This window comes from Amblyraja radiata, chromosome 1, assembly GCF_010909765.2.
Source record: "Amblyraja radiata isolate CabotCenter1 chromosome 1, sAmbRad1.1.pri, whole genome shotgun sequence".
In the NCBI taxonomy this organism is placed as follows: domain Eukaryota; kingdom Metazoa; phylum Chordata; class Chondrichthyes; order Rajiformes; family Rajidae; genus Amblyraja; species Amblyraja radiata.
Window position 1 is genome coordinate 76788259 of NC_045956.1, and position 72089 is coordinate 76860347.

General features: G+C 47.3%; 1 protein-coding gene across 2 annotated transcripts; it reads left to right on the forward strand.

The window, feature by feature from the left end:
• Positions 1–41673: 41673 nt before the first annotated feature.
• LOC116972500 (placenta-specific gene 8 protein-like) lies at positions 41674–49870 on the forward strand. 2 transcript variants are annotated; one of them, XM_033020322.1, is made up of 5 exons: positions 41674–41854; positions 45172–45289; positions 47088–47212; positions 48789–48918; positions 49560–49870. In XM_033020322.1, the coding sequence occupies exons 2-4, from the start codon at positions 45181–45183 to the stop codon at positions 48876–48878; spliced, it is 324 nt and encodes a 107-aa protein (XP_032876213.1). In that variant the 5' UTR covers positions 41674–41854; positions 45172–45180; the 3' UTR covers positions 48879–48918; positions 49560–49870. The 2 variants fall into 2 exon arrangements, with proteins under 2 accessions (XP_032876213.1, XP_032876280.1); XM_033020389.1 differs by having other exon boundaries at positions 41824–41879.
• The last annotated feature ends 22219 nt before the right edge of the window (positions 49871–72089 follow it).

Genomic DNA, 72089 nt, shown 5'->3' on the forward strand with positions numbered 1-72089 from the left:
GCACGGAGAATAAGGAATAAAGTGGACGAGTATACGGCTCAGTTAGAAACTGGCAAGTATGATCTTGTAGGAATTACTGAGAAATGGTTTCAAGAAGGCCAGGCTGGGAACTGAATATTCAAGGGTATACCTCCTATCGAAAAGACAGACAGGTGGGCAGAGGGGGTGAGGTTGCCCTGTTGGTGAGGAATGAAATTCAGTCCCTTGCAAGGGGTGACATTGAAACAGGTGATGTGGAGTCAGTATGGATAGAACTAAGGAACATTAAGGGTAAAAAGACCCTAATGGGACTAATCAACAGGCCCCCAAACAGTAGCCTGGACATAGGACATTTGAATCAGGAGTTAAAATTGGTGTGTAGTAAAAGTAATGCTGTGGTTGTTATGGGAGATTTCAACATGCAGGTAGACTGGGAAAATCAGGTTGATACTGATCCTCAAGAAAGGGACTTTGTAGAGTGCCTTTGTGATGGATTCTTAGAACAGCTGGTATTGGAGCCTACCAGGGAGAAGGCAATTCTGGATTTAGTGTTATGTAATGAACCGGATTTGATAAAGGACCTCGAGGTTAATGAGCCATTAGGAGGAAGTGACCATAACATGGTCAGGTTTAATCTACAATTGGAGAGGGAGAAGAGTAGATCGGAGGTCTCAGTGTTGCAGTTGAATAAAGGGGACTCTGGGGCCATGAGGGAGGAGCTGGCTAAAATTGACTGGAAAGATACACTAGCAGGGATGACAGTGGAACAAAAATGGCAGGTGTTTCTAGGAATAATACAGAAGGTGCAGGATCAGTTCATTCCTAGGAGGAAGAAAGATTCCAAGGGGAGAATGGGACGATCATGGCTGACAAGGGACGTCAGGGACAGTATAAAAATTAAAGCGAAGAAGTACAACGTAGCAAAGATGAGCGTGAAACAAGAGAATTGGGTAATGTTTAAAGAACAACAGAAGACAATATGGGGCGAAAGACAATATGGGGCGAAAAGATGAGGTACGAAGGTAAACAAGCCAAGAATATAAAGCAGGATAGTAAAAGCTTCTTTAGGTATGTGAAGAGGAAAAAATTAGTTAAGACCAAAGTTGGACCCTTGAAGACTGAAAAATGTGAATTTATTATGGGGAACAAGGAAATGTCAGATGAGTTGAACAGGTACTTTGGATCTGTCTTCACTAAGGAGGACACAAACAATCTTCCTGATATAGTAGTGGCCAGAGGATCTGAGGTGATGGAGGAACTGAAGGAAATCCACATTAGGCAGGAAATGGTGTTGGATAGACTGATGGGACTGAAGGCTGATAAATCCCCAGGGCCTGATGGTCTGCATCCCAGGGTACTTAAGGAAGTGGCTCTAGAAATCGTGGTTGTATTGGTGATAATTTTCCAATGTTCTATAGACTCAGGATCAATTCCTGTGGATTGGAGGTTAGCTAATGTTATCCCACTTTTTAAGAAAGGTAGGAGAGAAAACGGGGAATTATAGACCAGTTAGCCTGACATCGGTGGTGGGGAAGATGCTGGAGTCAATTATAAAAGATGAGATAGCCAAACATTTGGATAGCAGCAACAGGATCGGTCCGAGTCAGCATGGATTTACGAAGGGGAAATCATGCTTGACTAATCTTCTGGAATTTTTTGAAGATGTAACTAGGAAAATGGCCAAGGGATGTAGTGTACCTGGACTTTCAGAAAGCATTTTATAAGTCCCACATAGGAGATTAGTGGGCAAAATTAGGGCACATGGTATTGGGGGTAGAGTGCTGACATGGATAGAGAAGTGGTTGGCAGACAGGAAACAATGCGTAGGGATTAACGGGTCCCTTTCAGAATGTCAGGCAGTGACTAGTGGGGTACCGCAAGGCTCGGTGCTGGGACCTCAGCTATTTACAATATACATCAATGATTTGGATGAAGGGATTCTAAGTAACATTAGCAAATTTGCAGATGACACAAAGCTGGGTGGCAGTGTGAACTGTGAGGAGGATGCTATGAGAATGCAGGGTGACTTGGACAGGTTGGGGGAGTGGGCAGATGCATGGCAGATGAAGTTTAAAGCGGATAAATGTGAGGTTATCTACTTTTGGTAGCAAAAACAGTAAGGCAGATTACTATCTAAATGGCGTCAAGTTGGGTAAAGGGGAAGTACAACGGGATCTGGGGGTCCTTGTACATCAGTCTATAAACGTAAGCATGCAGGTACAGCAGGCAGTGAAGAAAGCGAATCGCATGTTGGCCTTCATAACAAGAGGAATCGAATATAGGAGCAAAGAGGTCCTTCTGCAGTTGTACAGAGCCCAAGTGAGACCACACCTGGAGTATTGTGTGCAGTTTTGGTCCACTAATTTGAGGAAAGACATTCTTGCTATTGAGGGAGTGCAGCGTAGGTTTACAAGGTTAATCCCCGGGATGGCGGGACTGTCATATGCTGAGAGAATGGAGCAGCTGAGCTTGTACACTCTGGAGTTTAGAAGGATGAGAGGGAATCTCATTGAAACATATAAGTGTTAAGGGTTTGGACACACTAGAGGCAGGAAACATGTTCCCAATGTTGGGGTAGTCCAGAACCAGGGGCCACAGGTTAAGAATAAGGACTAAGCCATTTAGAAAGGAGACGAGGAAACACTTTTTCTCACAGAGTGGTGAGTCTGTGGAATTCTCTGCCTCAGAGGGCGGTGGAGGCCGGTTCTCTGGATGCTTTCAAGAGAGAGCTAGATAGGGCTCTTAAAAATAGCTGAGTCAGGGGATATGGGGAGATGGCAGGAACGGGGTACTGATTGGGGATGATCAGCCATGATCACATTGAATGGCGGTGCTGGCTCGAAGGGCCGAATGGCCTGCTCCTGCACCTATTGACTATTGTCTATAAATGGACAGATAACATTTCAATTCGGGTCAGGATAAGTTCACCCTTAACATCAAATTCCACCCTAGTCTTGCTCATCCCCATCTTTGTAATCACAGCTAGTTCTACAAATTCCCAACATTTCTGTGCTCCCCACTTTTGCCCTGTCATTCGGGCTTGATTTAAATCACTGACCCTCTTGCCTTCAGCTGCCAATGTTCTTTAACTTTACGTATTTCCTCCCTAAATTTATCTTCTCTTTGATCGTGTGAAATGTGTTGGGTTGGTTTTGTACAAGTTGAGATTCTTTCAAAAAGCAGTAAGTAAGAAAGTGTTAGTGTCACATTTTCTTTAAGGACCCTTCAGCCATACCCAAGTGATGATCTTTTTTGACCCATTCAATAATAAAGGAATATCCTGCCAATTCAGCAGTTCAATCAAGACACATACGTATGCCTCTCTCTGTATTGATCATTGATTCAGACCCATATACCTGTAACTGCACCTTTTCTTGTATGAGTTTTTTAATAGTATGCATAAACAAGATGGGTTTAATCTATAGTAAACAAAGGTAGCTCGGTGGTACAACTGAGTAAGCCAGTAAATAATTCACAAGGCAGAACATGAATCATTGTTTTTTTTAGAATCTACGCTTTGGGTTAAGATCCTACATGCATTAAGACAGTATAGAAGGGAGATAGACACAAAAAGCTGGAGTAACTCAGCGGGACAGGCAGCACCTCTGGAGAGAAGGAATGGGTGACGTTTCGAATCGAGACCCTTCTTCAGACTGGATAGGGATAAGGGAAACAAGCGATATAGATGGTGATGTGGAGAGATAATGAAAAAAGAAAGAAAGAGAAATGCAAAAAAGTAACGATGATAAAGGAAACAGGCTGTAGGGTGAACAAGAGAAGCTAGCGTGACTTGGATGGAGGAGGGATAGCGAGAAAGGGAATGCCGGGGCTACATGATGTGGGAGAAATCAATATTGATAGCACTGAGCTGTAAGCTGCCCAATCGAAATATGAGATGCTGTTCCTCCAATTTGCGTTTAGCCTCACACTGACAATGGTGGAGACCGAGGACAGAAAGGTCTGTGTAAGGTAGACAAAAGTGCTGGAGAAACTCAGCGGGTGCGGCAGCATCTATGGAGCGAAGGAAATAGGCAATGCTTTGGGCCAAAACCCTTCTACAGACTGATGTAGGGTGGGGGGGGGGGGGGGCGGGAAGAAGAAAGGAAGAGGAGGAGCCAGAGGGCTGAGGGAGAGCTGAGAAGGGGAGGAGACAATAAGGGCTGCTGGAAAATGGAGAAGTCAATGTTTATGCCGCTTGGGTATAAACTGCCCAAGCGAAATATGAGATGCTGCTCCTCCAATTTACGGTGGCACTCACTCTGGCCCAGGACAGAAAGGTTGGATTCGGAAACGGAGGGGGAGTTGAAGTGCTGAGCCACAGGGACATCAGGTTGGTTATTGCGGACCGAGCAGAGATGTTCAGCGAAACGATCGTCAAGCCTACGCTTGGTCTCACCGATGTAGATCAGCTGACATCAAGAGCAGTGGATGCAATAGATGAGGTTGGAGGAGGTGCAGGTGTACCTCTGTCGCAGCTAGAACTCTGTGTAAGAATGGGAAGTAGAATTAAAGTGTCCAGCAACCGGGAGATCAGGTTGGTTCGGGCGGGCTGAGCGAAGATGTTCCGCAAAACGATCGCCCAGTCTGCGTTTGGTCTCGCCGATGCATAAGAGTCCACATCTTGAACAACGGATACAGTAGATGAGGTTGGAGGAAGTGCAGGTGTACCTCTGCCTATCCTGAAAAAACTTGGGATCCCTGGACAGAGTCGAGAGAGGAGGTATAGCGACAGATGTTGCATCTTCTGCGGTTGCTGGGGAAGGTACCTGGGGTGGGGGTGATTTGGGTGGGAAGGGATGAGTTAACCAGGGAGTTGCAGAGAGAATGGTCTCTGTGGAAGGTGGAAAGGGGTGGAGATGGGGAAAATGTGGCTAGTGGTGGAATCCCGTTGGAGGTGGCGAAAATTTCGAGGATTATGAATTGTATGCAACGGCCGATGGGATGGAAGGTAAGGACTAGGGGGACTCTGTCTCTGTTGTAACTAGGGGGAGGGGGAGCAAGGGCGGAACTACGGGGTACCGAGGAGACACGAGTGAGGGCCTCATCTATGATGGGAGAGGGGAACCCTGTACCTTAAAGAATGAGGACATTTCGGATGTTCTAGTATGTTCTCATCTTGGGCGTAAATGCGGTGTAGACGGAGGAATTGGGAGTAGGGGATGGAATCTTTGCAGGAAGCAGAGTGGGAAGAAATGTAGTCGAGATAGTTGTGGGAGTCAGTGGGTTTGTAATAGACGTCAGTCGATAGTCTATTTTCTTATGATGGAGACTGAGATCAAGAAAGGGGAAGGAGGTGTCGGAGAAGATCCAAGGAAATAAGTTCAGTATTCCGACTGCGCATGCCCAGGTCAAAGGTCACTATGCTTAAACAGCCCTGGAAAGCAGTGAACCATTTTTTCCAGCTTTGATTCTTCTAGGTAAGAAAATACTGCTTTCAAACTATGAAATAGTTGTATTTATTGTTCCTTTTTTAAAAAGCTAAGATTATTTTGTTGTTTTTATTGCTTTATGCTTTGGTGAGTGAGCGAGATCGTGCTCGTCCGTGGTCGGTGTTGGGCCCCGGGTCTGTTGAGTTACTGCTGGGCCATCCCCATCCACGTCCCCTCCCGGGTGTTTTGTCCCTGCCCGGGGGCGGCGGAGGTGTCGGGCCGGACTTGCCGCTGGCATGTGGAGGAGGCTGAGTTGCTGCAGTGCATTGTGTGCATGGCTGGTGTTCGGCTTTCGCCGGTGCCGGGGGGGTTGGGCGCTGGCGGTTCCCGGCCCGTCTGGGAGCGGGGTTGGGCTGGAGTTGGCGCTTCTTCTCTGCACTGGCCGTGGGCCAGGGGCCGCTGGTGCTGTCGGTTGGCCCGGCGGGAGTAGAGCTGGGGTTGGCTGAAGAATTCCATTGCCTTGAAATTAGCAGAAAGGGGAAAGGCAATGGAATTCTTCAGACAACCCCAGCTCAACTCATGCCGGGCTAACCGACAGCACCAGCGGCCCCAGGCCCACAGCCAGCGCGGAGAAGAAGCGCCAACCCCAGCTCAACAATGTAACGGAGATAGAGTTACATGTAACGGGGATAGGGCCAGTGTACGCCTGGAACAGGGATTGTTCAACGTACACTACAAAGAAGCAGGCATAGCTGGGGCCCTGCAGGTGCCCATGGTACCCGGATGTGGCGCCGACAGACAAGAAGCCGAAGCAAAGAAGTCGAAGCCAAAGAACGGAATGGAAACGAGGCCGAAACGACAATAAACCGAAAGAGTCCGAAGACGAAACGCCTACAAACCGAAAGGATGGGACGCCTAAATGCAAACTAACCAAAAGGGCGGGGACGCCTAAATCCCAAGGAACCAAAAAGCTGCGTCACCTAAAAGCAAACTTACCGAATGGCCGCTCTGTCAAAACGCCACCTACCCGAAAGGCGGCGTCGCCCACAGGCCAAAGGGCCGACTGCCGTTCAACAGAAAAGTCCAATAACGGACTTGACGTTGCCGGGGGCGGGACTTGTCAGCGATTGGTCCAGACCCCCACGTCCATCACATCACTGTGAAGGCATGAACATTGTCCCAAACCTCCACTCCACACGACACACCCCCCTCTCCCCACCTCTCCCCCCTCTCCTCCCTCTTCTCCCTTGTCTCCTCCCTCTTCTCCTCCCTCGTCTCCTCCCTCTTCTTCTCTCTCTTCCCCCTTCTCTCTCTTCCCCCTTCTCTCCCCTTCCCCTTCTCTCTCTCCCCTTCTCTCTCTCCCCTTCTCTCTCTCCCCTCTTCTCTCTCTCTCCTTTCTCTCTCCTCTCTCTCTCTCTCCACTCTTCTCTCTTCTCTCTCCCCCTTCTCTCTCCCTCCCCCTCCCCCCCCCTTCTCTCTCCTCCGTCTCCACCCGCGGGAGCGTCACACAGTCACTGACCGCGGTCGGGGGGGGAAATCACCCTGGTGTGGGGGTTGGGGTCAGTGACTGTGGGACGCTCCCGCGGGTGGAGACGGAGGAGAGAGAGGAGAGAGAGAGAGGAGGGAGGGAGAAGGGAGAGAGAGAGGGGGGGAGAGGAGGAGAAGAAAGAGGAGCAGAGAGAAGAGTGGAGAGATGAGGAGAGAGAGAAGAGGGGAGAGAGAAGGGAGAGAGAGAGAGAGAGAAGAGGGGAGAGAGAAGGAAGAGAGAGAGAAGAGGGGAAGAGAGAAGGGGGAGACGGGAGCGTGGGGTTCATTTTCCCACACAAGCCATAGGTGACTGAGCAATCTGTACCCAAGCACCAAGTTGTAAGCGGCCAAAGGTGTGCATCCCTCGGGACAGCCCCCACTCTCCCACGGCCACCCTCCGCGGGCTGTGGGTCGGGTGGAGCGGAGGTGTGGGACAATGTTCATGCCTTCACAGTGATGTGATGGACGCGGGGGGCTGGACCAATCGCTGACAATCAGCCATACCCAAGTGATGATCTTTTTTGACCCATTCAATAATAAAGGAATATCCTGCCAATTCAGCAGTTAAATCAAGACACATACGTATGCCTCTCTCTGTATTGATCAATGATTCAGACCCATATACCTGTAACTGCACCTTTTCTTGGATGAGTTTTTTAATGGTATGCATAAACAAGATGGGTTTAATCTATAGTAAACAAAGGTAGCTCGGTGGTACAACTGAGTAAGCCAGTAAATAATTCACAAGGCAGAACATGAATCATTGTTTTTTTTAGAATCTACGCTTTTAAAAAAAACACATTGAAAATTCTGGATGAGATATTTTGTTTCAGCTCATTGCACTATTCCTGGAATAGGTAAGTCAACACATGAACCAACACTATCTGCTCCTTTCTCTTTACTGATTCAACCAGGTCCACCTCTCCCCCCACCTGGTCCCATCTGCCTATCATCCACGTACTATACCTACTGGGTTTCCTACCTTCCCCCATGCCCCACAAACCCTCTCTTATTAAATTCCACTGATCACCTTCCTTACATAAGTATCAAGCATCTCCAGTCTTTTGAGTCTCCAACTATCATTTATATCCTAAAAAAATGACAGAACTTGCTCACATATTCATGTAGCTACTAGACACTGGAGCAAAAAAAACAGTTGCAGGAATCAGCGGCATCTGTGGAGGTAAAGGGATGGCCAAAGTTTTGGGTTGAGATCCTACATGCATTAAGACTGAGAGTATAGAAGGGAGATAGACACAAAAAGCTGGAGTAACTCAGCGGGACAGGCAGCACCTCTGGAGAGAAGGAATGGGCCACGTTTCGAATCGAGACCCTTCTTCAGACTGGATAGGGATAAGGGAAACAAACGATATAGATGGTGATGTGGAGAGATAATGAAAAAAGAAAGAAAGAGAAATGCAAAAAAGTAACGATGATAAAGGAAACAGGCTGTTTGTTGGGTGAAGAAGAGAAGCTAGCGTGACTTGGATGGAGGAGGGATAGCGAGAAAGGGAATGCCGGGGCTACATGATGTGGGAGAAATCAATATTGATAGCACTGAGCTGTAAGCTGCCCAATCGAAATATGAGATGCTGTTCCTCCAATTTGCGTTTAGCCTCACACTGACGATGGAGGACACCGAGGACAGAAAGGTCTGTGTAAGGTAGACAAAAGTGCTGGAGAAACTCAGCGGGTGCGGCAGCATCTATGGAGCGAAGGAAATAGGCAATGCTTTGGGCCAAAACCCTTCTTCAGACTGATGTAGGGTGGGGGGGGGGCGGGAAGAAGAAAGGAAGAGGAGGAGCCAGAGGGCTGAGGGAGAGCTGAGAAGGGGAGGAGACAATAAGGGCTGCTGGAAATTGGAGCAGTCAATGTTTATGCCGCTTGGGTATAAACTGCCCAAGCGAAATATGAGATGCTGCTCCTCCAATTTACGGTGGCACTCACTCTGGCCCAGGACAGAAAGGTTGGATTCGGAAACGGAGGGGGAGTTGAAGTGCTGAGCCACAGGGACATCAGGTTGGTTATTGCGGACCGAGCAGAGATGTTCAGCGAAACGATCGTCAAGCCTACGCTTGGTCTCACCGATGTAGATCAGCTGACATCAAGAGCAGTGCTTGCAATAGATGAGGTTGGAGGAGGTGCAGGTGTACCTCTGTCGCAGCTAGAACTCTGTGTAAGAATGGGAAGTAGAATTAAAGTGTCCAGCAACCGGGAGATCAGGTTGGTTCGGGCGGGCTGAGCGAAGATGTTCCGCAAAACGATCGCCCAGTCTGCGTTTGGTCTCGCCGATGCATAAGAGTCCACATCTTGAACAACGGATACAGTAGATGAGGTTGGAGGAAGTGCAGGTGAAGCTCTGCCTATCCTGAAAAGACTTGAGGTCCCTGGACAGAGTCGAGAGAGGAGGTATAGCGACAGATGTTGCATCTTCTGCGGTTGCTGGGGAAGGTGCCTGGGGTGGGGGTGATTTGGGTGGGAAGGGATGAGTTAACCAGGGAGTTGCAGAGAGAATGTCTCTGTGAAAGGTGGAAAGGGGTGGAGATGGGAAAATGTGGCTAGTGGTGGAATCCCATTGGAGGTGGCGAAAATTACGAGGATTATGAATTGTATGCAACGGCCGATGGGATGGAAGGTAAGGACTAGGGGGACTCTGTCTCTGTTGTGACTAGGGGGAGGGGGAGCAAGGGCGGAACTGCGGGGTACCGAGGAGACACGAGTGAGGGCCTCATCTATGATGGGAGAGGGGAACCCTGTACCTTAAAGAATTAGGACATTTCGGATGTTCTAGTATGTTCTCATCTTGGGCGTAAATGCGGTGTAGATGGAGGAATTGGGAGTAGGGGATGGAATCTTTGCAGGAAGCAGAGTGGGAAGAAATGTAGTCGAGATAGTTGTGGGAGTCAGTGGGTTTGTAATAGACGTCAGTCGATAGTCTATTTTCTTGTGATGGAGACTGAGATCAAGAAAGGGGAGGGAGGTGTCGGAGAAGATCCAAGGAAATAAGTTCAGTATTCCGACTGCGCATGCCCAGGTCAAAGGTCACTATGCTTAAACAGCCCTGGAAAGCAGTGAACCATTTTTTCCAGCTTTGATTCTTCTAGGTAAGAAAATACTGCTTTCAAACTATGAAATAGTTGTATTTATTGTTCCTTTTTTAAAAAGCTAAGATTATTTTGTTGTTTTTATTGCTTTATGCTTAGGTGAGTGAGCGAGATCGTGCTCGTCCGTGGTCGGTGTTGGGCCCCGGGTCTGTTGAGTTACTGCTGGGCCATCCCCATCCACGTCCCCTCCCGGGTGTTTTGTCCCTGCCCGGGGGCAGCCGGAGGTGTCGGGCCGGACTTGCCGCTGGCATGTGGAGGAGGCTGAGTTGCTGCAGTGCATTGTGTGCACGGCTGGTGTTCGGCTTTCGCCGGTGCCGGGGGGGTTGGCCGCTGGCGGTTCCCGGCCCGTCTGGGAGCGGGGTTGGGCTGGAGTTGGCGCTTCTTCTCTGCACTGGCCATGGGCCAGGGGCCGCTGGTGCTGTCGGTTGGCCCGGCGGGAGTAGAGCTGGGGTTGGCTGAAGAATTCCATTGCCTTGAAATTAGCAGAAGGGGGAAAGGCAATGGAATTCTTCAGACAACCCCAGCTCAACTCATGCCGGGCTAACCGACAGCACCAGCAGCCCCAGGCCCACAGCCAGCGCGGAGAAGAAGCGCCAACCCCATCTCAACAATGTAACGGAGATAGAGTTCGGGGATAGGGCCAGTGTACGCCTGGAACAGGGATTGTTCAACGTACACTACAAAGAAGCAGGCATAGCTGGGGCCCTGCAGGTGCCCATGGTACCCGGATGTGGCGCCGACAGACAAGAAGCCGAAGCAAAGAAGTCGAAGCCAAAGAACGGAATGGAAACGAGGCCGAAACGACAATAAACCGAAAGAGTCCGAAGACGAAACGCCTACAAACCGAAAGGATGGGACGCCTAAATGCAAACTAACCAAAAGGGCGGGGACGCCTAAATCCCAAGGAACCAAAAAGCTGCGTCACCTAAAGGCAAACTTACCGAATGGCCGCTCTGTCAAAACGCCACCTACCCGAAAGACGGCGTCGCCCACAGGCCAAAGGGCCGACTGCCGTTCAACAGAAAAGTCCAATAATGGACTTGACGTTGCCGGGGGCGGGACTTGTCAGCGATTGGTCCAGACCCCCACGTCCATCACATCACTGTGAAGACATGAACATTGTCCCAAACCTCCACTCCACACGACACACAGCCCGCAGAAGGTGGCCGTGGGAGAGTGGGGGCTGTCCCGAGGGATGCCCACCTTCGGCCGCTTTCAACTTGGTGCTTCAGTTCAGATTGCCCAGTCACCTATGGCTTGTGTGGGAAAATGAACCCCACGCTCCAGTCTCCCCCTTCTCTCTCTCCCCCCCCTCTCTCCCCCCCCTCTCTCTCCCCCCCTCTCTCTCCCCCCCCCCTCTCCCCCCTCCTCTCCCCCCCTCTTCCACCCCCCTCTCCCCCCTCTCCTCCCTCTTCTCTCTTGTCTCCTCCCTCTTCTCCTCCCTCGTCTCCTCCCTCTTCTTCTCTCTCTTCCCCCTTCTCTCTCTTCCCCCTTCTCTCTCTCCCCTTCTCTCTCTCCCCTTCTCTCTCTCCCCTTCTCTCTCTCTCCCCTCTTCTCTCTCTCCTCTCTCCCCCCTCTCTCTCTCTCTCTCTCTCTCTCACCACTCTTCTCTCTTCTCTCTCCCCCTTCTCTCTCCCTCCCCCTCCCCCCCCCCTTCTCTCTCCTCCGTCTCCACCCGCGGGAGCGTCACACAGTCACTGACCGCGGTCGGGGGGGAGGGGGGGGGAAATCACCCTGGTGTGGGGGTTGAGGTCAGTGACTGTGGGACGCTCCCGCGGGTGGAGAGAGGAGGAGAGAGAGAAGGGGAGAGAGAGAGGGGAGGGAGGGAGAAGGGAGAGAGAGAGGGGGGAGAGGAGGGGAAGAAAGAGGAGCAGAGAGAAGAGTGGAGAGATGAGGAGAGAGAGAAGAGGGGAGAGAGAAGGGAGAGAGAGAGAGAGAAGAGGGGAGAGAGAAGGAAGAGAGAGAGAAGAGGGGAAGAGAGAAGGGGGAGACGGGAGCGTGGGGTTCATTTTCCCACACAAGCCATAGGTGACTGAGCAATCTGTACCCAAGCACCAAGTTGTAAGCGGCCAAAGGTGTGCATCCCTCGGGACAGCCCCCACTCTCCCACGGCCACCCTCCGCGGGCTGTGGGTCGGGTGGAGCGGAGGTGTGGGACAATGTTCATGCCTTCACAGTGATGTGATGGACGCGGGGGGCTGGACCAATCGCTGACAATCAGCCATACCCAAGTGATGATCTTTTTTGACCCATTCAATAATAAAGGAATATCCTGCCAATTCAGCAGTTAAATCAAGACACATACGTATGCCTCTCTCTGTATTGATCAATGATTCAGACCCATATACCTGTAACTGCACCTTTTCTTGGATGAGTTTTTTAATGGTATGCATAAACAAGATGGGTTTAATCTATAGTAAACAAAGGTAGCTCGGTGGTACAACTGAGTAAGCCAGTAAATAATTCACAAGGCAGAACATGAATCATTGTTTTTTTTAGAATCTACGCTTTTAAAAAAAACACATTGAAAATTCTGGATGAGATATTTTGTTTCAGCTCATTACCTGGAATAGGTAAGTCGGGTGGAGCGGAGGTGTGGGACAATGTTCATGCCTTCACAGTGATGTGATGGACGCGGGGGGCTGGACCAATCGCTGACAAGTCCCGTCCCCAGCAACATCAAGTCCGTTATTGGACTTTTCTGTTGAGTGGCAGTCGGTCCTTTGGCCTGTAGGTGACGCCGCCTTTCGGGTAGGTGGCGTTTCGACAGAGCGGCCATTCAGTAAGTTTGCTTTTAGGCGACGCAGCTTTTCGGTTCCTTGGCTTTTAGGCGTCCCGCCCTTTCGGTTAGTTTTAATTTAGCGTCCCATCCTTTCGGTTAGTAGGCGTTTTGTCTTCGGACTCTTTTGGTTTATTGTCGTTTCGGCCTTGTTTCCATTCCGTTCTTTGGCTTCGATTTCTTTGCTTCGGCCTCTCGTCCATCTGCGCCCTGTCCGTACATTGGTGCCCATAGCTACGCCTTGGAGAGATAGCTGGAGTAAGTCAGCGGATCAGACAGCATCCCTGGAGAACATGCAAAGTCAGGACCCTAATTCAGACGTTTCATCATTTTTAGTCCACCTCTACTTGGATCTGCCTGCCCCCTTCATTCGCTCTCCATATCTGCTTCTATTCATCACCCAGCGGACACTGCCATGCCTTTTTACTTCTCCCACCTGGCTCGATCACCCCTCCTCACCTGGTTCTGCTCCTACCTTACCCCTCCATCTCACTGTGTTATACCAGCTATCTCCCCTCTATGCTCTTAGTCTTAATGCATGCAAGGTCTTGACCCAAAACATCAGCCATTCCTTTAGATGGTTTTGGAGCAGTTTTGTTTTGCTCCAGTCTCTGGTGTCGACATGAGTTGGTGAACTGGTTCTAAAACAGCTCTCAGTTCCCATGACTCTGCCGTGAATTCTGGTCAGTTTTGCAAATGTGGAAATAACGAGAAAGAAAAACAATTGTACAATGAATCACAGGAAATTTAAATGTAATAAACTTGGTTGTAAAAAGGACAAATAGTGAATTCAAACAGCTTAATGACTAGAAATTGCACAAAATTGCACTTGAACGGCACAAAAAGGTGCTAGGATGAAAGGATTTGTGGGGGTGGGGTGGTCGTGGGGATGAGGGGTGTGGGAGCAATGGGGGGTTGTGGGGGGGAGGAGTGTGGGGGTTGTGGGTGGAGGGGGGGTGTGGGAGGGGGAGGGGGGCGTGTGAGCGGAGGGGAGGGGATATGTGGGCGGGGGAGGGGTGTGGGGGTTGGGCGGTTGTGGGGGAGGGAAGGGGATGTGTGGGCGGTGGGAGGGTTGTGTGGGGGTTGTGGGAGTGTGGGCAGGGGGGTTGTGGTGGGGGAGGGGTGTGGGGGCAGGAAGAGTGTGGGGGCAGGAGGAGGTTGTGAGGGGAGGGGGAGTGTGGGCGGGGGGGAGATCTCGGAGAAAAGGGGGGTTGTGGGGGAGATGGGGGTATCACTAGGGAGGGCGGCAAGAGCCAGCGAGGGGGACCAGAGGGGAAGGGGCTGGAGCTGGCGGTGCGATGGGGACTCTCAGTGGGCGCTGGTCACTGGTTGCTGGACGCTCTCTTCTGCTGGGATCAGATTCTCCGCTTTCCATTTGGCGTCATCTCCCGGGCCGGGCCGTTTCCAGTCCCACTGAAAATTGTGTCCGGTTGGAGACTTCCGCCGGCCATCCACAACGTCCTTCAGCTCCAGTAAAGACACGATGGCGCAGGAAGGGGAGGACTGTCCTGCGGAGTGACAGGAGAAGAGACCAATCCACTCGGCGCTGACTGGCAGGAGAGGAGATCGATCTGCGCACGCACGCTTTTTAAGATTTTTAAATGTCGCTGACTTTTACAATAGACCACAGATCACAAAACTTTGTGCATTCGCAGCACAGGAGAACGGTGAGTAAGCTGGCTGTGGGGTGGGATGAGAGGGGCGTGTGTGTGGGAGGGGAGGTGTAGGAGGGGGAGTGGGGTGGGAGGGGAGGGGTGTGGGTGTGGGAGGGGAGGGGGAGTGGTGTGGGTAGGGGAGGGGGGTGTGTTAGCAGGGGGGTAATGGGGAGGGGGATATGTATGTGGGGGAAGGGGGTGTGGGGAGGATGGGGGGTGTGGGTGGGGAGGGGTGTGTGTGGTTGGGGAGGGGGATGTGTGGGCGGATGGGTGATGGGGGGAGGGGTGTGGGCGGAGGGGTGATGAGGTGGAGGGGTGTGTCTCTCCCCTTTCGCACTCCCCCACTAAAGACGATGTTTAAATAACATTTCTTCTCCTATCCCCCACTCCGTCGACTCTCATAGCTTGTGTATTGGCAGCCGAGATCACGTTGTGATGTCATTTCCGGTTGTCGGAATGTTCACGGCAGCTTGTGTAAATGAGATCCCATTGTGATTGGAGGAGTGTGAGATGCCATTGTGACATCATCACTGGAAGCTGCTAGAAAAATCTTACTCTCACAGTCGGTTATTATTCTCAAAGTTGGCATTTTTAAACTTTAAATATCAATAACTTGTGAAACATAACATCAAATGTGAAGAAAATTGATATGAATGACCACGGGAAAAGCCGAGTAAGATTCTGCAAAAATATTTTGCGCTATTGTGCGCAGACAGAGAGACAGACAAACAAGTCGAGACAATAGGTGCAGGAGTAGGCCATTCGACCTTTCGAGCCAGCATCAAGTCAAGTCAAGTCAAGTTTATTCGTCACATACACATGCGAGATGTGCAGCGAAAAAGTGGCAATGCTCGCGGACTTTGTGCAAAAAGACAAACAAACAAACAACCAAACAAACTACAAACACAATGGAACAGAATCACATATTCTTTTACATATTAAATATTGTGGGCGGAAGGAAAAATTGAAAAAAACAGCAATTTAAAAAAAAGCAGTGGAGTGGTACAGTAAAGTTAGCCCCTGGTGAGATAGGAGTTTACAGTCCTAATGGCCTCTGGGAAGAAACTCCTTCTCAACCTCTCCGTTCTCACAGCATGGCAATGGAGGCGTTTGCCTGACCGTAGCAGCTGGAACAGTCCGTTGCAGGGGTGGAAGGGGTCTCCCATTATCTTATTGGCTCTGGAGTTGCACCTCCTGATGTATAGTTCCTGCAGAGGGGCGAGTGAAGTTCACATAGTGCGTTCGGCCGAACGCACTATTCTCTGCAGAGCCTTCTTGTCCTGGGCAGAGCAATTCCCAAACCAGATTGTAATATTTCTGGACAAGATGCTTTCCACAGCCGCTGAGTAGAAGCACTGGAGGATCCTCGGAGACACTCTGAATTTCCTCAATTGCCTGAGGTGGTAAAGGCGCTGCCTTGCCTTACTCACGAGTGCTGCGGCGTGTGATGTCCATGTCATATCCTCAGAGATGTGGACTCCCAGGTATTTAAAACAGCTCACCCTATCCACAATATCCCCATTTATCCTCAATGGTGTGTACGTCCTCGGATGATGTGCCCTCCTAAAGTCCACGATCAGCTCCTTCGTTTTTTTGATGTTCAAGAGGAGGCTGTTGTCCTGACACCAGAGTGCCAGATCAGCCACCTCCTCCCAGTAGGCCTTCTCATCGTTGTCTGAGATCAGGCCCACCACCACAGTGTCATCAGCAAACTTGATTATTGAGTTGGAGCTGAACCTAGCCACACAGTCATGTGTGTACAGGGAGTACAATAGGGGGCTGAGGACATAACCCTGGGGGGATCCTGTGCTCAGGGTGAGGGACTTCGACGTATTCCCTCCCATCTTGACTACCTTGACTCGCCATTTAATGTGATCATGGCTGATCAACCTCAATCAGTACACCGTTCCTGCCTTCTCCCCATATCCCCTGTTATCTTTAAGAGCTCTATCTAGCTCTCTCTTGAAAGTATCCAGACAACCGGCCACCACTGCCCTCTGAGGCAGACAATTCCACAGACTCAAAACTCTGTGTGAAAAAGTGTTTCCTCATCTTTGTCCTAAATGGCTTACCCCTTATTCTTAAATGGTGGCCCCTGGTTCTGGACTCCCCCAACATCGGGAACATGTTTCCTGCCTCTAGCGTGTCCAAACCCTTAATAATCGTATATGTTTCAATGAGATAACCTCTCATCCTTCTAAATTCCAGAGTATACAAGCCCAACCGCTCCATTCTCTCAGCATATGACAGTCCCGTCATCCCGGGATTTAACCTTGTGAACCTACGCTGCACTCCCTCAATAGCAAGCATGTCCTTCCTCAAATTTGGAGACCAAAACTGCACACAATAGTCCAGGTGTTGTCTCACTAGGGCCCTGTACAACTGCAGAAGGATCTATATGCTCCTATACTCAACTACTCTTGTTATAAAGGCCAACATGCCATTCGCTTTCTTCAATGCCTGTACCTGCATGCTTACTTTCATTGACTGATGAACAAGGACCCCCAGATCCTGTTGTACTTCCCCTTTTCCCAACTTTACACCATTTAGATAATAATCTGCCTTCCTGTTTTTGCTACCAAAGTGGATAAACTCACATTTATCCACATTAAACGGCATCTGCCTTGCACCTGCCCGCTCACCCAACCTGACCAAGTCACCCTGCATTCTCATAGCATCCGCCTCACAGTTCACACTGCCACCTAGCTTTGTGTCATCTAGCCCACAGTAGTCACTGCCTGCCATTCTGAAAGGGACCTGTTAATCCCTACTCTTTGTTTCCTGTCTGCCAAACAATTTTCTATCCATCAATACACTACCTCCAATACCATGTGCCCTAATTTTGCCCACTAATCTCTTATGTGGGACCTTATCAGATGCTTTCTGAAAGTCCAGGTACACTACATCCACTGGCTCTCCCTTGTCCATTTTCCTAGTTACATCCACAACATTAGTGAAGCATGATTTCCCCTTCGTAAATCCATGCTGACTCAGACCGATCCTGTTACTGCTGCCCAAATGTGTCGCTATTTCATCTTTTATGATTGACCAGCATATTCCCCACCATTGATGTCATGCTAACTGGTCTATAATTCCCTCTTTTCTCTCTCCTGCCTTTCTTAAAAAGTGGGATAACATTAGCTACCCTCCAATCAACAGAAATTGATCCTGAATCTATAGAACATTGGAAAAAGATCACCAATGTGTCCACAATTTCTAGAGCCATTTCCTTAAGTATCCTGGGATGCAGACCATCAGGCCCTGGGGATTTATCAGCCTTCAGTCCCATCAGTCTACAAAACACCATTTCCTGCTAATGTGGATTTCCTTCAGTTCCTCCGTCACCACAGATCCTCTGGGCACTAGAACATCAGGAAGATTGTTTGTGTCCTCCTTAGTAAAGATGGATCAAAAGTACCAGTTCAGCTCATCTGCCATTTCTTTGTTCCCCATAATAAATTCACCCTTTTCAGTCTTCAAGGGTCCAACACTGACCCCCCACACACACTAACCCCCCACACACTAACCCCCCCCCACACACTAACCCCCCCCCACACACTAACCCCCCCACACACTAACCCCCCTCACACACACTAACCCCCCCACACACATACTAACCCCCATCACACACACACTACCTCACCCACACTCTAACCCCCAGCCACACACTAACCCTCCCCCTCACGCACACACTAATCCCCCCCCCCACACACACACTTGCAGCATAGGAGAATGGTGAGTAAGGTGGCAAAAAATAGTAGCGCTATTGTGTACCGTTTTCGCGCAAACCGGAAGAGCACGAGATCCGAGTTTTAGTTATGAACTAGACTAAGTTGGACCCGTTGGGTCCCATGTTCACACGGGAGGGTTGGTTCCCCAACGCTATATTCCACCTCTCCACCAATTCCAATATTGGTGGCCAGTGGGGGGGGGGGGGGGCTCTGGAGAGCTAGTATGGGTGTTGTGGGCTGAAGAGACTGGTTTCCAGAGGGCTAGTATGGAAATTGTGGGCCAAATGGATTCTTCCTAAGGCTGGTGGGCTGGCAGTTGACTCATGGCTATTCCTTGAAATTCCATTTCAAGCAGGGTGCAAGGCCACCAAATTCAAATGCAGTTTCCTACCATTTCAAACAGTGCAGTTTCATACCATTTCAAGCAGGGTGCAAGGCCACCGAATTCAAATGCAGTTTCATACCATTTCATGCAGGGTCCAAGGCCACCACATTCAAATGCAGTTTCATACCATTTCATGCAGAGTGCAAGGCCACCACATTCAAATGCAGTATCATAACATTTCAAGCAAATCACCATAAACCCATACAAAACACCACGTAAACACCACACTCACAGTTCAATAGACATTCAGTGTGTTCAGGTGATTCACAGCTCAGACAGAGTCGTGATCTCTCTCCCTCATCTTGCAGAGACTGAGCCACACCCACACTTCCGTATTTTATAATACCTCTCCCACGGGAAGGGGCGTGGCCTTCATGGCGTGATTGACAGGAGAGTGATTCACAACATTTTTAATACACTAATAACACTTTTATTTTTCATTGATGGGAACAATCCTCTGCACCTGATGAGCGCGGGGGGGGGGGGGGGGGGTGGGGGGGGGGGGGGGGGGTAGACTGAGTAAGATGGCCAAATATCACAGCCATAAGTGGTAGCGTTTTATCTAAAATCAATATACAGTGCAAACAGGAAGTTGTCAAGTTTAGACTTTTAATCATTTGCCATTTCAAACCAACCACCACCACCAACCATTTGCAGTGCTTTATTTCAAACCAACCACCATTTGCAGTGCTTTATTTCAAACCAACCACCACCACCAACCATTTGCAGTGCTTTATTTCAAACCAACCACCATTTGCTGTGCTTTATTTCAAACCACCCACCACCAACCACCATTTGCTGTACTTTATTTCAAACCACATGTGACCCTCTCACTCCCCCATCTTGCAGAGACTGACTGAGGCACTCAATGATCTGGATGAGGGAATTGAAGGCAATATCTCCAAGTTTGCGGATGACACTAAGCTGGGGGGCAGTGTTAGCTGTGAGAAGGATGCTAGGAGACTGCAAGGTGACTTGGATAGGCTGGGTGAGTGGGCAAATGTTTGGCAGATGCAGTATAATGTGGATAAATGTGAGGTTCTCCATTTTGGTGGCAAAAACAGGAAAGCAGACTATTATCTAAATGGTGGCCGACTAGGAAAAGGGGAGATGCAGCGAGACCTGGGTGTCATGGTACACCAGTCATTGAAAGTGGGCATGCAGGTGCAGCAGGCAGTGAAGAAAGCGAATGGTATGTTAGCTTTCATAGCAAAAGGATTTGAGTACAGGAGCAGGGAGGTTCTACTGCAGTTGTACAGGGTCTTGGTGAGACCACACCTGGAGTATTGCGTACAGTTTTGGTCTCCAAATCTGAGGAAGGACATTATTGCCATAGAGGGAGTGCAGAGAAGATTCACCAGACTGATTCCTGGGATGTCAGGACTGTCTTATGAAGAAAGACTGGATAGACTTGGTTTATACTCTCTAGAATTTAGGAGATTGAGAGGGGATCTTATAGAAACTTTCAAAATTCTTAAGGGGTTGGACAGGCTAGATGCAGGAAGATTGCTCCCGATGTTGGGGAAGTCCAGGACAAGGGGTCACAGCTTAAGGATAAGGGGGAAATCCTTTAAAACCGAGATGAGAAGAACTTTTTTCACACAGAGAGTGGTGAATCTCTGGAACTCCCTGCAACAGAGGGTAGTCGAGGCCAGTTCATTGGCTATATTTAAGAGGGAGTTAGATGTGGCCCTTGTGGCTAAGGGGATCAGAGGGTATGGAGAGAAGGCAGGTACGGGATACTGAGTTGGATGATCAGCCATGATCATATTGAATGGCGGTGCAGGCTCGAAGGGCCGAATGGCCTACTCCTGCACCTAATTTCTATGTTTCTATGTTTCTATGTTTCAACACTTCCGGGTTTTATAGTCCCTCCGGAAGGGGCGTGGCCTTCAGGATAGAGAATCTCAACATTTTTTAAACACTAATAATTCTTATTTTTCATCGATGGGAAAAATCCTCTTGTCCTGCACAGCGGAGGGGGACTCTGAGTAAGATGGCCAAAATTCGCAGCCGTAAGTCGCAGCGTTTTTTCTAAAATCAATATACAGAACAGGAAGTGGTCAAGATCAGACTTTTAGTAATATAGATATTTATCGTGGAGGGAATATAGGAATATAAGGCCTCAAATGCAGAAAATCAACAGAGCACTCCATTCCACCCCTCTCTCATCTTCCATACCCCTTTTTGCCTTACAGCTCATGGCATAAAACCGTAGCATAGTGGATAAAAACAGGATGACTAAAGGGGAAGGGAAGGGGGCCTGAAAGAAACTTTGTACCCAATGTTAAAATTCGTCTGAGGCCTTGCGTATACACACACGAACTGTGTGTGTTGTGAACCATGTCTTCCAAGACGCGCACGTATAGTGAAGCATTTCTCAAGTTCGGCTTCACAAGCAGTGTTCACAAATCCGTGGTCAAGCCGCAATGTGTTATCTTTGCCAAGGTTTTGAGCCACGAGAGCATGAAGCCCAGCAAACTGAAGATCCATTTGGAGTCTTGTCACACCGAACTGGCAGGGAAGAGTGTGGACTATTTAAAACGAAAAGAAGCCGCACTCAAGGGTTCCGGCATCGATTCGACGGGTCACTGCTAATCGAAATGAAGCAGCGTTGGAGGCTTCATACCGGAATGCTTATCAAATCGCACAGACGAAGAAAACTCACAGCATCGGTGAGGAGCTTGTCAAGGCATGCCTTCTCGAAGCAGCGAAGTTGGTGCTAGGGGAACAGCAGTCAAACAAGTTCAGGCAGATTTCCCTTTTGAATGACACAGTCGTAAAGTCGAATCTCGGATATGAGTAAATGATATTCTGCTGCAAGTAGTGAGCGCTGTGAAGAGCAGTTCAGTGTACTCACTGCAACTGGACAAGTCAACAGATGTTGCCTCATGTTCCCAACTGTTAGTCTACGTTCGTTACCTCGATGGAGAAGCCATGAAGGAGGAGTACCTGTTCTCGGAGCCATTGGCTACTACCACTCGGGGAGAAGATGGGTTCAGAATGCTGGACGCCTTCCTCATCAAACATGAGCTTAGCTGGGAACGCCTTGTACAAATGGGGCACCTTCCATGGTCGGTTGCAGATCCGGCTTCAAAGACTTCGTGAAGGATGTCGCTCCCCATGTCTCCTTCACCCACTGCATGATACATCGCCATGCTTTAGCAATGAAGACTTCCTCCTGGTCTTCGAGAAATGCTTTCAGATGTGGACCACATCTAAGGGAGCGCAACAAACTCAAGAATCTTCAAAGCGATGTGCGAAGAAATGGGCGCCGATTTCACTGTTCTGATATTCCACACAGAGGTGCGCTGGCTTTCGCGTGGTAAAGTTCTCAATCGTGTGATTCAACTTCGAGATGAAATAACGCTGTTCTTGGAGAGCGGGTGTACCGAGAAGGAGAATCAGCTTCACGAAAAGATGCAGGATGAACTGTTCGTGATGAAGGTTGCTTACTTGGATGACTTATTCGCCGAGGTAAATTCCTTGAACCTGGCACTTCAAGAAAACCTCCCAATGTTGCACACAGCTCGTGACAAAGTGGCAGCGTTCAGGAGGAAGATTCATCTTTACCAGAGAAGAGTCCAGGACGGTGACACGACTATCCCCACTGAGAAGATGACTCTCCTGGATGCTACAACAAATGCTGAATGCCACTTCCACGAGGAGATCTCAACCCACCTTCTGGCAATTAGTGAAGCCATCGAACGTTACTTCCCCGGACTGGACGACCGTTCTCGTGATGAGTGGATCATCCGACGCTTTTCTGTTGAAGACGGTGCCATCAGCGATACTGACGTGGCTGCAAAGGTTGAATTTGACCAAATTCGTGAAGATGCGCAGCTCAAGCGTGATTTAATGGAGCAAGAACTCACCACGTTTTGGCTGAAAGTGAAGGATTGTCCTGTTCTTTCGAAGAGGGCCCTGACCCTATTGGTCCAGTCCCCCTCAACTTATCGCTGTGAAGCTGGATTCTCAGCCATGGTAGCTCTGAAAACAAAGGTACGCAATGGGCTTGTGATCGACGCTGACATGAGGTGCTGCCTGTCGAGCATTCGTCCTCGTTTTGATCGCCTGATGGCTGCGAAGCAATTTTAGCCGTCCCTTTGACTGAGCATTGGCAGACATGTTTTAATAAATCGGGCGGTTATTTTTTCAATTTTTGTTTCGGGGGTCACGGTACTGATCAAGAATGTCTGAGGGGCCAAAAAGGCGAAGTAAGAAATAGACAGACAGAGACCGAGACCGAGACCGAGACAGAGGCAGAGACAGAGACAGAGACAGAGACAGAGACAGAGGCAGAGGCAGAGGCAGAGGCAGAGGCAGAGGCAGAGGCAGAGGCAGAGGCAGAGGCAGAGGCAGAGGCAGAGGCAGAGGCAGAGGCAGAGGCAGAGGCAGAGACAGAGACAGAGACAGAGACAGAGACAGAGACAGAGACAGAGACAGAGACAGAGACAGAGACAGAGACAGAGACAGAGACAGAGACAGAGACAGAGACAGAGACTCTTTTTAGGCCTGGGCAGGTTTTGTTTCCATGCTGTAAGACTATATGACTCTAATAATGATTCACAACACACCTCAGTAGTCAATTGAGGAAAAGGGTCTCTTAAAAAAAGCCCTCAGAGAACCTGAACCTCTTCCTGTTAACTGAATTCAGATTTTCTACAACCAATGCAAAAAGTCACTGAATGCTTAATGGCCTACTCCTGCACCTATTGTCTATTATCTATTATCTAATTCAACAAACTATTATTTGCATGGAAAATGTTAAAATAAGAGTTTTTCCTTTCGACAGGGTCAGCTGTGTTGCAACAAATGTCACCTGGAGGCTTTCCTCCGTCCCTGGTCTTTTACATTTATGCAAACTTGTTGCAGGAGGAACATGCAGCAAGCCGAGTAGGCGTGGAAGATAATGGAAGAATGCTGTCAGCTCAGGTAATGGAGATACTAATGAAAGCTTAAAGATAGCTAAGGAAAGTGAGTCATTGTCTTTACAGCTAACTGTTCTGGCTTTGGGTTGTGCACACCTGGAGCAGGCAAAAGTATGTCACATTGGGAGGAGCCCACAGAAGCTGCCTTGATAAATATTAAAGCACAAAGGTAAGTTGAGAGTAGAGATTCATTTGAGAACTTGATTTGAGGGCCACGTGAGGCCGCTGAAACAATAATCTAGCATGTGATACAGGTTCTGGCTTCAGGTACTGAAGTCATATGTATTGGCAAGGAACAAGCAGAAGTGAGTGAAAAGAAATCTCAATAAGGATAAAAGAGCATAGAAATGGGTGTAGATGGATTAATAGTATTGGTCTATTATTGACGTATACTGAGATATGGTGAAAACTCGCCAACAGTCTGTCTAGTCCCTTTGTTGTTTTTTTAGTATGTGTTAAATGTATGTTTTAGTGTTCTTTAGCTGGTTTATGTTTGGGGGAAACTTTTTTAAATCTTTTACCTCGATGGAGAAATGCGATTTTTTTTCCTCATCATATCTCCGTCCGCACTGCGGTCTAACATCGAGGGGCTGGCGGCTTCTGCTGGAGACTGACTTCCGGAGCTCCAACCGCGGGAGCCTGCAGGACTTAACATTGTGGAGCTCGCGTCCCTGGTTAGAGACCGACTTTGGGAGCTCCAAGCCGCAGGAGCTTCGACCGCCCCAACGCGGGAGCTTTGATCGCTCCGACGCGGGAGCTTCGATCGCCGGCTGCGAAAGCTGTGATCGCCCTGACTGCGGATGGTTCGACTGCCCCGACCGCAGGAGAATAAAGAGGAAGAAGTTTCCATCATAGTGAGGAATGTGGGAAATCCACTGTGGTGGATGTTTATGTTAACTTTTATGCAGTTGTGTGTCTTGTTGCTTTTTTTAGTATGGCTGTATGGTAGATCAAGTTTCAATGTACCTTAATTGGTACACATGACAATAAACAGACCTTTGAACCGTTGTGTGCTATTGAGTCAAATCATGAGTACAATCAAACCATATACAAGTATAAAAGATAGTACACAGAAAAAAAATCAGTGCCTAATATAATGTTACAGTTACAGAGAAAAAACTGTTAAAAAGAAGTGCAATAGTTGAAATGGGATATGTTGGACGATCAGGACTACGCCCTTAGCTTTTGAGAGGACTGTTCACTATTGGGATAACGGAAGGGAAGAAGCTGCTCCTGAATCAGGTGCTTTCAAGCTTTGGTATCGTCTGCCCGATTGGAGAGTGGAGAAGAGGGAATGACTGGAGTGTAAATTGTCCTTGATAATGCTGGCTGCTTTCCTGAAGCAGCACGATGGGGGATGATGGTTTGTTTGAACTAGGCTACATCCGCCAATCTATGTAATTTCTTAGGCAGAGCATTTGCCAAACCAAACTTTGTTCCATCCCAATAAGATCTTTTCTACAGTGCAGACATTGCTGAGAGTTGTTGGAGAAATACTGAACCTCGTTGCCCTTCTGATAAAAGAGACATTGTGGTTTCTTGGCCATAGCTTCAGTGTGGCTGATCGAGGCCAGATTGTTGGTGATATTTACACCTGGGAATTTATAGCTCTCAATCTTTTCCACTTCAGCACCATTGATGCTAACTTGGGCATGTCCTCCACCTTGTAGACGCAAAGAATGGCAGGTGATGGTTAACCAAAATTAGGCACAAAATGCTGGAGTGGGTCAGGTGGCATCTCTGGAGAACATGGATAGGTGATGTTTCTGGTCAGGATCCTTCTTCAGACTGATTGTAGTAGGGGGGAGAAAGTTGGAAGAGAGGTAAGGGTAGGACAAAGCCTGGCAAGTGATAGGTGATGGGAGTCTGAAGAAGGGTCTTCTGAAGAAGACAAGTAAGTGTTAGGAGTCTGAAGAAGGGTCCTGTCACATATTCTTTTTCTCCAGAGATGCTGCCTAATCCACTGAGATACTCCAGCCTTTTGTATCTATCTTCAGTATAAACCAGCATCTGCATTTCCTTTCTACACAAATGATACACGCAGACTGGCGCATAAAGCAATGCACAGCGCAACAGACTTGAAGCGCAAATCAATACACACAGCGCTACAGACTTCCCACGCAAACCAGTACACACAGCGCTACAGACTTAGCGCGTAAAGGTAATACACACAGCGCTGCCACTTTGGCGCCCAAACGTTTAAACACGCTGTTGGCTTAGTGCGTGGGAATTTCAACAAAGCTGTTGGCTGCAGTGCTATGGGTTTTAAATATAGTGCTACTGGCCACAGCTCTATGAATGAATGAATGAGTGAATGAATTTATTGGCCAAGTATTCACATGCAAGGAATTTGCCTTGGTGCACCGCCCGCAAGTGACAACATGACATACAGTGACAGTTAGGAATGACACGTAAAATATTAAACATTAATAATAAAACATTATTGATTAAACATGTGAATAAAATAAAATACCAGAGCAAAAGGAGGCTACAGAGGGGGCTTTCAACATGGCGCTAAGGGCCACAGACTGTTCGGGAAAATTCTCGTATAACAACCACCCGCAGCGTTCATGAATAGTAGGAGTATTGAAAATTTCTATTGTAAAGGCAACAGTGGGTACTGGTAGGAGTGGGTGGATTTGCCCTGAATCTTGATGAACTTTGAAGCTCCTTCAATCGCAGTACATCACTGATCCTCTTCAAACTCATGAGAGCAAGAGCTTTGCTGTTACCCGCGGGCTGTCCACTGCCGGGTACAGTGGCAGGCCTGGCTCGCCACCGTGAAAATGTACCCGGTGGTTTGCTGTCTGCAGGGGAAGCTTGGAAGCCGCTGAGCTCGGCCCCTGCAGACCGGAAAGTCGAGGAGGAGGGAGCCATTGGCGATGACGGATGAGAGGTGTGGGCCGGTAGGAGAGGGACCGGGATACTGCCTCCAGCGCCTTCAAGGTCAGCTGCAGTTGGCGCCACGGGACACAAAGTCGGTCGGGCAAGGACAGGGACAACAGGCCTCCCTCTGGCAACGGAGGAGACCCAGAACAGAAAGATCACCATGGGAATGGGAGATAAAGTTGTTAGCAACTGGGAGACCCAGTAGACCTAGGCGGACCAAGCGCAAGTGATCCATTAGGCCGAGGCAGACCGAAGGCTTGATCTCGCCGCTGCAGAGGAGGCCACATCTATCAGGTGCAGGTTGCTTCCAGTTGAGACCAAAGATCTTAGAGCAGAGCAAGATAGGCCACTCCTGCGAAATACAATGGGCTGACGTGTAGTACGCTACGGAGGGGATCCTGGGCATTTTTCCCCGCCCATTTTAGTAACCGGAGCCTACCTGACCCGACCCGACTCGCAGTGTAATCAATGTTGCGGGGCAACAGTTTGTGTGTGTGATATAGGGTTAGATTCATAATTCTGTCAGTTCATACTTCTTGTCAAGAATAAAATTTGACTCTGGTAATTGTCTTTTTTAATGTTTTTTAAATCATTTCTTTTTAAATGGCTCACAAGGAGTGTTTGAGTTGATTTTGTAGTAACCGGAACCTACCCGACCCGACCCGACCCGCAGGGTAATTGGCATTGCGGGGGAACAGTTTTTTGTGCGTGATATAGGGTTAGATTCATAATTCTGTTAGTTCATAATTCTGTTAATTCTTGTTAAAGAATAAAATGTTTATAAACACACATACATGAATGTGATATAAATGTATATAATTATATCACACACACAATTATATTTCTTCTGATCCAATGATGAACTTTATTTCAGACTAGACAAGGGACATTAAATAAGAAACATTGTAAACCTCCCCGCAACTTCACACACACTAGGCCCTATCCCACCCCTCAACTCTCCCCCCCTCCCCCCACCCCCCGGCACTCCCTCGCCTGCCCCCACACTACAATGTCTCCTCCCCTCCTATGCCCCTCTCCCCGCTGCCCCGGGCCGCACACCCCCTCTCCCCGGGCCGCTCACTCCCTCTCCCGCTGCCCCGGGCCCCACACTCCCTCTCCCGCTGCCCCGGGCCGTACACTCTCTCTCCCGCTGCCCCGGGCCGCACACTCCCTCTCCCCGCTGCCCCGGGCCCAACACTCCCTCTCCCGCTGCCCCGGGCCGCACACTCCCTCTCCCCGCTGCCCCGGGCCCAACACTCCCTCTCCCCGGGCCCTGGGCCCCACACTCCCTCTCCCCGCTGCGGAAACAAAGATCCGATCTTTGGCCGGAAGCAAGATGGCGGAACAAAATGGCGGGAATTGGTTGCTAAAATGGGTCCTATAATCACCCATGAATCTGCCCATGAGCGTACTACGCGTTTGCGTGAGAGTAACCCTTCTTGCTCTGCTCTAAGATCTTTGGTTGAGACAGAGGTTCACATGCACCTCATCTAACCTAATCTACTGCATCTGGTGTTCCAGATGTGGCCTTCTGTACATCAATGAATCCAGCTTAGACTTAGACTTGGCGACCGTTCCACTGAACACTGACTAGGTGACTGTTTCAATGAACATTTGTACTCCACCCACCAAGGCTTGCCGAATCTCCCAGTTGCTAACCACTTTAACTCCTCTTTCTGTCCTGGACCTCCTCCAGAGTGAGGCCACACAAACTGGAGGAACAGCGCCTCATATTCCACTTGTGTAGCTTAAAACCCAACGGTATGAACATTGAATGTTTCAATTTTAGGTAAGCTGTAAGGAACACCCCCACTCCCTTGTGCCCCACCTAGACTCCAACTTCTTTCTTTCCTATACCTTCCCCTGGTTTCAAATCTGCAACTCTTCAAACCTGTCTCACACCTACTGTTCTTATCTCTGGCCTTTATTGCAACCATCTGCTTATCAAAACCTGTGTCGACCTATTACCTGTCATGCTTTGATGTGCCTCTCCACCGACTTTTTTCGGAGATGATCGTATTAGATCATACGAAAGTAAGATTGGAATTCAGTGGACAACTTCCCTGATATGCATCATAAAAGTCTAAGGGAATCTTTAGTCCCAAGCTTCAAATAGACAATAGGTGCAGGAGTAGGCCATTCATCCTCTCGAGCCAGCACCGCCATTCAATGTGATCATGGCTGATCATCCCCAATCAGTACCCAAGGTCCATTGATGCTGAAATTATGCACCAGGACTGCAAATTTGCCTGTGTCACTGCTCAAAGAGAATGAAAGAATTAATTAATAACCTTGGATCAGACAGTGAAGACTGTCATCAGGAATTACAGCTGGATTGTGATCACCTGGGCAAGTAGGTTGCAGAATGGCTAATGACGTTTTAGTGTGCATATGACAAGCAGGAAGCATCTTGAGGGCATAGTAGAGCCCTAGGGAGTTTTGTAGAGCAGATGGATTGAGGAGTACAAATCTATAGTTCCCTGAAAGTGGCATTGAAGATCAATAGGGTGGTGAAGGAGGCTTCTGGCATGCTGACCTTCATCAGTCAGGGAATTGAGAATGGAAGTTAGGATGCTGTGTTACAGTTGTACAACATAATGGTGAGGCTGCAATTGGCGGATTGTGTCTGCTTTGCTCGCCCGGATTTAGGAAGGAGGCCATTAAGATGGAAAGAGTGCAGTGAAGATTTACAAGAATGTTGTCAGAACTTGAGGGCTTCAGCTATGGGGAGAGGATGGTCAGGCTAGGTCTTTATTCCTATGAGAGGGATATGAGCCAGGAGTGGGCAAATGGGACAAGCTTGGATGGGACATCTTGGTTGGTGTGGACGAGTTGACCTGAAGGGCCTGTTTCCATGATGTGTGACTCAATGGCACCAACATAAGATTGAGCGTTACGAGGTTATATTACAGGATAAAATAATAAATGGAAGCTGTGGATTACTTGAGGTCAATTTTATTTTAAATCATATAATTATTTATAAATATATTAATGAACCGATAGAGATAATCATTTGGGTGTGTTCTCTTTGGTATCTTTGGTATCTAATTGCATCTTTCCATAATGCAAGGCCATTTGGTGCATCAAGTTTCTAATTAAAGCAATTCCTTCAATCCAATTTCCCCACTTAAGGTCATAAGGATTAGGAGTAGAATTAGGCCATTCGGCCCATCAAGTCTACTCCACCATTCAATCATGGCTAACTATCTAACCCCATTCTCCTTCCTTCTCCCCATGACATTAAAATTAGAGCACATGGTATTGGGGGTAGGGTGTTGACATGGATAGAAAATTGGTTGGCAGACCGGAAGCAAAAAGTAGGAGTGAACGGGTCCTTTTCAGAATGGCAGGCAGTGGCGAGTGGAGTACCGCAAGGCTCGGTGTTGGGGCCGCAACAGTTTACCATATATATTAATGATTTGGAAGAGGGAATTAGGAGCAACACTAGCAAGTTTGCAGATGGCACAAAGCTGGGTGGCAGTGTGAACTGTGAGGAGGATATTAGGAGGTTGCAGGGTGACCTGGACAGGTTGAGTGAGTGGGCAGATGCGTGGCAGATGCAGTATAATATAGATAAATGTGAGGTTATCCACTTTGGCGGCAAAAACAAGGGGGCAGATTATTATGTCAATGGGGTTAGGTTAGGTAAGGGGGAGGTGCAGCGAGACCTGGGTGTCCTTGTACAGTGGTCACAGAAAGTTGGCGTGCAGGTACAGCAGGCAGTGAAGAAAGCTAATGGAATGTTGGCCTTCATAACAAGAGTATTTCAGTATAGGAGTAAAGAGGTTCTTCTGCATGTTGTATAGGGCTCTGGTGAGACCACATCTGGAGTATTGTGTACAGTTTTGGTCTCCTAATTTGAGGAAGGACATCCTTGTGATTGAGGCAGTGCAGCGTAGGTTCACAAGATTAATCCCTGGGAAGGCGCGGCTGTTATATGAGGAAAGATTGAAAAGACTAGGCTTGTATTCACTGGAGTTTAGAAGGATGAGAGGGTATCTAATAGAAACATACAAATTTATAAAAGGACTGGACAAGCTAGATGCAGGAAAAATGTTCCCAATGTTGGGCGAGTCCAGAACCAGTCTTAAAAATAAAGGGGAGGTCACTTAAGACTGAGGTGAGAAAAAACGTTTTCACCCTGAGTGTTGTGAATTTATGGAATTCCCTGCCACAGAGGGCAGTGGAGGCCCAATCACTGGATGGATTTAAGAGAGAGTTAGAGCTCTAGGGGCTAGTGGAGTCAAGGGATATGGGGAGAAGGCAGGCACGGGTTATTGATAGGGAACGATCAGCCATGATCACAATGAATGGCGGTGCTGGCTATAAAGGGCCGAATGGCCTCCTCCTGCACCTATTTTCTATGTTTCTATGTAACCTCTGACACCTGTACTAATCAAGAATCTATCAATCTCTGCCTTCAAAATATGCACTAACAACCTTCTGTGGCAAAGAATTCCACAGATTCACCAGCCTCTGACTAAAGAAAATCCTCATCTCATTCCTTAAAGAATGTCCTTCAATTCTGAGGCTATGACCTCTAGTCCTAGACTCTCCCACTAGCGAAAACATCCTCTCCACATCCACTCTATCCAAGTCTTTCACTATTCTGTATGTTTCAATTAGGTCCCCCTTCATTCTTCTAAACTCCAGCGAGTACAGGCCCAGTGCCGACAAACGCTCATCATAGGTTAACCTACTCATTCCCGGATCATTCTTGTAAACCTCCTCTGGGCCCTCTCCAGAGCCAACACGTCCTTCCTCAGATATGGTGCCCAAAATTGCTCACAATATTCCAAATGCGGCTTTACCAATTCCTTATAGAGCCTCAACATTACATCCCTGTTTTTGTATACAAGCCCTCTTGAAATAAATGCTAGCTTTGAGTTTGCTTTCTTTACTACTTATTCAACTTGCAGATTAACTTTTTGGGAATCCTGCACGAGCACCCCCAAGTCGCTTTGCACCTCCGATTCCTGGATTCTCACCCTATTTAGAAAATAGTCTACACCTCATTTTCCTTAATCTATTCTCTCTCACATCCACATCAACTCAGTCCCATCCCCTCTATCACGTCTACACGGGGTTATCAGATTGGATCAAAAAGCTCAATGGCAGCCTGAGGATATATCCTCAGATCCTCGTGATCTTAACAAAGCTTTAAAGAGAGATCATTACCCTACACCCACTCTTGAAGAAATAACTCCTTCATTAGCTGGAGCCAAGGTGTTCACCAAGCTGGATGCAAGGAACATGTGGAATCGATTTGGGTAGAGCTACGAAACACTAAGGGGCAGAAAACGCTAGTGGGTGTTGTGTACAGGCAGTAGTAGTGAAGTTGGGGATGGCATCAAACAGGAAATTAGATATGCGTGCAACAAAGGTAAAACAGTTATAATGGGTGACTTCAATCTACATATAGTTTGGGTGAATCAAATTGGCAGGGGTGCTGAGGAAGAGGATTTCTTGGAATGTATGCGGGATAGTTTTCTAAACCAATATGTAGAGGAACCAACGAGAGAGCAGGCTATTCTAGACTGGGTATTGAGTAATGAGAAAGGGTTAGTTAGCAGTCTTGTTGTGTGTGGCCCCTTGGCCAAGAGCGACCATAATATGGTTGAGTTCTTCATTAGGATGGAGAGTGACATTGTTAATTCAGAAACAATGGTTCTGAACTTAAAGAAAGGTAACTTTAAGGTATGAGACGTGAATTGGCCAAGATTGACTGGCTATTAATTCTTAAAGGGTTGACGGTGGATATGCAATGGAAGGCATTTAAAGACTGCATGGATGAACTACAACAATTGTTCATCCCAGTTTGGCAAAAGAATAAATCAGGGAAGGTAGTGCATCCGTGGATAACAAGGGAAATCAGGGATAGTATCAAAGCAAAAGATGAAGCGTACAAATTAGCCAGAAAAAGCAGCCTACCAGAGGACTGGGAGAAATTCAGAGACCAGCAGAGGAGGACAAAGGGCTTAATTAAGAAAGGGAAAATAGATTATGAAAGAAAACTGGCAGGGAACATAAAAACTGACTGCAAAAGTTTTTATAGATATGTGAAGAGAAAGAGATTAGTTAAAAAATGTAGGTCCCTTGCAGTCAGAAACAGGCGAATTGATCATGGGGAACAAGGACAAGGCGGACCAATTGATTAACTAATTTGGTTCCGTCTTCACTAAGGAAGACATGAATAATCTGCCGGAAATGGCAGGGGACCGCGGGTCAAATGAGATGGAGGAACTGAGTGAAATCCAGGTTAGCAGGGAAGTGGTGTTAGGTAAATTGAATGGATTAAAGGCCGATAAATCCCCGGAGCCAGATAGGCTGCATCCCAGAGTACTTAAGGAAGTAGCCCAAGAAATAGTGGATGCATTAGTGATAATTTTTCAAAACTCTTTAGATTCTGGAGTAGTTCCTGAGGATTGGAGGGTAGCTAATGTAACCCCACTTTTTAAAAAGGGAGGGAGAGAGAAAACGGGGAATTACAGACCAGTTAGTCTAACATCGGTAGTGGGGAAACTGCTAGTCAGTTATTAAAGATGGGATAGCAGCACATTTGGAAAGTGGTGAAATCATTGGACAAAGTCAGCATGGATTTACGAAAGGTAAATCATGTCTGGCGAATCTTATAGAATTTTTCAAGGATGTAACTAGTAGAGTGGATAAAGGAGAACCAGTGGATGTGTTATATTTGGACTTTCAGAAGGCTTTCGACAAGGTCCCACAAAAGAGATTAGTATACAAACTTAAAGCACATGGAATTGGGGGTTCAGTATTGATGTGGATAGAGAACTGGCTGGCAAACAGGAAGCAAAGAGTAGGAGTAAACGGGTCCTTTTCAGAATGGCAGGCAGTGACTAGTGGGGTACCACAAGGCTCAGTGCTGGGACCCCAGCTATTTACAATATATATTAATGATTTGGACGAGGGAATTGAATGCAACATCTCCAAGTTTGCGGATGACACGAAGCTGGGGGGCAGTGTTAGCTGTGAGGAGGATGCTAGGAGGCTGCAAGGTGACTTGGTTAGGCTGGGTGAGTGGGCAAATGCATGACAGATGCAGTATAATGTGGATAAATGTGAGGTTATCCACTTTGGTGGCAAAAACAGGAAAGTACACTATTATCTAAATGGTGGCCGATTAGGAAAAGGGGAGATGCAACGAGACCTGGGTGTCATGGTACACCAGTCATTGAAAGTAGGCATGCAGGTGCAGCAGGCAGTGAAGAAAGCGAATGGTATGTTAGCATTCATAGCAAAAGGATTTGAGTATAGGAACAGGGAGGTTTTACTGCAGTTGTACAGGTTCTTGGTGAGACCACACCTGGAGTATTGCGTACAGTTTTGGTCTCCAAATCTGAGGAAAGACATTCTTGCCATAGAGGGAGTACAGAGAAGGTTCACCAGACTGATTCCTGGGATGTCAGGACTTCCATATGAAGAAAGACTGGATAGACTCGGCTTGTACTGCTAGAATTTAGGAGATTGAGGGGGGATCTTATAGAAACTTACAAAATTCTTAAGGGGTTGGACAGGCTAGATGCAGGAAGATTGTTCCCGATGTTGGGGAAGTCCAGGACAAGGGGTCACTGTTTAAGGATAAAGGGGAAATCCTTTAGGACCGAGATGAGAAAAACATTTTTCACACAGAGAGTGGTGAATCTCTGGAACTCTCTGCCACAGAAGGTAGTTGAGGCCAGTTCATTGGCTAGTTTTAAGAGGGAGTTAGATGTGGCCCTTGTGGCTAAAGGGATCAGGGGGTATGATGAGAAGGCAGGTACAGGATACTGAGTTGGATGATCAGCCATGATCATATTGAATGGCGGTGCAGGCTCGAAGGGCCGAATGGCCGAATGGCCTACTCCTGCACCTATTTTTTTTTTTTTAATTTAAATTTCGCCTACAACCAAGGATGGTACCTGAAGTACTCAAAGTTTCCATTCATCAGAAAGATGAAAGACCTGTGGGCATCAACAATGTCTACAGCAGTATGGATCCTGTTTGATGGGCAAGGCATACCTCCCAAGGTGATTTGTGATAATGGGACCCAGTTTGCCTCGCTCTTCATCACCACCTCATCCCCGTACTATCCGAGGGGAGACAAGGTTCATAGAAAGACAGGTCCAAACAGTGAAGAAAATGCTCATCAAATGCCAAGAGACAAAGGAAGATCCCATTCTTGCCTTGTTATCACAGAGTAACACCATTGAGACATGACACGCTGTCACCTGCAGAGCTACTGAATTGCAGAAAGTAATTGGCAACACTGCCAAGCAAAATACATTCGCCACAAAAGCAGGAGGAAGTATGATAACAACTGACTGATACTCAAACTGAAGGAAGTTAGTATTTCAACAGATAAGTTCTTTGTCTGTTGAAATAACATCTCCTTACATGGAGCTTGGAGAAGCAGCAAGTTGAAGCAGAGTGAAGACATTATTGGCTTGAAAGTCCGTGAGAAAGAAGGTGAGTTACAAGGAAAGACAGTTTAAAAAGTGCGCCAAGACCCAGGTTCAGGTAATTTACTAATTAGCCCTAAAGTAGTTAATTAGGTAAGTGCAGCTGTAGCGGAGCAACCTTGTTGGGAACGGCCTTGTTGAGGTGAAGTGTCTTGGTGAGTAAAGTGTGAGTCTTTGGCTCATAGATACATAGAAAATAGGTGCAGGAGTAGGCCATTCGGCCCTTCGAGCCTGCACCGCCATTCAATATGATCATGGCTGATCATCCAACTCAGTATCCCGTACCTGCCTTCTCTCCATACCCCCTGATCCCTTTAGCCACAAGGGCCACATCTAACTCCCTCTTAAATATAGCCAATGAACTGGCCTCAACTACCCTCTGTGGCAGAGAGTTCCAGAGATTCACCACTCTCTGTGTGAAAAAGTTTCTTCTCATCTCGGTCCTAAAGGATTTCCCCCTTATCCTTAAGCTGTGACCCCTTGTCCTGGACTTCCCCAACATCGGGAACAATCTTCCTGCATCTAGCCTGTCCAACCCCATAAGAATTTTGTACGTTTCTATAAGATCCCCTCTCAATCTTCTAAATTCTAGCGAGTATAAGCCAAGTCTATCCAGTCTTTCTTCATATGAAAGTCCTGACATCCCAGGAATCAGTCTGGTGAACCTTCTCTGCACTCCCTCTATGGCTATAATGTCCTTCCTCAGATTTGGAGACCAAAACTGTACGCAATACTCCAGGTGTGGTCTCACCAAGACCCTGTACAACTGCAGTAGAACCTCCCTGCTCCTATACTCAAATCCTTTTGCTATGAAAGCTAACATACCATTCGCTTTTTTCACTGCCTGCTGCACCTGCATGCCTATTTTCAATGACTGGTGTACCATGACACCCAGGTCTCGCTGCATCTCCCCTTTTCCTAATCGGCCACCATTTAGATAATAGTCTGCTTTCCTGTTTTTGCCACCAAAGTGGATAACCTCACATTTATCCACATTATACTGCATCTGCCAAACATTTGCCCACTCACCCAGCCTATCCAAGTCACCTTGCAGTCTCGAGAGTCTTCGGCAAGGAGGCTGAGGCAAGAAGGCTACACTTGATTGAAATTTGTGATTTGTGATTTTTGCCCACTGAAGAAGTGGCAGGCAAGTTGGTACAGTATGTTTCCTGCAGGATGTGGGAAGTCAGGGACATTGCGGAAATTTTGTCCAGGTGCAGCTCCAGAATGAACATGTTGGGGAACTGGAGCAGCAGTTGGATGACCGCAGGGTCATCCGGGAAAAAGAGAATTTCCTGGACAGGACCTACAGTGAGGTTGTCACACCAAGGATACAGGAAGAGCGAAGGCGGGTGACTGTGAGAAAAATGAGTAAACGTGGAGTGCAGGTGGCTGTACCTCAGTGGACGACACAACAAGAATGAGTGGTAGCCAGGGCTGTGATTCCAACCCTGGTGCTGAAGCTCAATGGGAAAGAGTGATGTCAGGCAGAGCCGTAGTGGTGGGAGACTCCATCGTCAGAAGTGTGGACAGGAGATTCTGCGGCAACATGCAAGACTCCAGGATGGTGTGTTGCCTCCCTGGTGCCAGGGTCCAGAATGTCTTGGAGCGGCTCTAGAGTGAGGGGGAGCAGCCAGAGGTTGTTGTGCATGTTGGCATGAATGATATAGGTCGGAAGAGGAAGGAGGTTCTGCAACAAGATTTTATGGAATTGGGCAGAAGACTGAAAAGCAGGACCTGCAGGGTAGTGATCTCAAGATTACTTCCAGTACCTCGTGCTGGTGAAGGTATAAATAGGAAGATAGAGGATATGAAGGTATGGCTGAGGCGTTGGTGCAGGGAGCAAGGATTCGGATTTCTGGATCATTGGGCTCTCTTCCGGGGCAGGGGTGACCATATAAAAGGGTCGGGTTGCACCTAAACTGGAGGGGGACCAACATCCTAGCGGGAAGGTTTGCTAATGCTACACGGGAGGGTTTAAACTAGAATGGCAGGGGGGTGGGATCTCGTGCAGGACAGAGACACAGGAGAGGTGAGAGGTTGGTATGGAGGGTGGTGTGAGAAAAGTAAATGGACAAAACAGGCAAAAAGCCAGAGAGCGAGGAAGGAGGATTGGTTTAAACTGCACATATTTTAATGCAAGGGGCTTCATGGGTTAGGCAGATGAGCTTAGGGCATGGATAGGTACGAGCGACTGGAACATTGTAGCCATGACTGAAACCTGGTTAAGGGAGGGGCAGGACTGGCAGCTCAATGTTTCAGGGTACAGGAGGTTCAGGAGAGAGGGATGAGGAAAAAAGAGGAGGGGGGGTTGCATCGTTGGTTAAGGAGGATGTCACGGCTGTGTTCAGAGGTGACATTACGGACGGTTCGTCTAGTGAGGCTATATGGGTGGAGCTGAGGAACAAGAAAGGGATGATCACCTTGTTGGGGGTGTACTACAAACCCCCGAATAGTCAACGGAAATTAGAAGAGCAAATGTGCCGGGAGATTGCAGACATCTGCCGGTCAAATAAGGCTGTTGTAGTAGGGGATTTCAACTTTCCCAATATAGACTGGGAAAATCATAGCATGAAGGGTTTAGATGGGGTGCAATTCCTCAAAAGTGTTCAGGAGAGTTTTCTTAAACACTTTGTGGAGACCCCCACATGTGAGAGGGCAACGCTGGATCTAGTATTGGGAAATTGGGATGGGCAAGTTAATGAAGTGTGTGTGGAGGAGCCTTTTGGGACCAGTGACCACAGTTCGATTAGGTTTAAGATAGTTATGGATAGGGACGGAAAGGATCCACATGTTAAAACGCACAACTGGGGTAAGGCCAACTTTGAGGGTTTGAGAAAAGGTCTCGCTCAAGTTGACTGAAGCAGGTTATTTGAGGGGAAAGGAACATCGGCCAAATGGAATGTTTTTAAAAGTGTACTGAAGAGAGCTCAGGATGTGTATGTCGCCTTTAGAGTGAAAGGCAAAGCAGGCAGGGCCGGATTTACGTATAAGCTAGACAAGCTTAAGCTTAGGGCCTGGAGATCTAGGGGGACCTCGGCCCGCTCCACCAAGGCATATAAAACTTCGAAATATTCATATTTTCTGAGCCTTGTCCTTTCAACAGTCAGGACTGTTCGAGTCGGTGCGCGGCTGCAAGTTTAGAGCCGGCTCCGACTGTGCCCGACCTGCCTGCTTCAGGGGAGAAGAGGCTCCAGGCTGGGTAAAGGGTGGGTGGGAAAGAGCAGCCACCCACTACGATAGGCGGAATGGTCCTTTCTATAGTTAACCCTGCTCACAGTCTCTGATGGGGCTGGTTTCCCGCCCACCGGGACCTCCCACGCTTTGCCCGCTGACCCTCGCCACTCCACCGCCCTCCAGCAGCCCGCAGCCGTCGCCTTACCTGCAGCCTGGACTCAGCACCGGGCCTGATGTTTCCACGCTGCAGACTCCAACTCCCCTGAGTTTAACTGCGCTGGGTCCTAGTGCTAGTCCCCCCAACCATGGTAACCTCAGTGGCTGTTCCACTGGGTCTTCCCCATTCCCCTCAAACCATGTGACCCCAGCTCTTCCCCACCCACACTACAGTCCTCATACCCCCCCCCCACCCCCTGACCACCCACCAGCCCCCCACCAGACATCGCCTCGGCCCCAGTCCACTCAACTGCCTTCCTCTGGCCCCAACCCCCATCCCTGCCGTGTGTTCACCACCCCCCCTGACCTCCCCCTCTCAGATACCGAACGGTCTGTCCGCAGCAGAGGCCACACCTTTGTCCCCCTCCGTCCTCACCTCAATGAGTTCCGCGCCCGCTGCGATTTGGAGCTCTTCTTCCGAGGGCAGTCTTATGACAATGCTGCCAACATGGCTGGTGGGTACAAGGCCTGCAGCAAAAAAATCCTCGAAAAAAACAAATTTGCAAGATATATTCCATGCGCTGCCCACTCATTAAATTTGGTGGGCTGTTCGGCTGTTGATTGCTGCCTTGATGCAGTGAACTGTTTTGGAATTATCAATGACATTTATACCTTCTTTTCATCCTCCACAAAGATGAGCAGTTCTAAAATCATTTTTGCAACCTCAGTCAAAAGTGCCTAAATATTTGTCAGACACTAGGTGGGAGGCACATGCAAAAGCCACAGAAGCTATTTTGGAAAGTTACAGCGCTATCACTGATGCCCTCAGTCATTTGTACTCTGATGTTAATGTGAAGGGTGATACCAGGCTTCAAGCTAACAATCTTTTGCAGAAAATGGAAGAACTGGAATTTGTGTTTATGCTGCATTTTTGGACCCGTCTGCTAGGTCATTTCCACAAGGTCAACAAAGCCATTCAGAAATCCAAACTGTTATTGATGCCTTTTTAAAGCAGGTGGGAACCTCAGACCTCAGAAGTGACAAGTTGAAAATGTCCGTAAAAACTCCAGCCAGTTGGTCCGCACAGGTTTTTAGAACACGACCGGGTATACCATCAGGTCCAGGTGCTTTTCGAGGGTTCACCCCTCTGAAGGATTTCCTGACGTCGGCCTCTGTGACTGAGACTGAAATACCATCACAGCGAATGGGGGCTCGGGAAGGCACATCAGTATCCTCCCTATCAAAGTGTGCGTAAAACGCATTGAGCTCATCAGAGAGTGATGTTTCGCCGACATTCGAGCTGCCTCCTGATTTCGCCTTGTAGGAGGTGATTACATTCAGGCCCCGCCACAGCTGCCGAACATCTGTCTCATCCTCCAGTTTGGAGCAGAAGTCCCTTTTGGCCTTTTTGATGGCCTTACCAAGATCGTATCTGGACTTCTTGTAGACCACAGTATCATCAGACATGAATGCCCGGTGTCGGGTCTTCAGAAGAGTGCGGATCTCAAAGTTCATCCAAGGTTTCTGATTTGGGAAACACTCGGAAGGTTTTTGTAGGGTGCAGTCCTCCACACATTTCTTTACGAAGTCTGTAACGACTGTGGTGTATTCGTTCAAGTCCGTTGCCGAGTCCCTGAACATTGCCCAGTCTACAGACCCCAAACAGTCCTGGAGTTGTTCCTCTGCCCTCCCCCCCCCCCCCCCCCCCCCCGACCAGCTCTGTACTGTCCTCACTTCTGGGGGTGCGCTCTTCAATTGCTGCCTGTAGGCAGGAAGAAGCAGCACCGCGGTATGGTCTGATTTACCGAAGTGAGGGCGAGGGATAGAATGATAGGCATTCTTGATGGTGGTGTAGCAGTGGTCGAGGGTGTTAGGTCCTCTGGTGCAGCAGGAGACATGTTGGTGGAAGTTGGGGATTGATTTCTTGAGGTTTGCCTTATTGAAGTCCCCAGCAATGGTGGTAAATGCCTCGGGGTAAGACGTCTGGTGTTTGTTTACCACGGCGTGCAGCTCCTCCAGTGCCAGACGGATGTCTGCCTGGGGAGGGATGTAGACCGCGGTCAGGATAACGGAGGTGAATTCCCTTGGAAGGTAGAAGGGGCGGCACTTCACCACCAGATGTTTGAGGTGTGGAGAGCAGGAGTTGGACAGGACTGCCACATCTGAGCACCACGCAGAGTTGACCATGAGGCAGACGCCCCCTCCTCTCCCTTTCCCAGTGTACGGTCCATACGGTGGATGGAGAACCCTTCAGGCTGGACCGCTGAGTCTGGGGTGCTGGGGATGAGCCATGTCTCTGTGAAACAGAACACAGAGCATTCCCTCAGCTCCCTTTGATAAAGCAGCCTTGCCCTTAAGTCCTCCACTTTGTTTTCAAGCGACTGTACGTTGGCCAGTAGGATAGTGGGGAGAGGGGGCCAAAGTCCCCTGCGCTTCATTCTGACCTGAAATCCTGCCCGTCGGCCACGTTTCCAGACACAATGGAGGCTTCCCCTTTATTTCCAGGTACTGTACTTGCTGTACCTGCTGTTTCTGCGAACCTGAGCTGGAACGGGGAGTCCCTCAAAGTCGGCAGCTCCAGCTTCATTGTTCTTGGAAGATCCAGCCCGTCGGCTCTGGAGGTCGTCCCGGAGTTTCCACGTATCGTACCTGTGCTTCTCCGTCGGGTCGGGTGATTTCCAGCGAGCGTGGGAAAGTTCAAAGTCCGGGCTCCCACAGCTGCGGGAGATCGCGAAATCGCAAGAGCCTTCAGGTGCCCAAACAGCTTGTCCGAAACGGCACCGATTTCTGCCATTTCCCTGATCCATGTGAGTCGATGGAAGTTGTAGGTAAACCTTTTATGTTCTGGTGCTTCGCAAAAGTCGCCGCAGGCAGGCGCCATCTTGACCTTGAAGGACCAGGGTAACTGCAGAGCGTGGAAGATGGTGGGAGAAATGGGAGTGCACTGGGGTGCTCAGGAAATAAAGAGGGGGTATTGAATGTGTTACTTGATGTTGGAGAATTAAATGTTCATACCATTGGGCTGTAATCTATCCAAGCAGAATATGAGGCGCTGTTCCTCCAGTAATGGGGAAGGCCCAGGACAGAAATGTGTAGGAAGGAACTGCGGATGCTGGTTTAATCCGTAGAAAGACACAAATACTGCAGTGGGACAGGCAGCATCTCTGGAGAGAAGAAATGGTGAAGTTTCGGGTCGAAACCCTTCTTCAGGTCTCGACCCAAAACTTCACCCATTCCTTCTCTCCAGAGATGCTGCCTGTCCCACTGAGTTACTCCAGCATTTTGTGCCCATCCCAGGACATAAAGGTTGGAATGGGAATGAGAAGAGGTTAAAATGGTTAGCAACCAAGAGATCCAGTCGGCCTTGGCGGATGGAGTGCAATTGTTCACTAAAACAGTCCCCTAGTCTAAGCTTGATTTTCACAATTTATCTGCAGTTTCTTGTGTCTGGTTGTAGGTCTTACTAATGTGATTTACCTTTTCTTAACACTGACAGAATGTTTTAAAATAGATGTTAAACAAAAGTGGCGCTACATTTTTGTTTGCACAATGAGCAAACCGACAAATAGTTAAGTAACCTATCAACAGTAACTAATTGGCAAGAGGCCATCCTCTTGTATTACCAAACCTATATAAAGCTGGAAAATGAGGCATCTCTCTCATTGCTGCCAAGAGGAAGAGGATTCAAGAAATCTTTCCTTACCAGAAGCGGTGAGTTATTTACAGATATTAGCAGGTAAAGAGCAAATAATGATATAGTTAGTACAACGTAAAACGTTAACCATTCACCAACCAAACTAAAACATCCAATTTAGCAGCAACAATTGATTCGTCAGTTGAATTTAAATTTGATTCACTTGCTTCAGTTATCGATTTATTACAGCATTTTCTAAAGCGTCAAATTTTGCATGTATGATCTCAAAATGTTTGGATGCTGTTGCAACAATGGAGTTAATGGAAAAGCTGAAAATCTGAAATTTGAACTTTAGGTATCCAAAACATAAAGTTAAAATCAATGTCTGTTTTAAGAATATGATTAAAAGCCTTTCTTGTGATCAGGAAGAATATAGAATCTTAATTTGAATCTGAACTTTGGGTATCCAGAGAAGTTATTTACTCTCGAGTAAGGGGAACAAATCAAAGAACGTGACACTGCAATTAAATGGAGTGCTGTTGATATCACACCTGGAATATTGTATGCAGACCTTTGTACATAAGATGGAGTATATTTGTAATAGAGGAGGTGAAACAAGAAATTAATTTCTGGAATGGGATGGGAGGGTGTGTGTGGGGGGGGGGGGGTGTTTGGGGATCTGAGTGGTGATGGGGCAAATGGTAGGAAATTGTCAAATGGGGAGACACTAAGCAGACTGAACCTTTACCCTCTGAAAGGTTGCAGTGTAAAATGAATTCATTGAAGCATTCCAAATGTTTAAAGGACTTGACAGAGTGGATGTAAAGATATATCTAAAGCCAAATGGTCACAGTCTCAAAATGAAGGTCGAGCTATTCAGTACGAAGCAGACAAGAAATGTCTTCGCCCAGGTCGTTATAAATTGTTTAACGCTGCAACTTAACAGGGGCAGGAGGCTGAGCTGCTCTGTATAATCAAGGCAGAGGTCGACAAATATTTGGACAGTGCGGGTATCACAGAATAAAGCTTCAGGAAAGCGGTGCCGAGTTAGAATGTCAACCATAAACATATTGAATAGAACAACAGGATCGCGGGACCAAATGCTGTACACCTGCCTCTATTTATTTACTTCTTATGAATTCTCCCAGGTATTTCATGCTTTTATTTTTTTAATCTCCTTCTACATTCCTGTTATTCACCTTTGTTTTCGTTATTGAGCTTCTCAGCCTCGCTGTTGCCTTGCCATGTTTTAAAAAGCATTACTCATTGATAGAATAGTTTCTAGGCAAAACAATCGGCAAGCATGCTTGATAAATTACTGCCTGGTAAAAGCTGCCTTATGTATACAAAGTAGAATTGAAAAGAATCATTGTTTGTGTTAGAAAACAAACTGGAATTGATCGATGGACTTTGTTGCACTATGAACTTATATTTTTTTTATACAGATATTTTTTGTACAGCCCACACGCAGTGGGACAGGTGGCACTGTGGCAACGTTGGTAGTGCTGCTTCACAATGCCAGAGACCCTGGTTCTCTGCACGTTCTCCCTGTTGCCACGTGGGTTTCCCACGGATATTCCAGTTTGCTCCCACATCCCAAAGACGTGCAGGTTTGCAGGTTAATTGACCCCTGTAAATTCCCCTTGGTATATAAGGAAGTAGTTGAGGAAATGGGGTAACATAAAACTAGAGTGATCAATGGTTGGAGTGGACTCGGTGGGCGGAAAAGCCTGTTTCCATGTCCAAGTGGGGCCCAGCACAAATTGGAGGAACAGCACTTGATATTTCACTTGGGCAGCTTACACCCCAGCGGTATGGACATTTTCTCTAACTTCAAGTAACCCTTGCTTTCCCTCTCTCTCCATCCATCTCCCTTCCCAGTTCTCCGATCAGTCTTACTGTCTCCGACTGCATTTTATCTCTGTTTGCTTTGTTGTTGCCTTCTCCCAGCTAACAATGATCTATTCTACATTTTTCTTGATCTCCATTCCCTTTGCCCTGTTTTCACACCTTCACACTTCCTTATCTATCTATCTCCCTCCTCCCGGACATCAGTCTGAAGAAGGGTCTCGACCCGAAACGTCACCCATTCCTTCTCTCCAGAGATGCTGCCTGTCCCACTGAGTTACTCCAGCTTTTTGTGTCTATCTTTGGTTTAAACCAGCATCTGCAGTTCCTTCATACACAGGCCTGTTTCCATACGGTCTCTCTAAAACTAAAACAAAACTAAAACATGGTAATTTTATCATGTGCTTTTAAACAGGTGATACCATCACTGCATTTCAACAATTAAAAACTACTTGGCTATAAGAAATGTGGCTTATAAGCTGTTCCAGCATTCAGTATTACATTACACAATTGTTTGTACACATGGTTTCATTACAGTCTTACTACTTTCTGTTTTACCAGTATTCTGAGAGATTGCATCATTCCCCACCCTCGCCATTTTAAAAACTAACAGGGTTTCTCCCTCTCCTAGCTTCAGTGAAGTTTTCCACCCAAAACATGATGTTACCAGCATTTTCTACTTTTATTTTAAATTTCCAGAGGTGCGGTGCTTTAAATTTCAATTATTAGTGAAGACCAAGTTATGAAAATCTTTACTTAAAAATGATTTGGCAAAAATAGACAGAACTTTGAAAGACCAATCTGGATTTGATGCATTTTCAGTTCAGTATGAATGTGACTCCATGTACATTCAGCTCGATGTGATTGATATAGACTGGGATTGGGATGAGCAGTAGTTTGGGAGCTCTTGCAAAATGTCCTCTGCTGTTCTGTAACAATTCTGTTATCTTTGGGTTTATACACTGCGTGTTGTTTATTTTCATTAACATGCTTATGTTGTAAAGAACTAACTATCAGAACATTAAAACTATTGAAGGTAGACAAAAATGATGGGGAAACTCAGCGGGTGAGGCAGCATCTATGAAGCGAAGGAAATAGGCAACGTTTCGGGTCGAGACCCTTCTTCAGACTGGTGTAACATAGAAAAGTATAGCACAGGAACAGGCTTTTCAGCCCACAATGTCTGTGCCGAACATGATGCCAAGTTAAACTCATCTCCTCTACCTGCATGTGATCCTTATCTCTTCATTCTCTGCATATTCATGTGCCTATGAGAGTTAGATAGAGCTCTAGAGAGTTAGATAGAGCTCTAGGGGCTAGTGGAGTCAAGGGATATGGGGAGAAGGCAGGCACGGGTTATTGATAGGGGACGATCAGCCATGATCACAATGAATGGCGGTGCTGGCTCGAATGGCCGAATGGCCTCCTCCTGCTCCTATTTTCTATGTTTCTATCTAAAACCCTCTTGGAAGCAAAGTTTAACTGTTGCAAAAGAGAGCCAAATGCTATCAACCACTTCTCACGATTATTTCTAATTTTATCCCAGTGAAGTAAGATGGCACAGTTCGATGCAGGTAATGTGGTGATAATGTCCCAGCCTACATCTGCCAGGCAAAACAACTGGGGCACTGGACTGTGCAGCTGTTTCGATGATGTGGGAGTATGTAAGTATGTGCATGGTTTTAGACTGTCCAGCATAGTCCCATTTAAATGTTCCATTTAATCTTCTCTTCTTTAAAACACTTTCCAAGTTGCAAGTGAAACTATACGTCAGTAGTACTTCACTGTATGATGCTTTATGAAGTGTTGAGATCATGAAATGTGTCCTATAATTGTAAAGATGTCCTTTTTGTTTCATTTCTGTAACTTTGGCCATTCCACACCCTGGAGACCCTGAATATTAAACTAGCCCACGGCGGCACATTGTGCAAACAATTCATTGTTCATTGCCCAGATTGTTAAATGTCACCACCAATCTGGTGTTCTCACCGTCACCGCCAATAGCCTGTGGCCAGCAGGATCCCTTTGTTAATGTGGGCATCTCGGCATGTATGATCCAACCCTGCAGCCTTGCTCCGCTGATTGAACAGCATTACTCTGATAAGGAATGATACAGGGGGGGCATTGGCGTTTGTTTTCAGCATTGACTATCTGATGCCCCGTTCACACAACCAGCTCCAAGTGTTGAGTTCTGGTCAGATTCGATAACTGTAAGTCATCAGGTATGAGATGTTAGTACTTCTAATAGAAGAGATGGTTTACCTGGATTTTCAGAAGGCCTTCGTCGATAAGATGCTGCATGTGAGGCTGCTAATGAAAATGTGAGCCCATGGTATCAGATGGAAGATACGAGCAGGTTGGCCGGTTGGCAGAAGGCAAAGAGTGGCAATAAAGGGGGCTTTTTCTGGTTGACTGCCAGTAACTAGCGGAGTTCCGCAGGGGTCTGAGCTGAGGCCGTTACTCTTCACGGTGTACATGATTTGGATGAGGGAATTGAAGGTTTTGTGGCAAAGGTTGCAGATTGTACAAAGATATACGTGGAGGGGCAGGTAGGGTAGGGAAAGCAGGGACTCTGCAGAATGACTTGGACATGTTGGGGGAGTGGGATGAGGTGACAGATGAGGCAAAGTGTGGAGTCATGTATTTTGGTAGTAGAAATAAAGGTGTAGACTATTTTCTAAATGGGGAGAGAATTCAGAACTTAGAGGTGCAAAGGGACCTGGCAATGCTGGTGCAGGATTCCCAAAAAGTTCATTTGCAAGTTGAATTGGTAGTATGGAAGGTGAAAGCAATGCTAATATTTATTTCAAGAGTGCTACAATACAAAAACGGGGATGTAATGCTGAGGCTCTATAAGGTGCTGCTCAGGCTGCATTTGGAATTTTGTGAGCCGGTTTGGGCCCCATATCTGAGGAAGAATAAGCTGGCATTGGAGAAGGTCCAGAGGAGGTTGATTCCAGAAATAATTGATTCCAGGAATAATTGAGTTAACTTATGATGAACATTTGAAGGCACTGGGCCTGTGCTCGCTGGAGTTTAGAAGGATGAGGGGATATCTCATTGAGACTTACCGAATAGTTAAAGGCCTGGATAGAGTGAATGTGGAGAGGATGTTTCCACTAGTGAGGGAGTCTAGGACCAAAGGCCATTTCCTCAGAATAAAATGACGTACCTTTAGAAAAGAGATTAAAATGAATTTCTTCAGGTAGATGGTGGTGAATCTGTGGAATTCATTGCCACAGTTGGCTGCGGAAGCCAAGTCAATGGCTATTTTTAAGGCGAAGATTGACAGATTCTTGATTAGTAAAGGGTAGTCAGGGGTTATGGGGAGAAGGCAGGAGAATGGGGTTGAGAGGGAAAGATAGATCTGCCATGATTGAATGGTGGAGTAGACTTGATGGGCCAAATGGCCTAATTCTGCTCCTAGAACATATGAACTGCTTGCTGCCTGATTATTTCTAGGTTGCTGTGGGATGTTCTGTACAATTTGCCTTGGCTGTCAGATTGCAGGGGACATGAACGAGTGTTGTCTGTGTGGGACTTCCATGGCTATGAGAACCCTCATCAGGACAAAGTACTACATAACTGTAAGTAGATCTGATTTAAAAAAATGAGAACATGAAATAAAATGTCCAGAAACCCATACTTTTTATAGATAAAATGTTTAATATCCTAGAGATTTATTCTATGTAAATATTTATTGGTTCCATAAAATAATTTGGGGATAACTCCAGAGTATTCAATTCCTGTCAAGTCTCCATTATTAACCCCCTAATTCGTTGATCTCTTGTCATGGTTCTTACCTTGGATGCCATCTTCCATCTTGTCAACACAGCAACAATTGTGGAGAATCCAATTATTGTCACTTTGCTCCTGTGCTGTAATCATTAAACTCATTCTCATTTAATCAGCTCCTCCATAAATGGTTCAACCTGCAAATGGTGCAGTTCACCCCGATGGCCTTTCGACACCTTGCTACCGTCAAATGTAGAACACAGGCCCTTTGCCGCACGATATCTGGGCTCAATTTGAGTCCAAATTCAAATAATCCCTTCTGCCTGCATGTGATCCATATCTCTCCATTTGCTGCATATCCACGTGTCTGTCTAAAAGTTGTATTAACACCACTATTATATCTGCTTTCACTATCACCCCTCCCGACACGTTCCACTCTGCAAAATAACTTGCCATGTAAACTCACCTTAAAGCTATGCCCCCGAGCCTTTGACATTTCCACTCTGAGACAAAGATTCTCACTGTCTACGTCATCTTTGCCTTTCATAATTTTCTAAACTTCTATCAGGTCTTGGCATCCGACACTCCAGAGAAAACAATCCAAGTTTGTTCAACCTCTCCTTATAAGTAATACCAGCAGCATCCTAATAAGCTTTCTCCCAAGTCTCCATTTCCTTTCATCAGAAATGCAGGGAATACTCCAAATGTGGCCTAACTAAGATTTTATAAAGCTGCAACATCACTTCCTGACCTTTATAATGCTCTTACTGATGAAGATGAGTATACAATATGCATCCATTCCCACTCCATCTCCATCTCAAGGAGCTGTGGACTTGGACCCCAAGATTCCTCTGTATATCGGTACACATGATTAAAAAACTAAACTCAAACTCAGATTGTAACATCATAGGACTCAACAAATGTTTCATCAATTTTAACACACTAATCAACAGTAATAACATTTCAATATGCTGCTGAGATTATACCCAATGTATTTGCATAAATAATAATAGGCAGCAAAATTACAAGGGATGTCATTAGATAGACAAAAATGCTGGAGAAACTCAGCGGGTGAAGCAGCATCTATTTTCCTTCGCTTCATAGATGATGTCTCACCCGCTGAGTTTCTCCAGCATTTTTGTCTACCTTCGAATTTCCAGCATCTGCACTTCTTTCTTAAGCAATGGGTGTCATTATGCGGATGTTGAAGGTTGTGTAGCAATAAAATGTTATATGGTCATGAAAGAGTGGTGGGTGTCTGGAACGAACTGGTGGAGTTTGAAAGGCTTTTAGATAGGCACGTGAATATGCAGGGAATGGAGGGATAGGGATCACGTGCAGGGATAGGGATTAATTTAATTAGTCCTGTCCTGTATTGTTCTCCATTAATGCTTATGTGTAAAACCTTGTGTTATTGCTCTTTTACAGGGAAGTCTCTGTAACGATTGGCTGGTAAGCATGTGTTGCCTCCCGTGTTCTCTCTGCCAACTTAAAAGGGAACTAAACAGTCATCACTGATATGATCAGTGTTCATCGCACGTACATTGCATTTCATGTGGTAAGTTGAGGCAGTCAGATTCTGCTGTGTAAGAATAGACTAAAGACTTAAGCAGAATGCTTATTCATTTTTACATGTTTTTCTTTCACTTTTTTTCCATAGGGGGTTTTTGAAAAAATATGTATTTTTTAATATCTGGGTGTTGTTGAGGCTAGTGGCACAGTGGTGCCGCTGGCAGAGCTGCTGCCTCACAACACTAGAGACCCGGGTTTGATCATGACCTTGGGTGCCATCTGTGTGGAGTTTGCATGTTCTCCCTGTGACTGAATGGGGTTCCTCCTGGTGCTCTGGTTTCCTCCCATGTCCCAAAGGCTTGGGGGTTTGTGGGTTTAATGGCCTCTCTAAATTGTCCCCGGTGTGTAGTGCATAGATGAGGAAGTGGGATAACATAGAACTGGTGTGAAGGGGTTATTGATGGTCGGTATTGTCTCGCTGGGCCATATGGCCCGTTTCCATTCTTTATCTTTCAATCAATCAATCTATTTCTAATTGTGATGTGGAGATGATGGTGATCCGAAATCAGTATTTTCTAGATTTAATTTGCATTTGTTACCCATCTACACAGAAATCTGAAACTAATTCCCAAAATTGATGATTTATGCTGTTGGTTTTTCATATTAACACCTAATTATCTTTTACAGGGATATCATTGGCAGAACAACTGAAATGACCAGAATGACGATATAAAGAGGATTGATTGATATTGTATGTGTTGAATGTCACTGGCTCCAATTCATGGATTCTTCAGAAGAGAAATGTCTTTAGCAATGTACTGTCTCCCTTTCAGCCTGAAAAACTGGTCTATCTTCATAATGGCATCACTAGAACATGCAAAAATACAATATATGGGCCTCTATTGTGTACTTTTACCATTTTCTGATAGTGCAGTTCTGATATTCGTTAATCTGCTGTATTTTTGCATTTAAATAAAAAAATAGGAGCTTGCAACCTCTTATATTTAATTGATTGAAAGGTATTGCATGGAACAGGCCCTATCAGCCTACCACGTGCACGCTGACCATCGATCGCCCGTTCACACTAGTTCTACGCTATCCCACTTTTGCATCCACTCTCTACACAATAAAAGCAATTTTACAGTGACCTATTAACCTGCAAACCCACATAAAATTTCCGATTTGGGAATGGGAGGAAATCGGAGCACCTGGAGGAAACCCTCGCAGTCACAGGGAGAAGATGTAAACTCCACACAGATAGCATCGAGGTCAGGATCAAGCCCAGGTATCTCTGGCGCTGTGAGGCAGCAGCTCTACCTTAATGCACTTCTGCTCAGTAACCTTTCAATAGTAGGTTATTCTATGCCGACATCAGTAAATAGTTCCCCTCCACCAACACACTCATCCATCCGCCTACCTGGACTTGTTCTCACATTAAACAATACTGCAGATGTTGGTTGATGCTGATGACGGGTCCTGAAGTGAAACATCAAGTATCCATGATCTCTAGAGAAGTTGCGTGTCTGGCTAAGTTGCTCCAGCACTTTGTTTCCTCACATCTAATAACTTCTCCTTCAACTCCACACATTCTCCCCAGATCAAAGATCATGGGCACTCACATTGATGATTCATGGGGAAGAAAGTATAACTACGAGGAATTTCTTCTTTAAGGCTGTTTGTAGCACACGTACAGGTTACTCCCTTGCTCCAGTGGAGGAGCAGAGGAATCAATAAATGTTTGATGTTGTAATATCATGTAAAATGTTAGAGCAAAGGCAAAGATGCAGAAAAGGACATAGTGCTGGAGTAACTCCGCAGGTCAGGCAGCATCTCTGGAAAGCATAGATCGGTGACATTTCGGCTTGGGAACTTTCTTCAGATACCATTAGTCTGAAGAAGGGCCCCGACCCAAAACGTCACCTACTCATGTTCTCCAGAGATGCTGCCTGAGTTACTCTAGCATTTTGTGTCATTTTTGTAAACCAGCATCTGCAGTTCCTTATTTTTACTATAGCAAAAATCCTACTGAACTCTTCAATGTTCCTTTCTGCTGACGAATTCTTGTCCTCACTTTAAACATCCTTGGCAATTCCAGCCTGAAATTGTGCAATGTCTGTAAATCTCTACTTGGACATTTGTACAAGTTGGTTCATCCTCACCGACTGAGTTCTTCGTCCTGGTTCAGTAATGTATCTCACAAGACTTACTGTGGCTGTGACATGGAAATCCTCAGCTACACGTTGCAGTGTGAAAATTAGATTAGTTTGTGTGATGATCCGAAAGGAAAGTGGTTCAATTAATAATATTCAATCAGGTGTGGCACCAAATTCACCCCCTCTTCACAATCTGGAAGCCACAATTGACTCGAGATTGCCAATAGTGTTCAATGGTAAATAAAATAAAGTGTTCCCAGCAGAACTGATGGCATTTCTTCACGCCTAATAAAATTGTTAGTGATCCTTTCTCAATTTGTGTGCAGTATTCTTTGTTTCACATGCATAGGTTGGGATATGGATCACATGCAATCTGAAGAGATAAGTTTATCTTGGCATCATATTTGGCAAGGGACATTGTGCACTATGATCTAAAGAGAAAACAAAGCAAATGATGTTGGCAATTCAAGTGCAGCGTTCATAACATGGCTGATGGCAGTGCCTTGGTCATAATGTGAAGCCTGCATTAGGTTCACATCACATGACAGTGAAACCAGGAGGATATCCGTTGACATTGATCTGTTTCTGTTGTTCATCGGTTCAATATCAATTTCGCTTAAAAATCTGGTGCAAAAGTGTCTGAACCGTCACTGGATCAGGCAAAAATATGGAATAAATATGAATCATTATCGAAAGGGAGCACAGGATTCTTTCATGATAGTTTTAACTCTGTTTTCAATGGGTTTCAGTCATTAGCGTCTACCATCATACTCATATACAACAACACTAACTGTATGTAGGTGTATTTGGACTGTTTCAATAACACACTGAGATGGTGGGAGTACTTCAGAACTTTCTCCAAAACACATAACTCATCGTCAGCATCAGATGAGCTGATTACCAGATCGTCCGTCAGACAGAAAATTATCAATGCCGTCCAATATTTTACCCATGGGATTGGAAGATTTCTGGTGTGGATGCAGAAACTAACTGTAGGGGTGTAGTCCTATATGTGTGCGGTCCTGCTCCCCAGTCTCCTTCAGGGGAGAAGATTGCCAGCTGGGCAAAGGATGTACTCAGAGCCTCCTTGAAAATTTCAAAGTCCCCACTGCATCCTAGAAATCTCTGGCTCACCATCGCTCAGAGTGAAGAAGAAGCATTCAGTGGCATTGAGAACCCAGAGGCCATGTTTTGTGAGAAGTCCCACAAGGCATAAGTGGGGGAAAGAGCCCATTGCCTCTCAAACAGCTTCAGTGGAAGTGTCTACGGTTCCCGCGTAGGCCTCAGCAGTCACCTCAGACCACACAAGGCTGGTCTGGAAGCAAGACATCCTCGTTCATGGACTGCCTAAGATAAAGAGGTTTCTTGCTGTCCGCATCCAGTTTCATGAAAGGCTTGGATCTTGCTAAGTGTTTATTCAGATTGATTAAAATCTGATGCAAATTTTATGCAGAACTGATTAAAACATATTGTTCACCAAAACTTGTTTGCAACTGTGTACATTACTCATGGTTAATTCCAGACGCTGGTTAATTCTCATGCTAATTTGATTTATGAAACCTCTCCCCTGCACCATCATCTTCCTGCTTGTCTGCATCAGTCAAGATTCAAGATTCAAGATAGTTTATTGTCATGTGAACAGTGCAGTGAGCTGTCCAAATGTTGGATGTTCTGCCATTAGCACTGCAACAATTCTTTGATGGAGAAAAGGCTGAACTCCTCATAAAAAGTTGCAGAATGGGTTTTACTGATGATCCTGATGTTTACCACTCTCAAGGGTTGTTGGGGACATAACCAGCCATTCTGCCATCATACTTTTTTATTTCTGTGTTGACTTGTCAATCTTTGGAGACAACCACACTGCACGGTCCAAAGAGAGGTTTTGTGTTTGTAAAAGCAGGTCAATGAGGATTTGCTGTTTGAAGAGTTCCACACATATCTCCATTGTTCTTCAAGGAATAATGAGATTCAATTTTGTCATTTATGAAACACAGAGCAGAGAAGAGTGCAGCACAGGAACGGGCCCTTCAGCCCACAATGTCCATGTTGAACAGAATGGCAAGTTAAACTAATCTCTGCCTGCATATGATTATCCCCCCCATCCCTCCATTTGTTAGTCCTTAGTCATATACCATGAGTTAAGTGGGCTTGCTTAAGATTTGACATCAGGTTTAAACCGTTCGTGTATCAAGACGCCCTCATGTTTGGACAGCAGTATCTTCAACCATAACTCTACTGCATCTGTGTAAATGCTGAACATGTACGCCATTGGTGCTCCAATCCCTTTCCTGTTGGAGATATCAGAAGCGCAGCATCCGCAGAGCCATCTCCATTATCAAGGACCCCTATCATCCATCCCACCACATCTTCTCCATTCTGCCATCTGGGAAGAGGTACAGGAGCATCAGCTGCAAAACCAGCAGGATGCTACACAGCTTCTTCCCACAGGCAATAAAACTGGTTAACGGACTGTGTCCCCTCCCCATACATCATACACCAACACACCTAACCTCGCCCATATTTTGACAGCTAGGCACCTGTCAAAGCAAAGCTACTGTTCGGTCTGAATGTCTGTTTTTAGTTCAATTTTTAAGCCTATTTTAATTTTAAAGCTAGATGTATTTATTCTGTTTTTATTAACTGCACTAACGGGAACTGATTGAGAAACAATTTTTTCGTTTCTTCTGTGTATGTAAGTGCTCAGTTAAAATGACATTAAAGTGAATACTGAATACTGAATACTGTACTCCCAGTTAATATATTCAATTTGAGCAAGTTGCCTCACAGTCCAACGTTCACCATAACTATTGATAACTCTTAGAATATCACTGAAGAGTTTCAACATTGTCATACACCACTGGGTACAATAAGCATTGGATCACTCTGGTTATTGCACCCACCATAAAAGGTGGAGCTCGTTCATAGGCAAAAGCTAGAATGCAGGAAGCAAAGAGGAAAAGAGAATCTCGAAAATCAAGGACTGTGCTACCGCATCCCTATGCCTCTGTCCCCGGCATGGAAAGAACCTATGAGCCCAGATTGGTCTTATTCAGCCATCTCCATACACAAGGCAACATATAAACTAGATGTCACAGTCTTACTGAAGACTGGGAAATGAACAACAATTAGTAACTCAAGAAAGGTTTTATAGGGATATTTGTCAAACATGGGCAAATGGGACTAGCCAGGGCCGGCCTTAGGATGTGCGGGGCCAAATTGGGAAAACATTTCGTTGAAATATATAAATAAATAATTATGATTGAGTCACGTGGCGAGAGTAACATGACAATTCGGGGAGAGTTCCTTTCACAGCGTGTGGGGAGTCTAGCCGGGGCTAAAGTTGCGAGGAGAAAAAGAGCGTTGAGAAGGAGAGGGTGGAGAGGGAGAGGAGAAGGAGAGGGAGAAGAGGAGGAGAGCACCCGGTGGGCGGCGCGACTCACGTCGCAGCGGCCTCTGCAGTCCGTCTGTCTTTTTGTTATTTTTTGTCCCGTTTTAATGTAGTTTTTATTTTTTTTTGATGGGGTATGTGCGTGTGTGTGTGAGGGGGGGGGGAAACTTTTAAGATCTTTCCCCTGCACGGAGAACCCGACCTTTTCCCTGTCGGGTCTCCGTTGTCATTGGGGCTGCAACGTGGAGCGGCCTCCGGCAGGAACGACCTAGGGCTCCAGTCGCAGAGCTGCGGACCTATTCACCATCGTAGAGCTGGCCGAGTTCGGAGCGGGTGGAGCGGTGGTAGCGTGCTGCTGCGACCCGACCCCGGGGTTTCGGAGGCTTACCGCAGGTCCGGTGGAAAGTGACACCGGGAGCACGTGGGTCCCTGGTGGGAGACCGCTTTTCGGGGCTTCCGCAACGGTGACTTCACCCGCCCGAGTCGGGGATCGAGGAGTACCTGGAGCGGGGCCTTACATCATCGCCCGACGCGGCTTCAACGGCTGCGGGACTTTGCTAGACCCGGAGCAGAGCCTTGCATCACCCGGCGCGGCATTAATGGCCGCGGGACAATTGCCATCGCCCGCCGGGGGCTTTGACTCTGACATCGGGAGGGGAATGGGGAGTGCAGGGGAGAGATAAGTTTTTTTGCCTTCCATCACAGCGAGGAGGAGATGCGCTGTGATGGATGTCTGTGTAAATTGGGTTGTGTCTTGGGTCTTTTTTCTTGTGTGTATGACTGCAGAAACAACATTTCATTTGAGCCTCTATGAGGTTCAAGTGACAAATAAATTGTATTGTGTGTATTGTGTATTGTGTGAGAGAGTCGGGGTTTATGCCAGTAACACTCACTCACCGCTGCCGCGGCGCTCCGGGCGCGGAGCCACTGCATTGTGGCCGGGAGAGAAGTAGCTCGCGTGGCTACGAGCGGCCTCCATCACCGGACAGCGGAACCGACTGCCATCTCAGCACCTTGTGCTGGCCCGCTCACCTCTGGCAGCGACTCTGGAGAAAAGATCCTTCTTTAGACTGAACTGAACTCTCGTCGGTGAGAGTATTTGTGATTGTCTGAAGAAGGGTCTTGACCAGAACCGCAACCCTCTCCCCAGAGCCCCTGCCCGTCCCGCTTAGGGCATGGATAGGTACGAGCGACTGGAACATTGTAGCCATGACTGAAACCTGGTTTAGGGAGGGGCAGGACTGGCAGCTCAATGTTTCAGGGTACAGGAGGTTCAGGAGAGAGGGATGAGGAAAAAAGAGGAGGGGGGGTTGCATCGTTGGTTAAGGAGGATGTCACGGCTGTGTTCAGAGGTGACATTACGGACGATTCGTCTAGTGAGGCTATATGGGTGGAGCTGAGGAACAAGAAAGGGATGATCACCTTGTTGGGGGTGTACTACAAACCCCCGAATAGTCAACGGAAATTAGAAGAGCAAATGTGCCGGGAGATTGCAGGCAGCTGCAGGTCAAATAAGACTGTTGTAGTAGGGGATTTCAACTTTCCCAATATAGACTGGGAAAATCATAGCGTGAAGGGTTTAGATGGGGTGCAATTCCTCAAAAGTGTTCAGGAGAGTTTTCTTAAACACTTTGTAGAGACCCCCACATGTGAGAGGGCAACGCTGGATCTAGTATTGGGAAATTGGGATGAAATTGGGATGGGCAAGTTAATGAAGTGTGTGTGGAGGAGCCTTTTGGGACCAGTGACCACAGTTCGATTAGGTTTAAGATAGTTATGGATAGGGACGGAAAGGATCCACATGTTAAAACGCTCAACTGGGGTAAGGCCAACTTTGAGGGTATGAGAAAAGGTCTCGCTCAAGTTGACTGAAGCAGGTTATTTGAGGGCTCAGGATGTGTATGTCCCCTTTAGAGTGAAAGGCAAAGCAGGCAGGGCCGGATTTACATATAAGCTAGACAAGCTTAAGTTTAGGGCCTCGAGATCTAGGGCGACCTCGGCCCGCTCCACCAAGGCGTATAAAACTTTGAAATATCCGTATTTTCTGAGCCTTGTCCTTTCAACAGTCAGGACTGTTCGAGTCGGTGCGCGGCTGCAAGTTTAACAATGTCAGAGCCGGCTCTGACTGTGCCAGACCTGCCTGCTTCAGGGGAGAAGAGATAAGGCTCCAGGCTGGGTAAAGGGTGGGTGGGAAAGAGCAGCCACCCACTACGATAGGCGGAATGGTCCTTTCTATAGTTAACCCTGCTCACAGTCTCTGATGGGGCTGGTTTCCCGCCCACCAGGACCTCCCACGCTTTGCCCGCTGACCCTCGCCACTCCACCGCCCTCCAGCAGCCCGCAGCCATTGCCTTACCTGCAGCCTGGACTCAGCCTGTGGCAGCGCTGTGATACGGCTGCGGCTCGCCTGCAGTCTGTCTGTTTTTACTTTTTTGTGTTGTTTTTTTTGTCTAGTTTAGTAAATTTTTTGGTTATTAGGTGGTGTTATGTGTGTGGGGGGGGGGGGGTGAAACAGGGCTTTCTGTCTCTCCCTTCGGGGGAATGCGACTTTTTTGTCGTATCCCCCTTCTGTTCCCCCGTCTGCGCTGAGGCCTAATGGCGGAGCTGGCGGCCTCCAACCTGCGACCGACCTCGAGGGTCCTGAGGTAGAGCCAGCCAGGATTCACCAACGCGAGGCTGGCCGTCTTCGAGCTGTGGCGACGTCCGGGCAGCGGCACGACTCGGTGCTCCGCTGAGGGCGGATGGCGCGGGGCTGAGACACTCCCATGCGGGCGGCGCGGCTACCGGCTGGAAGGCGCTCCCGTGTGAGCGGCCTGGGTCCCGGCTGGAAGGCGCTCCCGTGGGGCAGCCCGGTGTGGGGCTGAGACGCCGCCGTGTGGGTGCCCTGGCTACCGGCTGGAAGGCGCTCCGGTGAGGGCGGACCGGCTCCCGGCTGGAAGGCGCTCCCGTGGGGGCAGCCCGGTGCGGGGCTGAGACGCTGCCGTGTGGGCGGCCCGGAGAGGGGCGGAGACGGTGCTCCGGCGGCTGAGGCGGCGTTCTGGCGGCGGCGACCTGGATCCGGGGCTCGGCCGCGGGCCAGTGGATGACAATGTCGGGAGCTCGCAGGTCACAGGCTGGTGCCTGTTTTCCGGAGCTCCCGTTGCAACAACTGCGTCCGCTGGACTGGAGGGCGGCAGCTTCGACCACCCCCGGGCCGCGGACCTTGAACCGCGGGACTGATACCATCGCCCGGTGGGGTATCGCCTCGGCGCAGAGGGCGAAGGGGAGGGAAGAGACAGTAACTCTAAGACTTTTGCCTCCATCACAGTGAGGAGGTGTTTGGTGAACTCACTGTGGTGGATGTTAATTTGTGTTTATTGTGTGTTGTTATTATTACATGTATGGCTGCAGGCAACAGCATTTCGTTCAGACCGAAAGGACTGAATGACAATAAAGGAAATCTAATCTATCTAATCTAATGTTCCCCACCCACACTACAGTCCTCATACCCCCCCACCCCACACCCTGACCACCCACCAGCCCCCCACCAGACATCGCCTCGGCCCCAGTCCACGCAACTGCCTTCCTCTGGCCCCAACCCCCATCCCTGCCGTGTGTCCACCACCCCCCCTGACCTCCCCCTCTCAGATACCGAACGGTCTGTCCGCAGCAGAGACCACACCTTTGTCCCCCTCCGTCCTCACCTCAATGAGTTCCGCGCCCGCTGCGATTTGGTGCTCTTCTTCCGAGGGCAGTCTTATGACAATGCTGCCAACATGGCTGGTGGGTACAAGACCTGCAGCAAAAAATCCTCGAAAAAAACAAATTTGCAAGATTTATTCCATGCGCTGCTCAATCATTAAATTTGGTGGGCTGTTCGGCTGTTGATTGCTGCCTTGATGCAGTGAACTGTTTTGGAATTATCAATGACATTTATACCTTCTTTTCATCCTCCACAAAGAGATGGGCAGTTCTAAAATCATTTTTGCAACCTCAGTCAAAAGTGCCTAAATGTTTGTCAGACACTAGGTGGGAGGCACATGCAAAAGCCACAGAAGCTATTTTGGAAAGTTACAGCGCTATCACTGATGCCCTCGGTCATTTGTACTCTGATGTTAATGTGAAGGGTGATACCAGGCTTCAAGCTAACAATCTTTTGCCGAAAATGGAAGAACTGGAATTTGTGTTTATGCTGCATTTTTGGACCCGTCTGCTAGGTCATTTCCACAAGGTCAACAAAGCCATTCAGAAATCCAAACTGTTATTGAGTACTTGTGCAAGTTTGTACAGGATTTTGTAAGCAAAATTAGAGAAGATTTTGATGAGCTTGAGCAACAAGCAAAGGCCATCCTGCCAGATGTTAACTACAGAACTGTCACAGGGAGACAAAGAGTAAGGAAATGGCAAGGAAATGATGGAAGTGCACCTGGTCCTGATGCTTTAGATAAACTCTCTTCAAGAGATAAGTTTAGGATAAAATCCTTTATTCCTATAGTAGATGCCCTTGAAACCAATTTAAAAAGAAGAGGTACTGTATATAGTGAAGTTGCACAACAGTTTTCCTTTCTTGCTAATCTGACCGCATCTAAGCAAGAAATTCAGCAAGGTGTTGAACTGTTGATGGAAACCTACCCAGAAGATGTTGACCTGAAACTTACTGATGAACTTTTGTACTTTCACTCGTACGTGAGACATAGGCATACAGAAGAGAACTCTCTGTCTCATACAGACCTTTATCAAATAATATACAAGGAAACAATTCAGATGACCTTCCCTAATGTGGAAGCAATCTTGCGGCTGTTTCTTAGCTTAATGGTCACCAACTGCTCGGGAGAGAGGTCTTTTTCAAGACTCAAAAGAATTAAAAATGAATTAAGGTCCACAATGTCTCAAGAGAGGTTGTCTGCACTGAGCATTCTGTGCATTGAGAGTGACAAACTTAGACAAACAGATCTTGGTGAACCTCTGGATGATTTTGCTATGAAGAAGGCGAGAAAAAAACATTTTTGCTCTTATTGTATTTATAGTTTCTTTATTTCTTAATATTCCACATTCAATTCAAGAGACACATATTGTCACATTGTACAATGAAATTTGGGGTCACCATCCGACGTCGGAACAGGAGATCTTTCTCAGCGGCTTGGACTTCCGAATCAACCACTTCCTACCGGAGACCGCGGCTTCCGAAGTCCACAGGTTCTGGGCGGAGATTCACGCTGGCGGCCCTCGGGAAAAGGGATCCCAGGGCTCCGCGATGTTGAAATCAGCGCCGCACGAGGCTGGGAGCTCTGCAAACCACAGCTCCATGATGTTGAAGCAGCAGGCCCAACACTACGGAGCTTCAAATGGCGATCCAGGTAAGGCATCGCCCGCTCCGCAATTAATCCAATATGTATTTTAAAACCAACTGTTTAATGACAACATACAGTAGGATCTAAATGTGTCACACTGTCGGGTAGTCATGGTCCTCTAGTCGTGGGGGTGGGGAATTGAGAGGGGGGCTCTCTTCATCTAAATCCGGAACTGAAAGCAGGCAAACGTAAGGAAGCTTGGCTGATGAGGGAAATTGAGACATTAGTTATAAACGAGAAGGATGCATGGGACAGGTATAGGCAGCTGGGATCAAGTGCATCCCTGGAGGAGTTTCAGGAACTAAGGAGCAAACTAAAAAAGGAGATCAGAAGGGCAAAAAGGGACCAGGAGATAGCTCTGGCGGGTAGCATAAAAGACAATCCCAAAAGATTTTATAAAAACATTAGGCGGAAAATGGTAACTAGAGAGAGAGTGGGACCTCTCAGGAATCAAAGCAGTCACCTCTGCGTGGAGCCACAGGAGATGGGCCAGGTCCTCAATGAGTATTTCTCCTCTGTATTTACCGAGGAGAAAGACAGAAGGACGGAGGAAATTGGAGCAGTCACTGGAAGTGTCATGAGAGCAGTCAGGGTTACCGTCGATCAAGTACTGAAGGTACTGTCGTGTTTGTAGGTAGACAAATCTCCGGGGCCTGGTCAGATATATCCGAGGAAATTGTGAGAAACTAGAGAGGAAATTGCGGGAGCCCTGGTTGAAATTTATGAGTCGTCCTTAAATACAGGACAGGTGCCAAAGGATTGGAGGGTGGCAAATGTTGTGCCTCTTTTCAAGAAGGGCTGCAGGGAAAATGCTGAGAACTATAGGCCGGTGAACTTAACATCTGTAGTTGGTAAGTTACTGGAGAGTATTCTGAGGGATAGGATATACAGGCATTTGGATGGGCAAGGGCTGATTAGGGGCAGTCAGCATGGTTTTGTACGTGGGAGGTCGTGTCTCACAAATCTGATTTTTTTTAAAGACGTGAGCAAAAAGGTTGATGAAGGCAGAGCTGCAGATGTTGTGTACATGGACTTTAGTAAGGCGATCGACAAGATGCCGCATGGTAGGCTGCTCTGCAAGATTAAATCTCATGGGATCCAAGGAGGGATAGCTGAATGGATAGCAACGGCTCCATGGAAGGAAGCAGAGGGTGATGGTGGAAGGTTGCTTCTCAGAATGGAGGCCTGTGTCCAGTGGTGTGCCACAGGGTTCGGTGCTGGACCCGTTACTGTTTGTCATCTGTTTTGGGACGTCGAACAAGGGCAGGACCTACACAGTAAATGGTAGTGTTGCAGAGCAGAGGATCTCGGAGTGCAGGTGCATGGTTCCATGAAGGTCGAGTCGCAGGTAGATAAGGTTCTAAAAGGCTTTTGGCACTTTGGCCTTCATCAGTCAGAGTATTGAGTATAGAAGTTGGGAGGTCATGTTGCAGTTGTATAAGACGTTGGTGAGACCACATTTAGAATATTGTGCTCAGTTCTGGGCACCATGTTATAGGAAAGATATTGTCAAGCTTAAAACGGTTCAGAAAAGATTTATGAGGATGTTGCCAGAACTAGAGGGTGTGAGCTACAGGGAGAGGTTGAGTAGGCTGGGTCTCTATTCCATGGAGAGTAGGAGGATGAGGGGAGATCTTATAGAGGTGTACAAAGTCATGAGAGGAATAGATCAAGTAGATGCATAGTCTTTTACCCAGAGTGGGGGAATCAAGGACCAGAGGACACAGGTTCAAGGTGGTGGAAAGGATTTAATAGGAATCCGAGGGGTAACGTCTTCACACAGTGGGTGTATGGAACAAGCTGCCAGAGGAGGTAGTTGAGGCTGGGACTATCCCATCGTTTAAGAAACAGTTGAATAGGTACATGGATAGAACAGGTTTGGAGGGTTATTGACCAAGTGTAGGCAAGTGGGACCAGGGTAGCTGGGACATTGTTGGCCAGTGTGGGTAAGTTTGGCCAAAGGGCCTGTTTCCACACTGTATTAATCTACGACTCTATCTATGACTCTGACATTGCCAGAACTGCTGAGAGGACAGCATGTTCATGCTCACCTGCAAAAGCTGTGGGAAGAGCTGAGATTCCCAGATCATCCATCGTTGAGACGGAGATTGGGACGTAGTTAAGAAGAAACAGGGGACACATCTGGACAGCACGTGACCTGGCGAACCAGAAAAGTTTGCCATCAATACCATCAACACCCACTACAGCCACATCGACCACGTGGACAACATCAACACCAAGACAAATGAGTTAAAAGTCGAAGAACACAGCTGGCATAAATACCAAATCTACAAGAACCAGAAAGAACAAACAGTAAAAACACCAGACAGATACTGTGATCCAGATTACAAGTAACGGCGGGCAAACAGAACAAAACAATATACAGAATTGAATGAACAGAACTGTTATGTCTTACAACTGTTATGTCTTACACTGATTGTTATAAATGTAAACATTTTTTTTTGATGGGATGATGTTATCTTGTTACAATTCATACTGGCTTGTAACAAGCAAATTGAGTACATGATGTACTTAAGTCATATGATCTATAATAGTGCGAACAGTTGTAGAATGAGAAGCCCGTAGAACCCTGAATTACAAAGAACCTTTGTTCTTTGTCTTGAAGATAGACATCAAGGCAACACAAAAGATAACATCTTGGTCTGAAGTTATTGAGGGGAACAGACCATCTAGATTCAGATAAATCAGATCTGGACAAAAATCGGATCTCCTGAAGCACATACAATGCTCCAGTTAGATACATATAATGCTCCAGCTTGATATAATTCAATTCTTGATTCAAACTCATTTGTTTATTTCAGATTTGAAACCAGTATTTTCTAGATTTAATTTGCATTCGTTACCCATCAGCACAGAAATCTGAAATTATTTCCCAACATTGATGATTTATGCTGTTGGTTTTTCATATTAATACCTAAATATCTTTTACAGGGATATTGGCAGAACAACTGAAATGACCAGAATGATGATATAAAAAGGATTGATTGATATTGTATGTGTTGAATGTCACTGTCTCCAATTCATGGATTCTTCAGAAGAGAAATGTCTTTAGCAATGTACTGTCTCCCTTTCAGCCTGAAAAACTGAAGTAATCATCTTCATAATGGCATCACTAGAATACGCAAAAATACAATATATGGATCTCTATTGTGTACTTTCACCATTTTCTGATATTTGCTAATCTGCTGTATTTTTGCATTTAAGTAAAAAAATAAGAGCTTGCAACCTCTTATATTTAATTGATTGAAAGGTGTTGCATGGAACAGGCCCTTCAGCCTACCACGTGCACGCTGACCATCGATCGCCCGTTCACACTAGTTCTACGCTATCCCATTTTTACATCCACTCTCTATACAATAAAAGCAATTTTACAGTGAGCAATTAACCTGCAAACCCACATAAAATTTCCGATTTGGGAATGGGAGATGGCTGTCCAAAGGAAAGGAAATATTCAACATTCAAGAGAGTTTATCGTCATGTGTCCCTGATAGGACAATGAAATTCTTGCTTTGCTTCAGCACAACAGAACATAGTAGGCATGACTACAGAACAGATTAGTGTGTCCATATAACATTATATAAATATATACACACATGATTAAATAAACTGATAAAGTGCAAATAACAGATAATGGGCTATTAATGTTCAGAGGTTTATCCGAGCCAAGTTTAATAGCCTGATGGCTGTGGGAAGTAGCTATTCCTGAACCTGGTTGTTGCAGTCTTCAGGCTCCTGTACCTTCTACCTGAAAGTAGCGGGGAGAAGAGTGTGTGGCCAGGATGGTGTGGGTCCTTGATGATACTGTCAGCCTTTTTGAGGCAGCGACTACGATAGATTCCCTCGATGGAAGGGAGGTCAGAGCCGATGATGGACTGGGCAGTGTTTACTACTTTTTGTAGTCTTCAGAGATCTTCAGAGATGTGCAAGCCCAGGAATTTGAAGCTCTTGACCCTTTCAACCATCGACCTGTTGATATATACGGGACTGTGGGAACCCATCCTACTCTTTCCAAAGTCCACAATCAGTTCCTTGGTTTTGCTGGTGTTGAGGGTTAGGTTATTGTGCTGGCACCATTTGGTCAGTCGGTCGATCTCTCTTCTATACTCTGACTCGTCCCCATCAGTGATACGTCCCACAACAGTGGTGTCGTCAGCGAACCTGATGATGGAGTTCGCACAATGACCGGCTATGCAGTCATGCGTATAGAGTGAGTACAGCAGGGGGCTGAGCACGTAGCCTTGAGGTGCTCCCGTGCTGATTGTTATCGAGGCTGACACATTTCCACCAATACGAACAGACAGAGGAAGTCGAGGATCCAATTGCAGAGGGATGCGCAGATACCCAGTTCTGCGAGTTTGGTAACCAGCTTAGAGGGGATCATTGTATTAAATGCCAAGCTTTAATCAATGAATAACAGCCTGACATATGAGTTTTTGTTGTCCAAGTGGTCCAGAGCGGAGTGGAGGGCCAGCGAGATCGCATCCACCGTTGATCTGTTGTGGCAGTAAGCGAACTGCAGTGGGTCCAGGTTTTTGTCGAGGTAGGAGTTGATTTGCTCCATGATCAACCTCTCAAAGCACTTCATCACCACAGGCGTTAGTGCCACTGGTCGATAGTCATTGAGGCACGTCACCTTACTCTTCTTGGGCACTGGTATAATTGATGCCTTTTTAAAGCAGGTGGGAACCTCAGACCTCAGACATGAGAGGTTGAAAATGTCCGTAAAAACTCCAACCAGTTGTTCCGCACAGGTTTTTAGAACACGACCGGGTATACCATCAGGTCCAGGTGCTTTTCGAGGGTTCACCCCTCTGAAGGATTTCCTGACGTCGGCCTCTGTGACTGAGTCTGAAATACCATCACAGCGAATGGGGGCTCGGGAAGGCACATCAGTATCCTCCCGATCAAAGCGTGCGTAAAACGCATTGAGCTCATCAGAGAGTGATGTTTCGCCGACATTCGAGCTGCCTCCTGATTTCGCCTTGTAGGAGGTGGTAGATGACATGTGCATGTACCATTAACATAGTGACCTCACCACTACTAACCACTCCCCACATCACAAGTATAATTACAACCTTCCCACCCATTGATCTCTCTCTCTAGTTCCGGTGACAGACCACGAACAGCTAGGGCAGCAACGTATGTGTATCATGAATAAACAGTAGCAAAGACACAGTGTGTTATGAAAATCTTTACATGGTGTCAGAATCGTACCTTTGCGCCTCCCGTTTGTCGGGTTTTCTTTACTTTTGACCCAGTTCCCTATCCTGTGTGTTTTTTTTGTATCTCCCGTGCCATGGCTACTTCTTGCCGCAAGCCCGATATGCTTGTCTTCGACTTAGACATTGCCCATCGGTGGGGTGTCTTTAGACGTGACTTCCAACACTACGTCACGATCGCCCATCCTGCTGCCACCCCTGCGACACAGGCTTCTCTGCTTCTCAACCTGGCTGGTCCCTCGTGCCCTCTGTTCTACAGCCCGCTGCCGTCCAGGAGCGCATTGCCCTCAAGCAAGAAATCCAAAAGCGCTCCCACGACAAGTCCTGCCGTCCCCTCCCGCGTCTGTTCCCTGGCCAAGTCGTCCGGATGCAGTCCCCCTCCGGTCACTCCAGGCTTGCCATCATCGTCGGTACTGATGGTTCGCCGCGGTCCTATCTAGTCGACCATGACGGTACCATTTACCGCCGGTCCCGCCAACATCTGCGGCTTGTCAACGAGCCCCCACCACCGCCTGCCGACCCCTTTGCCCCCCCGCTGACTGCCACGTTGCCTGCCACTCCATGCATGCCTCGGTCCCTGCCTTCTCAGCTCTATCAGCCCCGCTCTCCAACAGCCAGTCCTCCCTCGCCTGCCCGTCTTCCCACTGCTGCGCCTGCATCCCCTCCTCCGTCTCCGTCTTCTCCTTCTCCTCCCGGGTCCCCGGTTCGCTCACCCGCACCTGCTCCTGCTCTTCCTGCAGAGGGGGGAGATGGCGAGCTGCGTACCCGGTCCAGGCAGGTGGACAAGCCGCCTGTCCGTTATGGTGATTTTGCTTAACTGTTTGCTTACCTGCTCGTAGCGTATGAGACGTGGGCGCCCTGTCACTACTGTATTGCTTTTCATTTGCAAGGGGAAGGATGTAGATGACATGTGCATGTACCTTTAACATAGTGACCTCACCACTACTAACCACTCCCCACATCACAAGTATAATAACAACCTTCCCACCCATTGATCTCTCTCTCTAGTTCCGGTGACAGACCACGAACAGCTAGGGCAGCAACGTATGTGTATCATGAATAAACAGTAGTAAAGGCACAGTGTGTTATGACTCCTCTTTACAGAGGTGATTACATTCAGGCCCCACCACAGCTGCCGAACATCTGTCTCATCCTCCAGTTTGGAGCAGAAGTCCTTTTTGGCCTTTTTGATGGCCTTACCAAGATCGTATCTGGACTTCTTGTAGACCACTGTATCATCAGACATGAATGCCCGGTGTCGGGTCTTCAGAAGAGTGCGGATCTCAAAGTTCATCCAAGGTTTCTGATTTGGGAAACACTCGGAAGGTTTTTGTAGGGATGCAGTCCTCCAAACATTTCTTTACGAAGTCTGTAACGACTGTGGTGTATTCGTTCAAGTCCGTTGCCTGAACATTGCCCAGTCTACAGACTCCAAACAGTCCTGGAGTTGTTCCTCTGCCCCCTCCCCCACCCCCCCACCCCCCCCCCCCCCCCCCCCACCCCCCCCACCCCCCCCGCTTCTTCAATTCTCACTTCTGGGGGTGCGCTCTTCAATTGCTGCCTGTAGGCAGGAAGAAGCAGCACCGTGGTATGGTCTGATTTACCGAAGTGAGGGCGAGGGATAAAACGATAGGCATTCTTGATGGTGGTGTAGCAGTGGTCGAGGGTGTTAGGTCCTCTGGTGCAGCAGGAGACATGTTGGTGGAAGTTGGGGATTGATTTCTTGAGGTTTGCCTTATTGAAGTCCCCAGCAATGGTGGTAAATGCCTCGGGGTAAGACGTCTGGTGTTTGTTGACCACGGCGTGCAGCTCCTCCAGTGCCAGACGGACGTCGGCCTGGGGTGGGATGTAGACCGCGGTCAGGATAACGGAGGTGAATTCCCTTGGAAGGTAGAAGGGGCGGCACTTCACCACCAGATGTTTGAGGTGTGGAGAGCAAGAGTTGGACAGGACTGTGAGATATATTGTTTGTGCTCACAATCACTACTCAGAGACTAAATCGTGGAAACAAGAAATGCTTTATTTGCGAGTCTGCAGAATCGGGTGCCTCTCCAAGTTGAGACACCCCGAGCAAAGGAAAAACGTCTATTTTTATACAATTCAGTATACAGTCTTTATTGATCGGACGCCTCCCCTTCTGACCCCTTCCAATCAGGGTACCGAGGTTCACAATCTTCCAACCCTCCCCTCCGTGCGTCATCAATCATTCCCTCTCCTCCCACATCATACATCGCATGTACATTTAAATTAGGTTCTTTGTCATGAGGGGCGTAAAGTTAATATTCATTTAACTTATTAAGCATGCGCAGTATCTGTTGGCCTAACCTACTTAATTGCCTTTGACCTAAAGAATAGCTTCTGTGTCATGAGGGGCTTCTGTGTCATGAGGAGCTTCTGTGTTGTCAGCTACATTCCTTACCTCATCTTGTTATTCTACATTCCTTACCTCATCTTGTTATTCTACATTCTTTTTATCTCTTTTTCCTCTGGGTCCTCTCTCGGCCTCATTATCATTATATTCTGGACGCCCCCTTTCTCCCCCATGGGGACTACAACTGCCTGCATTTGGCTTATACTTCTAGTTATAAGAACCCTGAGACATGGTATACAACAGGGGATAATGATCAATGCAGCTAATGCCCATAAAATCACCAGTCCCACCGCTTTCCACCAGGCTCCTCCTAAGATGTAATGCCACCATCCTGCTCCCATGATTGTGTTCCATCTCTGTATCGGGACATGTGCTATTTTTCTGATTCCTTCTGATATATCCATACTGCTTGCCCGTTGTCATCTATGTTTAGGCAGCAATTAGAGAGGTTGAATTTTCCGCATACTCCTCCCTCTTCGGCTAGTAAGTAGTCTAAGGCCAAACGGTTTTGGTATATCGCTGTTCTCATCTGTGTCTGCTGCTTTGCCAACATCTCTAGTGCAGATGCAGTCTGGTTAGTAATTACTTCCAGCACTGCCTGTAGTCTTATGATCCGATTTAACATATACACTGGGGTCCGGTAGCCCCAGGATCCGCCCTGTGCCCAAGTGGCTGGTCCATAATATGAGATGATTCTTGCAGGTGGCCACTCATCATTTTCCTATTTTCCGATGTCCATTCCTCTCTTCGTTCGGTGTAGATCGTCAAAGATGGGTGTTCCTAGCGACCGCCCCTCCTCAGTGGTCAACAAAAAAAACCCTGGTTGTACCAGTCCAATTAAACAAGTCCCACTCCATTTTTCTGGCAATACCGAGTATGCCTTGTGTCCGCGTATCCATTGCAGTCCTTCAGGGGCCGGTCCACTAGAGGTAACATTGTCCCATATGCCCTGCAACACTGGGATTCCCTGGTAAGGGTTGTTCCCGGTGCAATTCCATAATCCAGTCGATTCGCTTCCATCAGTCTTCATCCAGATAGTACAGTTTCCTTCATCCTTTACAGTGGGATACCATTGAGGTTCCTCTGGCCACCACACTTGGGATTGATTTGGCCACTGGGTGATGATGCGCTGGCAGGGTCTGCTGCCTACTAGGATGGCATCCTTTGCCCAGGGCCTGGCGATACACTCAGTTCCAACCGGTGTGTGTATCAGGACCCATTCCTGGGGACTTCGATCTCTTCCCACCGTCAAATTCCACTTTATCAGGTCCCATACCTCAATGATAGACCCTCTCCATGGCCAGCGTGAGCTCATCATCGGTCCTCCACAAACCCAACAGTTAGTCACATTCAGGGTTCTGGCTATCCGGAGGGCCAAGTCCACAAACAGGTTTCTCCCCACTTCCGGGATCTCAATCTGCTGCTTTATTTCATCATACATAGTCTGGTGCAGTTGAGGCTGGGAAGGTGGGGGAGGTTTGTTGACTACTGCTTCTGCTAACTTCCCTATCACTACCTCCTTAATTTTGTCTAATGTTTCCTCCCTGGCTCGGGAAGGGATGCCTAACTGTCCTCTCTTGGTCATGCAGACCCATTTCTCCCCTTTTGGGCAGGTAATGTGCCCAAAACTTCCTACATGTCCCTTATTTTCTACTACATAATACCCCCTCCCCCCGTCCTGACAAACAGCTCTAGTCCTTAGGTCGTAGCAATCATCACTTACATGGGAATGATAGGTAAATGATTTGGTTGTTCGCCCTCCATATCTGATAGGATGGTAGCACTTATCACAGTTATTAACACTTCTTATAATGGTTACATACATAGTTAGTAATACTACAACTGCTTCTTTCATGCTGTTAGTTTCATACACTTATTTCTTACTGAAAGTTAATGCCAGGGGCTTATTCCCTGGTTTTACCGTCCACTGATCGTCTTTCTCAGGAACTGACGGCGGGTCAACGGGTCCTTTAACCCGGGTCGCATGTGTCCACCCTTTTTCTTTTGTTCGTACTGCTGTCTCCGTTGTCAGCAATGCCAGGTATGGGCCAGTCCACCGGGGCTGCAGTTTCTCCTCCTTCCAACTTTTAATCAGTACCCAGTCACCGGCCTTTATAGCGTGTATTGGAAAGTCGAGTGGTGGACTTTGTGCCAACAGTCCTTTTATTTTTAATTCTGCAAGGGAACGAGACACTGCCAGTAAATAGTTCCTCAGGAACACATCGCTGCCTTCGAAGGTCGGCGTGCCCTCTACCTTTCCAAGATAGGGCAGCCCAAACAACATTTCGTAGGGAGACACCGCAATATCTTTACGGGGTGCCGTTCGTATTCTTAATAATGCAATTGGTAAACATTTAGTCCAGGGTAGTCTGGTTTCCTCCATTAACTTAGTTATCTGTGTTTTAAGGGTTGCATTCATCCTTTCCACTCGCCCAGAACTCTGGGGGTGCCAGGGTGTATGCAATTTCCAATTTATTCCCAAGGTACTGCAAACCAACAGGTGAACCTTAGAGGCAAAATGTGTTCCTCGGTCGGAATCTATGGATTCGATGACCCCGTATCGGGGAATGATTTGTTCTAATAATATCCAGGTTACTGCCTGAGCGGTGGCATTTATCGTGGGAAATGCTTCCACCCACCTGGTGAAATGGTCTACAACTACTAGGAGGTACTTCCACCTTGGTATTCTTGGAAGTTCTGTAAAATCTACCTGTATTCTCTGGAAGGGTCTTATAGCCAATTGTTGTCCTCCACCAGGGACAGCTCTCATTACCTTCTTGTTAACCCTCTGACATAACACACAACCGGAGACTGTCTGCTTAGCCAAAGTATAGATACCTCGGCAAGCGTAGGTCCGTAGTAGTGTGTCACACAGGGCCTGCGCTCCCCAATGTGACTGGGTGTGCAGTTGTGTCATCTAATCCCGAGTTAATCCTTTGGTTAACATTTGTTTCCCATCCGGCGTCCACCACTTCCCGTCAGTGGAACGCCGAGCCCCTAACTCATTCATTTTATCCTCCTCCTCCTGTGAGAATACAGGTATCTTTCCTACTCCTTCCCTTAATGGTATTAAAGACAACATCCTCACTGTTCCTTCTGTCGCTGCCTTTTTGGCGGCTCCGTCTGCCGCTTCATTTCCCCTTGCTTCTAATGAGTTCCCCTTTTGGTGTCCCGCCACATGGACCACCGCTATCCTTTCTGGCAAATGTAATGCTTCCAGCGCCTTCTCAATTAATTGCTCATGTGCCAACTGCTTTCCTCTTGCTGTAATCATCCCCCTTTCTTTCCATATTCTCCCAAACGTGTGCACTACTCCAAATGCATATTTGGAGTCGGTGTACACCGTTCCTTCCTTCCCCTCCAACAATTCTAACGCCCGTATTAAGGCATACAATTCACATGACTGAGCCGACCAACTACCTGGCAACCTGCCCGCCTCCACTCCTTCAAATCCTTCTCCTCCTATTATGGCATACCCACTATATCTTTTTCCATTTATACAGCGGGAAGAACCGTCTATAAACGACCTTTCTCCCTCTACCAGAGGCTGCTCCTCCAAATCCTCCCTGCTCTTGGTCTGTAGTTCTATAACTTCGCTACAGTAGTGTTCTGGTCTCTGCCCTTCCTGCTCGTCGTCCGCCGAGTATAAAAACTGGGAAGGGTTTAAATTCTTATCGGTCAGAATGGTCAAATCGTCTTTTTCCATAAGTATCACTTCGTACTTTAGGATCCTGGAGTCAGTCAACCACCGGTTGGACTTCTGAGTTAGTATTGTCCGGACCGTGTGGGGAGTAGATACTACCAGGTCACCTCCAAATGTCAATTTTCTACTTTCTTCCACTAATATTGCTGTTGCTGCGACCGCTTGAATACATACAGGCCACCCTCGTGATACCGGATCCAAGAGTTTAGAAAGGAATGCGACTGGCTGTCGCTTCCCTCCTCTCTTTTGTGTCAGTACCCCCAACGCAATTCCATTCTCCGCATTAACAAAGAGATGGAATGGTTGATCGATGGACGGGAGCGTCAGTACCGGTGCGGTGATCAAGCTATTCTTTATTTCTCCAAATCTCTGTTCGTCCTCAGAATCCCATTGTACTTTATCAGTCTCCTCACACAATTTATCATACAAGAACTTGACTTGTCGGGTGTAATTGTCTATCCATAATCTACAGTATCCAATTAACCCGAGAAACTTCCTGATTTCTTTTTTGTTCCTTGACATCGGCAGCCCGGTGATCCCAGCTATTCTTTCGGGGTTTATTCTCCTTTTCCCGTCACTAATCAGGTGTCCTAGATATTTAACCTCCTGTTCTACAAATTGTAGTTTATTTTTGGACACTCTCAATCCATTTTCCCCTAAAAAGTTTAAGAGGGTTATGGTTGCATCCCTTACTGGCTCTTCTTCTGCGCCTGAGAGTAACAAATCATCTACATACTGCAATAATTGTGTCCCATAGGTCCTGGGAACATCCTCTAATACTTGTTGTAATATTTGCCCGAACAGGTTCGGGGATTCAGTAAATCCCTGAGGGAGCACAGTCCATCGATACTGTTGCTTCATCAGTGTGTTTGGGTTTTCCCACTTGAATGCAAAGAGGTCTCTACTTTCCTCAGCCAGGGGGCAGCTCCAAAAGGCGTCTTTCAGATCTACCACACTGAACCACCTATGGTTAGGGGGTATACGTCCCATTATGGTATAAGGATTTGGGACTACCGGGTGTCGAGCCCTAAC

Excerpts from the sequence above, each read along its gene's own strand:
- LOC116972500 (XM_033020322.1), top strand. The coding sequence starts at position 45,181 with ATGGCACAGTTCGATGCAGGTAATGTGGTGATAATGTCCCAGCCTACA. Across the intron at positions 45,290-47,087 it reads TTTCGATGATGTGGGAGTAT|GTTGCTGTGGGATGTTCTGT; the intron begins GTAAGTATGTGC and ends GATTATTTCTAG. Across the intron at positions 47,213-48,788 it reads GGACAAAGTACTACATAACT|GGAAGTCTCTGTAACGATTG; the intron begins GTAAGTAGATCT and ends GCTCTTTTACAG.